General features: G+C 44.5%; 1 protein-coding gene across 1 annotated transcript; it reads right to left on the bottom strand.

Moving 5' to 3' along the window:
- Positions 1–19,403: 19,403 nt before the first annotated feature.
- On the bottom strand, positions 19,404–67,469 carry ALPK1 (alpha kinase 1; the record flags this gene model as incomplete). Its single annotated transcript, XM_084251997.1, has 13 exons — positions 19,404–19,603; positions 21,506–21,692; positions 23,158–23,320; positions 24,599–24,752; positions 26,901–29,013; positions 29,886–29,990; positions 31,195–31,290; positions 32,400–32,476; positions 33,086–33,172; positions 34,379–34,438; positions 40,914–41,112; positions 63,532–63,686; positions 67,349–67,469. The coding sequence occupies 13 exons, from the start codon at positions 67,467–67,469 to the stop codon at positions 19,404–19,406; spliced, it is 3,717 nt and encodes a 1,238-aa protein (XP_084108123.1).
- Positions 67,470–72,089: the final 4,620 nt, after the last annotated feature.

Raw genomic sequence — 72,089 nt, 5'->3', positions numbered from 1 at the left:
AACATAGGGGTGCAAGTGTTCTTTGGAATGGATGTTTCTGTGTCCTTTGGGAGTGGAATTGCTGGATCCTATGGAAGCTCTATGTTTAGTAGGTCCAGAAATCTCCACACAGCTCTCCATAGTGGTTGGACCAGTTTGCACTCCCACCAACAGTGCAGGAGAGTTCCTTTTTCTCCACACCCTCGCCAACATTTGTTGTTGCTAGTTTTTTTAATATGTGCCATTCTCACTGGTGTAAGATGGTATCTCATGGTAGTTTTGATTTGCATTTCCCTGATGGCAAGTGATGTTGAACATTTTTTCATATGCCTGTTGGCCATTTGCATTTCCTCTTCAGAGAAGTTTCTTTTTAGCTCTTCTGCCCATTTTTTGACTGAGTTATTTTCTTTGTTGTTGTTGAGTCTCATCAGCTCTTTGCAGATTTTTGTGATCAGTCCTTTATCATTAGTGTTGGGTGCAAAAATGTTCTCCCAGTTGGTGGGGTTTCTCTTTGTTTTTGTTATTGTCTCTTTTGCTGTGCAGAAGCTCTTTAATTTGATGTAGTCCCAGCTGTTGATCTTTGCGATGAAGGAAGTTTTTAAAGATAAACAACAACCAGTTCCAAAATGCTACAAATATATGTACCCAATTAAGACACATTTCAATGACCCCCACTGTTTTTACCTTTGATAAGAAGAAAGTGGTGGATCAAAACAGGGGAGGGAATAGCACAAGGGACTATGGTGATGGTACACGGGTGAACTGATGGTGGGAATTCTATGGGGACTATACCTGAGATGATAAAGCATACATTGTCTAAAAATGAAGAATGATATAAAACTATATACAGAATAATAATTAAATGACTTAGTAATTGAAGGGAAAGAAAAAAACAAAAAAGGCATCGTTTCCAATGTCAGCTTTTCCCCAAGTTCCATCACAGATGGATGTGCTCATAGATGGACTGGTCTAAATCATTTTTCTTCCTTATGCAATAGTTCCTCTTTTCAAGCTGTACCCACACTCTTCTGAAGCTGAGAAAAAGCATACTTGCAATAATACGGTAAGGCAGTGGATCAGTGGGGTGAGGGATTCGGAATATATTCTCTCTATACACACTTGCTTGACCATGTTAAACGCAATAGTAAGTAAGGGCCTCCCTGGTGGTGCAGGGGTTAAAGACAGCACTATCCAGCTATTGGCAGCCCCTGCAGCATGAGTTTGATCCCTGGCCAGGGAGCTACCCACATGGCACAGCAGACCTCTCCTGTGTTACCCGCTGCTCCCCTCAGCAGTGTGTTTCAGTGGATCTGCCTGTTCTGCTCCCCACTCTGTCTCTGGTGAATCCTCTCACCGCCCCCACCTCTAGCTTATACCCCAGTTCTTGTATGCATATATGAATAAATCTTTTTTAAAAAAGTAAAGGCAATAATAAGGCCTTCCAATACACACAGTAATAAACCTGGGCTTCCAGTGATATGGCTCTACCCCAGAAAAACAGGAAAGTCAAATTTGAATAGTCTGACTGTTATGCCTGGTCTTGTCAGTCCATCAGTTTGGGTTAAAACTTACTTCTATTATTTATTGGCTGTGTGGTCATGGCACCTAAATTTTGACTTTAGTTCTCTATTTATAAATAGTGTGGGATGAGTCATACACATAACGTGCGTGGAACAAAATCTTTCTCAGTTGCCGTTTTATTAATTTTTGAAAACAGATGAGTAACAAAACTGCATAGTAGTTTAAGCATAAAATTCCAGACTTCACTTTTTAAAGTTATTTTAGATTTTTAGTTTTTTAAAAAACAACATAAGGTCTACTGAAATGGTAAAGAAAGCAGATCCCTTTATTCTCTGCTTTGCAACCTTCAGATTAGTCCAGTCAATTTTAGGCTCTTCTCTAGGAACTTTCTGCCTTTCCCATCTAGCTAAGCAAATCTAGACCTTCCAGTGAGTTTGCTCTTAACCTGGCATCTGCTTTAAAGTCACAGAACTAACAATGGCCCTCCCCAACCCCAACATCACACCTCATTTGATCCAGGCCTAGGTGGAGGAATGTTTTGAATGAAGCAGGATTCACCTGGGAGGGATTGCAGTATTTATTTCATTTTCTTTGGAAATAAGCGGGAAAGTGATGGAATGTATTTTCAGTATTAAATATTCAGTCAGAAGAGGAAATGCAAATGGCCAACAGGCATATGAAAAAATGTTCAACATCACTTGTCATCAGGGAAATGCAAATCAAAACTACCATGAGATACCATCTCACACCAGTGAGAATGGCACATATTAAAAAAACTAGCAACAACAATTGTTGGTGAGGATGTGGAGAAAAAGGAACTCTCCTGCACTGCTGGTGGGAGTGCAAACTGGTCCAACCACTATGGAGAGCTGTGTGGAGATTTCTGGACCTACTAAACATAGAGCTTCCATATGATCCAGCAATTCCACTCCTAGGTATTTACCCAAAGGACACAGAAACATCAGTTCCAAAGAGCACCTGCACCCCTATGTTTATAGCAGCACTGTTTACTATAGCTAAGCTTTGGAAACAACCCAAATGCCCCCAAATAGATGACTGGATCAAGAAGATGTGGTCCATATACACCATGGAATATTACTCAGCATTCAAAAAAGATAAACACATGCCATTTGCAGCAACATGGATGGCGCTGGAAGGGATCATGCTCAGCGAAATAAGCCAGAAAGAAAAAGAAAAATACCGGATGTTCTCACTCATAGCAGGAATCTAGAAAACCTAAATAAGGGACCAGGAAAATGAATAACTATAAGAAAGTGAAAATCAAAATCTACAAACAACTATGAACAAGAGACACTCTATGGGGGTGGGGGGTGGGGAAAGGAGGGATTGGGTTCAAAATAAGGGGGTTGTAATTGTATGGGGAATATAAAAATAAAATTTAAACAAACGAACAAACAAACAAATAAATAAATATTCAGTCATTAGTATTTAGACCTACGAAGGGCAATTTCACAGATCTCCTAGGCTAAGGTGACCACTTCATTCAAAACATCAGTGTGCATAAGTCCGCTGAGTGATGAAGGTCTGGAAATGAAGCAGGGACTGTCTTGGAACCAAGTGCAACCACGGGCATTTTGCTGGGATGACAGGTAAAAAGCAGGGTGAGAATCCCTGCGCACTGAAAACAGTTTGGTCTTAAAAATGTCCACGTCAACCTGAAAACCCTTTGTCTCTGCTCTGATGGTTAACAGTGTGAAACTCAGGACTGTATTCAGGGCCTCCCTGGTGGCGCAGGCAGTTGAGTGTAGCGCTGTGAAGCTGTCCGCAGTCTCTGCAGCAGCAGTTTGATCCCGGCCGGGCAGCAAGGGTCCCACAAGGTGCGGCAGACCTCTCCTGTGGCGCCCGCTGCTCCCCTCAGCAGTGTATTTCAGTCAGTCTGCCTGTTCTGCTCCCCGCTCTGTCTCTGGTGAATCCTCTCACCCTTCCGCACATTTGGCCTGTACCCCTTTCTTGTATGCATGAATAAATTAATCTTTAAAAAAAAAGGACTGTATTCAGAGAAAGAACAAACGATTTGTAATGAAAGGCTTGGGTTTCAGCTTTGGTTTTACCTGTGTAGTTGTAAGTTCTCTGGCCTTTCTGAACTCCCGATTCTCTGCCTGTATGATGTGTCTCTTACTATAGTATATTTATTTCTGTTTTTGTCTAGTATACAAAATGCAGTGACATCCAGCCTTATAGCTGAACTCTGCACTCCTATTTATCTTCGTGCAATGCCAGAGTGCACAAGAATAAGAAATCAGGTCTTTTTAGTCATATGAAAGTATGTCCTCAGTATATTGTCAGGTTAAAAAGCACAGATTATAACACTATGTGTAAAACGATCACATAAGAGGTATATTAATAGATAACACTCATCACATGCTACCCAAATACTAGAGGTTATTATATAAAAACCTCACAATAATCCTTTGAGGTAGACACTATTATCATTTCTGGTTTATAGATGAAGACCTTCAAACATATTCGTAGTAGGGCCTTCCTGTGGTGCAAGGGGTTAAGACGCAACCGATGAAGCTAGCTGCAGCCGCTGCAGCACAAGTTCAATCCCCGGCCAGGGAGCAACCCACATGACACAGCAGACCTCTCCTGTCTCGCCTGCTGCTCCCCTCAGCGGTGTACTTCGGTCAGTCTGCCTGTTCTGTTCCCCACTCTGTCTCTGGTGAATCCTCTCACCTCCTACACCTCTGGCCTGTACCCCAGCTCTTGTATGCATAAATAAATCAATCTTTAAAAAAAACACATTTGTAGTAGTAACACATTCCATTGGACTATGGATATTGAAAATTTTATACTTCTTGTTTGATATTTTCTGCTTCCAAAATGATACACGTTCTTTTTTTACTGCAAACACACCACACAAAATTTATCATTTTTACCCCTTTTCAGTACAGTACAGCAGCACTAAATACCTTCAGTATTGTGTAGCTGACACCACCACCTACTTTGCAAACTTATTCTAAACAGAAACTCCATACCCCGAACTCCCTGCTCCTCCCTACTTCCATGCCTTCCAACCTCTACTCTACTCTGTCTCTATCATTTGCCTATTCTAGGTGCTTCATATAAGTAAAATAGTACAATATTTTTCTTTTTTCTGTTTTATTCACTTAGCATCCTGTCAAAGCTCATTCATGTTATAGCCTGCATCTGAATCTCATTCCCTCTTACCTTATTTATTTTTTCTTTGCATGGAAGAACTGGAGTACATGCCAGAAGTGTGGGGGAAGGGGTGAGAAGATTCACCAGAGACAGAGTGGGGAGCATAAAAGGTGGATTGGCTGAAATACACTGCTGGGGGGAGCATTGGGCAACACAGGGGAGGTCTGTTGTGCCATGTGGGTCAGCTCCCTGGCTGGGGATCAAACTCAAGCAGTAGTGGTGGTAGCTTGATAGCGCTGAGCCTTAACCCCTAGGCCATGAGGGAGGCCCCTCTCAAGCTTTCTTAAGGCTGACTAATGTCCCACTGGAAGGATGGATCACATCCATATGTTCATTTGGATGCACACTGTTTTGCAAAGAGGAAAGTAATATTTTGAATTAAATGCTATAAAATTTAGTACTCCAGTGGACTGCTGTGAAGTTTAAATGACATGATTTATGTATCCCTAGAAAGCGTAAATATATTTGAAAGGCATATTAAATGCCATATTAGTAGTTTTTATCAACAATGGATGGGGAAGTGACCGAAGACTGACATTACATTTCCTGTGCTGTACAGTTTGTCCAGAGACAGACAGCCAGGTGCGCTCACGGCCTGCATCCTGCACAGGGAGGTGGGCTGCTCAGGTAAGAAGGCAGCATTTCATGGAGTTGGCAAATGAAAACTTGATCCCCAATCTAGTTACAGATCTAGGCAGCCATTTCTGGCCCAAATCTTATTTTCACACTGCAGAAAGTGAGTTATGCTAATCTCTGCCTCATTTTCTGTCTCATTAAGTCACTTATGTTCCCCCCCTTCAATCAAATAATGTTTATTGGGATCCTGTGTTGTGCCAAGTATGCAAGACAAGAAAACTAAAACAACAGATAAACATGATCTTGCTTTCATATGGGGGAGATGGGATAAGCAAACCAGTTCTTAAAGAATTGTGCAGTGTTGTTCTAGAAAAATGACACACACAAACACAGGAAAAGCAGCTAGCATATTTTGGGCTGGAAGCAGGATGTTGAGTTGGGGAATATTCTTTGAACCATTTCATAGAGATGTGGATAGGGATTGCATTGAATCTCTGTACTGTTTTGGTTAAGATGGCCATTTGAACAATGTCACACTATACATAAACATATAAGACTTGAAATCATAAAATACATAGAAGAAAACAGGACTAACACTGGATAAACAGGATAAACATTGGTTTCAGTGACGTCTTCGGGGTCTGGATTCCAAAAGCAAGGGAAACAAAAGCAAAAACAAACAAATCAGACTATATCAAACTAAAAAGTCGCTGCATAGTGAAATGAACTATTATTAAAATGAAAAGACATGTTACTCAATGAGAAGAAATATCTGCTCACCATATATCCAACAAGGGGCTAATATCCAATATCTGCAAAGAACTTATACAAATCAACAAAAAAGAAAACAACCCAATCAAAAAAATAGGCAGAAAAGCTCAATAGACACTTTTCTAAAGAAGACATAGAGATGGCCAGTAGACATGAAAACGTGCTCATCATAACTTCTCTTCAGGGAAACACAAATCAAATACCTCATTCCGGTGAAGAGGACCCATATTAAAGAGGCCAGAAACAACAAATGCTGTTGAGGATGTGGAAAAAGAGTCCCATTCTTGGTGGGACAGTAGACTTGTCCAGCGCCTATGGAAAACAGCATGGAGATTTCTCAAAATACTAAAAATGGATCCACCTAGGACCCATTTTCATAGCTAGATCCAATTTTACAACTAGGTATTTACCCAAAGAATCAAAAACACTAATACAAAGGGATATCTGTATGCCTATGTTCTTTGCAGCAGTATTACCAATAGCCAAGTTATGGAAACAACCTATGTGCCCAAGGATGGAAGAGTAGACTAAGATGTGTTGTAGCTCCACAATGGAATAGTACTCAAATGCAAAAAAGAGCTGAAAACTTGTCATTTGCTCCCACAAGGGTGGAACTGGAGGGGATTGTGCTAAGTGAGGTAAGTCAGAAGAAGAAAGACAAATACTGGATCATTTCTTATGTGCAATATAGAGAAACAAAACAAAGCAACTGATGAAATTAAACCAAAAAAAAAAAAAAAAAAACCAACCCAGAAATTGATGCTTCTAGAGGGAGAGGGTGGGGTGAGAACAAAGAGGGGAGAGGGCTCTTATTTCCCTCAATCATATAAATAATGTAATCCAAGGTTACCTTAATGAGGTAATAATACCAAAAGAAAAAAAAAAGATTTTGTCTTAATCTTTAGTTTCAGCAACTTGACTGTGGTGTGTGTAGATGTGATTCTTTTGATACTTATATACTGGGGAATTCTCCAGAGGTTCTTGACTCCGCAGAATTTTTTTTTTAATTTTGTGACTCTGAGGGACCTCCCTGGTGGCACAAGGGGTTAAGACGCAACCTATGAAGCTAACCGCAACCACTGCAAGCACAAGTTCGATCCCCAGCCAGGGAGCAACCCACATGGCACAGCAGACCTCTCCTGCCTCGCCCGCTGCTCCCCTCAGCAGTGTACTTAGGTAGTCTGCCTGTTCTGTTCCCCACTCTTGTCTCTGGTGAATCCTCTCACCACCCCCTCCGCACTTCTGGCCTGTACCCCAGTTCTTGTATGTATAAAAAAATTTAAAAAATGTGTGACTCTGAGAAATTTTCTCTGAATATGTCTTCTGCCTCATCCTTTCTCTCGTCTTTTTCTGAATATCCAGTTACTTCTGTCGCTTCTCTTAATACTGTTACATAATTTTGGGTTGCTCTTCTTTTTAAATGTTTTGATCCCTGGCATTTCAGTTTATGTAATATATACCGATTGATCTTCAAACTCACTAATTATTTTGTCTGCCTATGTTCAGCCTACTAGTGACTCCAACTGGAGAATTTTTCATGTCTGAGGGTTTTTTTTGGGGGTGTCTTTTTAATTATGTCCATATCTCTGATGAAATGCCCTGTTTATACATGTTATCAACCTATTTTATTAAATCCTTTAAGTCTTGATCTTAATTATGTTAAAGTCTCTGACTGATCCTTCCAACTTCTGTGCCGTCTCGGATTCTGTTGATCATTTTCTCTCTTAATCAATGGATTGATTTTTCATGCTTTTTCATATCCCTTGAATGAAGGTTTAACTTCATTTGTAGAGGAGTAACAGCAGCTGAAATAAATAATATTTATACCTGCAAATGGCATGTTTTTTTCTGACTGTTAGGTTGGAAGTTGAGTAAGTCTAATCAGAAGTGCAGCTGGGTTGAAGTTTTGTTGTTCTCATTATTTTCTCAGAAGCACACGTTTTAAATTCCTTCATTAGTGGGTACCTATTCTTCAAGTTTAGAGGGTATTTGCCCAAGGTAGTGGAGGGTATTTTTTTTTTTTTTATAGAGGCATGCTTTATTTATTTGTTTGCTGGTTTGTTTGTTTTGTTTTGTTTATACATGCACTGGGTACAGTCAGAAGCGCGGGAGGGTGAGAGAATTCACCAGAGCCAGAGCGGGGAGCAGAGCAGGCAGAAGGACCGAAGTACACTGCTGAGGGGAGCAGCGGGCGGCAGGAGAGGTCTGCGCGCCATGTGGGACCCTCCTCTGGTGGCCGGGGAGCAGCCGGGGATCGAACCGGCCACGGGCAGCTTCGCAACCCAGCGCTCAACCGCTGCGCCACCGGGGAGGCCCAGTGGAGGGTATTTTTCTTATTGCTTCTGCTCCATCCTCAGCTTTCCATACACCCATGCGTCTAATCCACAGAGGGTTGATTTCAATACTCTCTACCTTCCTTTGCTGTTAAACTACTGTTGCTTATTACTATGGGCCAAATTCAAGCTGGGGAAGAGGAGATGTTTATTTTCCGGATACAGTTTTAGTCTTTGGTAGACCCAGTATGCCTGGGTCTTAGGAATGGGGCTTCTAAGTGTTTCCTACCCCCTGCCCCTTCTCCTCATGAGGATTCAGACCACTGCTGTCAATCCTCAAATGCGGAGGGGGCTCTGTGCAAGGATTAGTGAGTGGGCCCAGGTCACCGCGAGCCGCAACAAGTAAACAGGGATCGCAGTCCTATAACTGCCAAGGACTGAATTCTGCCACCAATAGGGATGAGGTTGGAAGAGCCCAAGGGGCAGGCAGGTGAGGACACAGCCAGCTGAGACTTTGATTTTAGTCTTGAGACGCCAGCTGCACTCTCCCTGGTCTGACCCAAAGAATCATAGTAACTGGGAGTTGTATTAAGATGCTAAGTTAGTGGTAACTGGTGATGCACCAATAGAAAATCAACACATGTGGACTTTAGGGGAATGGAGTCCTGTGGAGTGCTGTGTGATAGCCCTGATCACAATAACGTTTTGTGTCTGTATTATCCAGGAGGCTGTTGGAAAGCCATGTTTCCATACCTAGGATGCAAGGTTTGTGACATTGAAGGAATCTGTAGCAGAAAGTGAATCATAGATCACATGAAGGAAGTACAGTGACTCCACACTGGATGCCTGGGGAGGTAGCTTGCAGAAAACAGATGCTACTAGCAAACAAGAAAAAGAGCAACAGGCGTTCAAGAAGGAATTAGCCTTAGTGAAAATGGAAAAGCAAACTAAGGTTGAAAACTGAGACTCTGCTTTGGTTTAGAGGATGGAAATATGGTAGATAAATAATTATGGTAACTGTAGAAACAACACAAAGGCCGCTCATGAAAGTCTATTCTACACCACCCTCTGTCCTAGCCCCTTTACTTGCGTTCTATCTAATTCTTAGCAAATCTTTGAGGGTGACACTATTCACCTTTCCTAGCCCTTAGACAGGGTCATGATGCTAAGATTCACAGGGAGAAACACAAGAAGTGAAGCCAGCATTTGAATATAGGAAGTGTAGGTGCCTATTTTAGATTTTATGAGCTGTCCTTCATTTAAATAATGCTTATCTGCTCTGAGCAAAGGAGGAACCATTCTTTAATTCATGAAACTTGAAAATGCACTTGTTAATGCACTTCAAAACATTTGACTTTTGAGCCAAGTACAATGCTTTAGGTCTTCTTTATCACATATGTTTAAAATAATTCATGCTTTATCTAAAACAGATTATGTGAAAATACCACAATGTGTATCAGCAATATTTACTGAGCATTAAAAAGAATGGATTATGAGTTGTCCTAGAGGTAGGGATTTCTAATCACTGGAGTCCAGCAAGAGATGGGAACCAGTTTCTCCAGGGATCTGATTTGCAAATATACACAATAATGACAAAAATCAGCATTCATACCCCAAAACCATCATTTTTACCAATTTTAATTTGGGTGTCACAAATAGTTTAATTTTCTTAATTAAATAAGCACTAAAATCAAAGTCATAGAAAATGAGAATGGGCTGGTTTTCCCTAAGCGACGAATCACTCAAGCATTTTTACTTTTTGGCTGAGACAAAAAAACAAAAACAAATAACAAATAAACAAACAAAAAAAACCTGTCCACCCAGGAGCTAATCCATTTTCCACACTCATTATCATTCAGATGAGTCTTTTGTAAGACAAAGATGTCGGCATAGCTTTTTTCAGTGTCTGAGAACGCCTTTCTTATTTGGACTGTACAAATAAAGAGGACCCTCTGGATTTAATTAAGAGATTTTTCACCTGCCATCATTCATTCATTCAGTTCACAAACATTTATGGAACACGTGCTCGGTGCAAGACACAATGTTAAATACTGTATTACACCCAGAGTTAGGCCACCGTGGGCCAATCATAAAACCACTCTTAATTAATCTTGTGATTTTTAATGATTTACTTCTTTCATCCAACAAGGCCTTATTAACAACAAGCGCTAGGCTAGGCGCTGGGGCTGACAAAGTGAAGTCACTGTCTCTGCTTCACATGCTCATAATCTAATGGGGAGGCAGATACATAAACAAGTAATTATTGTGCCGTTGAGGTCCTGCAAAAAGGGTTGTGATGGTGTGATGGGGCTTGTGTGTGTGTGTGTCTTGTGTGCACATGTGTGAGCATGCAGAAGAGAGCAGGTGAGTGTGTGTGATTGAGTGAGCAGATGAATGTGACTGTGAGCTTGTGTGTGTGTTTGTGTGTGTGTGTTACGGGAGGGAGTAGGAGAAGAGTCAGGGAAGACCTCCTGGAGGAGGTGACATCTAAGGGAAGTCTTGAAGGATAGGTAAGAGCCCAGGGGAAGATAAAGAAGGTACATTTGTCGGGGGTGGGGGTGGCAGGAGACTCTGGGAAGATGGAAAATCCCTGGCATGAGGCTGGAGAGAGCTGGAGAAGCTCACATTGGAGCATTATTCAGGTGGAACCATATGAACTTGCCAGTATTAGACTGTTTTGACATAACAACACTTTGCTATGGTTTAAATGACATTTCCAGGTGACACAGCAGTGACGAATGAGCAGCCATGAATAACCACGAAATCAGAATCTATTAGCATCGCGCTGCTGCTGTGATGTGCATTTCCCACTCTCCACTGTGATCTCTCTAAGGGCCCAGATTGCTGCTGTGTCTGGGGAGATTCTGGGGATGCGTGAAGTGACACAGTCTTGGCCACCAAAGATAGAGTGGGGGTGATGAGAAGATGGAGCCGCAGGACCATCACCGGGAAGGAGCTTCGATAAGAATGACAGCAAAAGCCCCGTCCTGTCCTGAGCACCAAGTGCCAGCCTCTGGGCCTTGTCCTGCACATGAATTTTCTCTACACCACCAGGCCCAAAGTGCGTCTTTTCATACTCACTTTACATACGGAGACTCCAGCGCTCAGGGAGGCTCCATTCCTTCCTTGCAATGAGGCAGAGAAAAGGGGCGATCCTGTGATTTCCTTGGACACCGCCCTCCAAGAGCCTCAAGGGAGTGACCACAGGTGGAACTCGAAGGGACCTGACCACCACCAGCTGGTGCTCAAAAGTTATTGCCGGGAAGACAAAAGACCAAAGAGTAGGTATAGCCCAGAACTGATCCAGAGTCCAACATGGTGGCTTTTTAATAGTTTTTTTTTTTAATTTTTTTTTAAGATTTATTTATTTATACAAGCACTGGGTACAGTCAGAAGCACGGGAGGGTGAGAAAATTCACCAGAGCCAGAGCAGGGAGCAGAGCAAGCAGAAGGACCAAAGTACACTGCTGAGGGGAGCAGCAGGAGAGGTCTGCGCACCATGTGGGACCCTCACCTGGTAGCCGGGGATCGAACCGGCGCTGCAGAGGCTGCGGGCAGCTTCGCAGCCCAGCGCTCAACCGCTGTGCCACCAGGGAGGCCCTTTTAAATAGTTTTGATTACAATAGAAAGGAGAAAGAGGAGACGGTGGAAGATGGGCATGGGGCAGGTGAGTAGCACCCGGTAAGCAGCTTGGCTCTATAGTTTGACTCTGTTCACTGTGGCAAGAATAATTTACGTTCTGCTGAGAAAGTTCCCTCAGGACAACAGAACATGTGAGCAATGGGAAAGTCTGCAGACCTCATACAACGAAAACATCTTCCTTGATTTATTCCCTTAAAAATAACAAACAAGGCACGGGCCTCTCTCGTGGCATAAGGGGTTGAGATGCAAGCTATGAAGTTATCCGCAGCCACTGCAGCACAAGTTTGATGCCCGGCCAGGGAGCTACCCACATGGCTCAGCAGACCTCTCCTGTCTCGCCTGCTGCTCCCCTCAGCAGTGTATTTGTCAATCCACCTGTTCTCCCCACCCTGTCTCTGGAGACTCCTCTCACACCCCCATACCTCTGGCCTGTGCCCCAGTTCTTATATGCATACATAAATAAATCTTAAAAACAAAAACGTACAAGGGACTAGGGTGATGGTACACGGGTGAATGGGTGGTGGGAATTTCACAGGGACTATGACTGAGATGATAAAGCATACATTGTACAAAAATGAAGGATTATGTAAAAAATACATAAAATAAAAATTAAAAAAAATGTACCTAGAAAGGAATATGGAACCAAGAAAGTACAATATCAAAATTTGAACACTCACTAAGGGAGTGTTCTCACCAGGAAATGTTAGGTTAGACCACATTTTTGCCCCTGGAGTGGTGGCCAGTTGGGGTGCTGTGAGTTTCCGTGGTCTGGAAATTGGAAGCCACCCAGCACACTTGAGCGCACAGTGGAGCAGCACCCCAGGGGCCCATGTGGGCAAGACAGAGAATTGGTATATCAACCTAACGGTCTGTTCTAGAAGCCATCTTCCCCTGTGTCTTTTTACTTGTTTCTCCTCTCCCACATGCTGAGAGTGATGACAAGGGTTCTTTCTGTTAAAATTGTGCACGGGGCACTCATTGTGACCTTTCCAACCATGAGCAGCAGCCTTCCCTACTCTTGATTTTTAAAGGGTTTTCTCCCCTCTCCCCATAAAAAACACACACACAAAATAGTGGATGTGCTTTCTTTAAAGATCACTCTTTAGCATTTAGAGTCCAGTGACCAGCTACTGAGTCCTTTCACAGGAAACATTTTTCATAAGAACGTGATTTTATCTTTGTAAGAAACATGATTTTTTTTTTTATAGTTTGAAAGAAAAAACAACTTATTTGGGCCTCCCTGGGGCACAGGCCAGAGGAGTTAAGCACCACACTATGAAGCAATCCGCAGCCTCTGCAGCACAAGTTCGATCCCCAGCTGGCCAGGGAGCAACCCCCATGGCTCAACAGACCTCTTCTCTCTCACCCGCTGCTCCCCTCAGCAGTGTATTCCACTCAGTCTGCCTGTTCTGTTCCCCACTCGTTTCTGGTGGATTCTCTCACCCCCCCCATCTCTGGTCTGTGTCCCAGCTCTTGTATGCATAAATAAATAAATCTTTAAAAAAAACACAAACAACTTATTTTGTAGGAGCAAAAGAAAGTCCTCTCTGTGGAGCAGAATTCATAACTTTTCATCTTTCCAATGGAAAACACTGCAACAAATACATGAACCACTCAGGGTGTCTTCTTTCTTCTAGCAGCTGCGCCAGTAGCTGTATCCAACTACAAAACACTTCCTGAAAATATTTTCTTGATGACTGGAATAATTTTTAAGAGTCGCAATGCATGAGCTTTTCTCGAATACCTTTTCAGTTCATTTTTTTGGCTCTGAGTTATACACTGATGGGTAATTGGAATATGATATTTTCAGCACATCTTCAAAAACCATCAAAGAGGTAAAACAGTCGATATACACCACATGACCAAGCATTTCATTCATGTTGATCTGTATTTTCATTTAATTTAAAGTTACTGGTGATAAAGTCTGGCATTCTCCCGACACCCAGGGCAATTAAGGTGGGGGTATCCAGTTCCCACTCATCAGCTGCTAGACAGCCACTCAACAACAAGACATTATTGGACAGTCTAACATGGTCTTACACATGGTATTCTTTTTTCACTGTTTGCATTTCCCTCTCCCTGCTGGCAGCTCATTGTTGAATGTAATAAAAGCTGGTATTTGGCAATGTAGTTTCAGAGACTCCAAGTTTAATTCACTTTCCTGAGATCACATGGTCTCAAGATGTAAGAATAATTTTTGGTTGGTGGAGCGTGTGTCTGAGCTCAGCTAGGGCAGATCCTGGGCCCCCAGGATGGAGGGACAAGTGGAGGCAGGAGGGGAGGAGCTCGGGTCTATTTTGTGGAAGGTTGTCCAGGTCCCGCTGCGTTGTGGAGCTAATATCCAGCTCAACCTCAGATCATCTCCCTTGCTGCTGGTCTGAAACACCTAAGACTTTGATCTTTTAAATTGCTTTTATCAGAACCATTTATGGTTTTGAGTCTTTTGTGCACAAGGCATGTTTCCAAGGCCCCTGGGCTCCATTGCTAGTGATCAGTAGCTCAAGCCAGAGAAGAACCTTGCTAAATTGTGCATGGGGGGAGGGAGGGGGTCAAGAGCCTGGCCACTCCAGTGGATGCTTGTGGTTGGCCTGGCCTGGCCTGGCTCCCACACAAACATGCCCTGGAGGCTGGGTAAAGATACAGCTGGCCAGAGGCTCCCGTGCCTCATCTACTGAAGCCAGCGATGCAGGTGGCTCAGGGACTGCTGTCCAGCCCAAGGGAACGCTGCTCAGGTCCAGGTGCTAGGCCCAGAGAGAATGTTCCCTATTGAAATCGCGTCGGGAACACGGCCCTTCAAAGCCAGTCGCTGTGGGTCCTTCTGTTATTTGGAAAAGACCATGTCAAATGTCTAACAAAAGTGTTTAAACAGTCCCTCTCCTTTTTGGTGATTTGTGTAGAAAAAGAAGGGTAAATGTGTCTGTCCTTGGTAGAAAAAACTTACATATTCCAGGACCATCATTTATTCTTACACAATACTTATGGAACATAGCACTGGGTGCAGCTGAGTAACATTTGAAAATTTAGTTAAAAGTTAACAATAGGGCATTCTTTGGTTTGAATCCCTTTGATTAGAAAAGTGGTTTGAATCTTAACACAGAATTTAAGACAAGAGTGTGGGCAAAATGGAGATAATGAAACATCTCTAACAACGGTGTTGCTAAAATTCTTCAGAACCTAAAAGAAAACAGAATTCTTCCTGTTAGGTCTACAGAGTAAAACACAAATTGAATTCTTTAAAGTTTAAAAAAATATTTAATTAGAAAGACATGGGTTTTCTTCCATTAATTTTAATGAATGCACTTATTTACATGAAAATAAACACTTTGTAATACTGACTTTTGTCTTCTTTTTAGAATTTACTTTTAAAACAGGTATAACTCAGCTACACATTCAATCATATAAAACACACTGTTTTCTGTAACGTGGTAAATATTCGCCTTGTCTTGCTGAATTGCAGGCTGTGTCCCAGCCTTCCATTGTAAGCTCCTTTCTGTAGGAGATTCATTTAAAATTTTATTACTGTGTAGCTCACACAATGGAATAACAGTGTTAATAACTTGATACTGTAGCTGCAGGATTGGCGACCTACTCTTAGGAAGTTAAGGCCCCAGGGCCAGAGGCTGCTCATTTATTTCCCCATATTTAAATCAATTGTGGGGGCATTCAGACAATAAATTGCGTGTCCATCTCCGGTAATAAAATTGGCACGTCAAACAGTAGAAGCTTGTGTGGTAATTCAGCAGCTCCCCCTCCTGGGGTCGGTTCTTCTTTGTACCGTCTTCTGCAGGGAAGGCCCAGCGAGTGCAAGTAAAGTAATATTTTGTCTTGTTAAACTCTCTCTGTTTCACTGGGATAGTCAAGTCCAACTTGTCCAGCTCCTGCAAAGCTCCCACTTACTGCTGGGGGGAGATTCTTTTGTCTGGGGAGCGGAACAAGATAACCGACTTAATCTTCCTAGTAACACGTGAGTCGCCATGTATCATTTTAATCTGCAAAACACTAGGGCTGAGTAGTGTCACATGCTGATTTTACTTTTCTATGAGAAAGTGACTCCCCGGTTCAATGATGGATTGCTTGTTCTCTTTAAACAACAGTCAAGATGGTGAATGCCCGGGGGTGACAGACAGAGTGTGCAATGGGGGTGGGGGCCAATCTGATGGCCCAGTTCAAGTTCACCTGACAAAGCTGGAGCAGTCTGCAAGCAGCATTCGAGAAAGGATTATTCACACTGGCATTATAGTTTTGAATGCATTTTTCTCCTCGTGCAGCTGCAAAGCTCCTTCTCACTGAAGGTTTATGCACCATAATAAAGAGATTTACTCTTTCCCCTCACTCTCTCTTGCTTCTTACACTTTACACCTACTTTCTACTGAGCTCTTCAGACAGAGGACATCTGTATATCCAGATCACAGAGAACAAACATCATCTTCAAAACAATAGCAGGGCTAACAGGCAGCAACAAAGACCTGACATTTCTGATGGCTGAAGGGACAAAAATGAAGTCTCTTAAGTTGAGACTTTGCTTTTTAAATATTGCCATTTCACACAGCTCTGTGTGCAAAAAGTAAAATAAAAATTTAGCTCAATTTAGAAAAAGGATAATGAAAATTCTCCCAATATCCATTTTCTATGTGAAATAGAAGTTAAAGAAAGGGAGAAGGAGATTAGAAATGTTTTTAGAGAAAGAAACAAAATAATTTTCTTTATAAATTGGAGGTGGCAGATGGAAGCTCTTTTTCTTTCCTTCTGACTTTCTCTCTTTCTACCTACCCACTGTCTGCCAACACCCCTTCCTTTTTACAGCAGGGTTTTCTGAAGCCTGAAGACCTCAAATAGTCTTTGCTTCTGATACCAAGGCATGAATCCTCATCCAATTTTGCCAGATGTAGCAAAAATTATCTAGTAAGCATTTACCAAGCATCTAAAATACACATAATTATCATTGATGTCTCACTATTCATTCACTCATTCATTTTCTTATTTAAACCAAAATAAACTAAGCAGATGCTGGGGGTATCAAGAGGTGGAAACCTGGTTCAGGCTATTGTAGTGAAATAGATGCAGTTCCATGACAGCCTCCGCGATCCCCACCTCCTGGGGCTCCCGGGAGTCCCCTCACCAGTATACAGACCTGGTCTGTGGGACTAAAGTATATAGAAGAGGTGATGGTGTACCATGAAGCTGCCATGTTGTCAAATGGGCAGCCCCCGCGTCAGCAACTCAGGTCTCTGACCAACACTTTACACCTAGTTGCTACTAAGCTGTTCACAGAGAACATCTGTATCCAAACCACACAGAACATACATCATCTTCAAAACCTTTCCATCACTTTCCAGCCAGGAAAGGGATCCTGCCAGTGATCTCATAAGAGAGCCTGGAAGACAGCCCCAGCCCCAGTCAAGCCTTCGGATGACTGCAGCCCTAGCTGACATCTTTAGTCTGTTCTTTTTTGTATGTATATAAAACTTAAACATTTAAAAAATCTGGATACTATGAACATCATATAAAATACAAATGTATACCAACTTAAACAAAAATAAATGTATGAGACATCCAGGGCAACAATAACCAACAATTTCCGGGCAGTGATTGCTTTTGGAATAGAGAAGGAAGTAGAAGGCAGGGATGGAGCTAGTAGAGGCTTCAACACTAATAATATTTAATTCCTTAATCTAGAATTTGGATCTATGGGTGTTGGTGTAAATAAGCAACAGTTTAAAGAGTTCTTAAAATGTAACTACCTGCAAACTCCTGTCAGTATTATTCTTGCTGAGTTACAAAACTGAAATATGTGTTGTTTCAAACCCTTTACTCCTCAAATCCCTGACTTGCTAACTTCACCTCACACAGCAGCTATCCAAGTTTTTGATTTCACAGAGGAAGGTGTTCTGACATATGACTTCCATCAACTTCCTTCTCTAGCACCTTAATTTCTGATTTTTTCACCTATTGTTGATACCTTCTTTTCTGTTTTGGTAGAGATATTCATATTCATAAATGTAAGATCCTGACCTTTATTCTTTAAACATTTTCTTTTCTTCTCAAATCTTACTGATTCACTAACCATTTACACAACTGTATGATTTGCGGAGTACAACTTCACCCTCCCTGTGCGCACACACTCATTCACCCTTCAACAAAGCTTCAGTGCCAATACCCCATCCTTTTCCCTCCCCACCTTGACCTTCCTCACCCTTCCCTCTGGTAATCAGCACATTTTTCACAGACTTACCTACATTCTTGATTCCACCTTCTACAATAAGGATTGATAGAGCTTTTCTTTAAAGGGCCAGAGAGTGTATATTTTTGGCTTTGGAGACATACAGACTCTGATAAAATGGCTCAGTTCCACCAATGTAACCCCAAACAGCCACAGTCAATACGTAACTCAATGACTATGGCTCTGTTCCAATAAAACTTTATTAACAAAAACAGATGGCCATTTGGCCAATAGGTCATTGTTCACTAACAATTAGTCTACAGCATTCAAATGTGTCAAATAATCACTGCTTTTCTGGCTGTCAGCAATCAATCTCTTTTTACTGTTCTCAGACTCTCACTTAATACACATTTTATTTCTTCTGGGCTGTTCTGCAGGATTCCAAAATGTTGAACACTATTCCTTATATATTTTTCTGATTAGTTTGACACAAATCATGTTTTTCATCACCTCCAAATACCCATTCATGGGAATTTCCTTCGCATTCTCCCTGTTAAATAATCTTAAACTTAAAACATTTTTTGTGGAGTTATATTAATATATACAAAAGGGGAAAGACTAGTACAATGAATCTCCAAGTACTCATCTCCCTGCTCCAACATTATCCAGAAAGAGCCAAACTTCTTTTACTTTTTCCTCCACTAATTTTTGCCTTTTATATTTCTTTAAGATATTGCTTCACTAAATTTACCTAACACTCAGTATACACTAAAGATCCCTGATTGTCTCTAAAATGTTATTTATCCTTGATTTATTATCCCACTTTTGGGGTGAAAGTATTGAGGGCTAAGTAGCATTAACCTGACTCTTCCATTATAAAGTTCCCTGTTAACTATTCTGCTAATAGTTTTAGTAACTATCCATCATTTTTGTCCAAGTTAATTATTTCAATAAGGACAACACCAATAGTATCCATCTCGATGAATGGTGACAGAAAAACTCTAAAATCTCAAGCTTTTAAGCCAGAAGTTTGCTTTCAGCTGTGCTTTGTGTCTGTCATGGTCTGTCCTGGTCTGCTTTGGGTCTGCCATAAGCCCTCACTGCAGGGCTCATGCTGATAACAGCTAGCAGCACCCTGACACTTTCTGGGTACCTGTGGCAGAGACTCACAGAGCCCTGACCAGAACCAGTCTCCTGGTGCCATCTAAGCCCAAAAAGACCAGGCAGTGCCAAGTCCTGGGTCCCTGGAAGGAAAGAGAACCAGACATCAAAAATAGCACAAGTTACCTCCACAGAGTCTAGAACTTAAGTAGCTTCTCAACTGAAGGTCTTGTCAAAGAGAGACGATGGCATATTTCATTACATTCCACATGCTGGTGATTAAAGAAGTAAAAAATCCCCCTCTTTCCAAAATTGGTAGTGACATCTTTCTGCTCCACAGAGTGGATCTGGGGGTCTGTGAGGTAGATGAGCCCTTTTCCGTTTCTTGTCACCCAACCTAAAAGGAAATCGACATGTCTGAGAATTTAGTCCTCTGTGTAAGTTGGTGAGCTGTTTCAGAAAAAAAAATGTATATATCCTAAAGAGACATGTTAAAAACCTGGTTGTTCTGTGATTTTATTAAGTTTTGCTAAGGGATTTGACTTTCATGTTCTAATTACTGATTTAAGAAGGAGAGTTGAATCACTTGTAATCAGGGAAATGCAAATCAAAACTACCATGAGATACCATCTTACACCAGTGAGAATGGCACATATTAAAAAAACTAGCAACAACCAATGTTGGTGAGGGTGTGGAGAAAAAGGAACTCTTCTGCACTGCTGGTGGGAGTGCAAACTGGTCCAACCACTGTGGAAAGCTGTGTGGAGATTTCTGGACCTACTAAACATAGAGCTTCCATATGATCCAGCAATTCCACTCCTAGGTATTTACCCAAAGGACACAGAAACATCAATTCCAAAGAGCACCTGCACCCCTATGTTTATAGCAGCACTGTTTACAATAGCTAAGCTTTGGAAACAACCCAAATGCCCAAAAATAGATGACTGGGTCAAGAAGATGTGGTACATATATACCATGGAATATTACTCAGCATTCAAAAAAGATAAACACATGCCATTTGCAGCAACATGGATGGTGCTGGAAGGGATCATGCTCAGCGAAATAAGCCAGAAAGAAAAAGAAAAATACCGGATGGTCTCACTCATAGCAGGAATCTAGAAAACTTAAATAAGGGACCAGGAAAATGAATAACTATAAGAAAGTGAAAATCAAAATCAACAAAAAACTATGAACCAGAGACACTCTATGGGGGGTGGGGGGTGGGGAAAGGAAGGCTTGGGGTAAAAATAAGGGGGTTGTAATTGTATGGGGAATATAAAAATAAAATTTAAATTAAAAAAATCATCAAAAAAAGGAGAGTTGAATATTAGGTAATTAAATTTATCAACTAGAACATACACAGATCATCAATTTTCAAAGAATTAGAGAGCAATAGAATATACTTAGTATTATTACTACAATCACAATATTGAATGTTTCTTTCATAATTTAGAGGTTTCCTTAGTACCTTACTCAATAACATAGATAATCATCTGTTCATTTAACAAATATTTACTGAGCCACATGCAGTATAAAATACTGACTTGGGTCCTAAAATACTGAATACGTTCCTAAAATATCTCTGCACTCATTGAGCTAACATTCTTGTGAAGGGGGACAGATTAATAAACCATGTAAGTAGGAGAACTACATAATATGACAGGGATGGTAAGCGCTGTGGAAGAGGGGATAGAAGAACTTACAGGATGGTTTTGGAATCATTACTAGAGATAATTATAACAAATCTCCTATCGTTTAAATGAAGCATAACATATTGGCTAATGATTCTGACAAATAAAATGCCTGATGAACTGAAATAGAATTAAAACATTAATCCTGATTTTAAAAGAAGTCAGAATGAAGTACACACCACTTTCTGTTCATGATATCAATTATAAAACCCAATCTCACACTTGTAATAAAGGCAGTGGCTTGAGAAAGGAAATTATGGAAAGATCTGACACATGAAAATAAAATGCAACGATAACAAAGTTTCATCCCTCAAACTGACTTGAATGGAATAAAAAAGCTCTCTTGGATTCTTTCTAGAAATAATCACAACAGGCTATGAGTCACATCTTCTCGCTGATTATGTGACACCTTAGTTAGTTATAGAAACTTCTGATACTTTTTTTCAGGCATCATTTGCTAAATCAATAAAAGCACTTAATTTCAAATAGTTGAGTAGTTGATGCACTAAACACTCTACTAGATACAGGACTAGTAGAGCTACTCACAAAACCTCACATTGACATAGAAATTATACTGAAAGTGAAAAACCATGTCCCGTTTCACATACCTTGTAAATCGACCACAATATCTTTGTGATTGGAAAACTCATAGGAAAAATGTCCGTAAGCCAAGCCATAGTCAGTGGCTTTGTATTCTGTTTTTACCACTTTTGTGTTATTTGATAACTTCACAAATTCTCCGAGTATGTAAGGTTCCACACTGATACATCCCTTTATTGTACTGCCTTCCAAAATCTGAAAATAGACGGGGGAGGTGGTAGAACAGAAGGTCAGTCTGTAGACAGTGCAGTGAGGCAGATGTTTGAACTGAGACTATGTCACTTAGGACTTTGTGATTTCTATAGATTTTAGTTCCCTCATTCATAAAGTGAGTATTATAGCAGTTGCCTCATAGGACTGTTCAAAGAATTCGATGAGAAAATCCTTATAAGGTGTGTAACACTGTATGCGGCATATAATAGAACCTAAAATTATTATTTTGTTAAAATATTGACACGAAGATTAGGCCTTAATGGGTGAGGGGGAGCTGGCTAGGGATATGGACATATCAGGTACCTGGACTCTGGTAATATAGGAGCTGTCTTGTATTGTTTCAAAGGTTAGAGTTAATGTTGGTGAAATGTCTGGCTTCATGCTAGACATAAAGAAGGTGCAAAATGGATGACAGCTATTCTAAGTAATAAAATATGGGTGTAAAAATATCTCCAGCCAAAGTTTAAAAAAATCCACTTAGGTGTGCATTAGCTTTGAATTCAACATATTTGGTGAAGTAACCTAGTCTAAGCCACTGAAGAACAAAGTGTGTGTGTGTGTGTGTGTGTGAAGGATTGCCTTTATATATATACTTTTTAAAAGATTTATTTATTTATGTATACAAGAACTGGGGTACAGGCCAGAGGTGCAGAGGGTGAGAGGATTCACCAGAGACGGAGTGGGGAGCAGAACAGGCGTATTGACTGAAATACACTGCTGAAGGGAGCAGCAGGTGAGACAGGAGAGGTCTGCCGCACCATGTAGGTAGCTCCCTAGTTAGGGATCGAATTTGTGCTGCAAGTAACTGCAGATTGCTTCACAATGCTAATGCTTAACCCTCTGTACCACCAGGGAGGCCCCAGGATTGCCTTTATATATTTAACCAAATTTCTTAGTGAAGAGAGATGGGTCACAGTGCTCCCAGAAGACAGGGTTGTAACCCATAGGTAGTAAGAGGAGAAAGACAGATTTGGACCAAATGTAAAAACTTCCTAACAATTAGAATTATTTGAAGGTGAAAAAGGTGACAATTAGTTTGTTCTCATTAAAGGTGTTTAAGCAATGGTTTAGTGATTATCTGGCTGCAAGGGTGGGGGCCAACAGGATTGATGCATCATATTAAGGGGATAATTTTCATTAGGCATGAACTTTAGGGTTCTCTCTCTCTGAATGTACATAGAGAATCCAAAAGAGAAGTATACAAAAGATGCTAACTTAATATGTTGGGCCAGATACCAGGATCAATAGATATTCATAGGTGACTTTGAAGATCTAAATCACACCTTCTTCAGCTATCGAAATAGAGAAGCAGATTGAGGAATCTGGTAACTGAGTTTATTGGGGTTTATCAGAATGATGATAGATGGAGGGGATTTGGCCACAGAAATCTAACCAAATACATATTTACAAGCTTGTTCAATCAAACCCTTGCTTTCTTCAATCTTACCAGCAAGATGGTGGATGGGATGTAGAAAATCTGTGTCGGAATCTTTTGTTCATAAAGTCTCTTGTTAAATTCTGTCACATAGTACTGTGCGGTCATCTGGCGCTCCACATCGGCAAAGTGGTGCAAGAGTCCCTTCTGCTCCTTGTATTCTTTCCCAACATATCTACACATGGAGGAAAACCACACAAATACATGCAAAGCTATTCTTACAATGGAGAAAGAGAGAGATCAAAAGATATTCAAAAGTACTCAAAAGATATTTTCTTCTTGGCCTTTGATAGCGAATATTAATTACCTGATGAATCAAGTATTTCATGGGGGGCCTCCCTGGTGGTGCAGGGGTTAAAGACAAAGTGCTATCATCAAGCTATCAGCATGAGTTTGATCCCTGGCCAGGGAGCTACCCACATGGTGCAGCAGACCTCTCCTGTCTCACCTGCTGCTCCCCTCAGCAGTGTATTGCATTGGATCTGCCTATTCTGCTCCCCACTCTGTCTCTGGTGATTCCTGTCACCCTCCTGCACCTCTGGCCTGTACCCCAATTCTTGTACACATAAATAAATAAATTAAAAACAACAACAACAAATATTTCAGGGGCCACCTGAGCAATGGAACTCAATTTATTGAGCTGACTGTGACAATTAATTTTGTGTCTTCCTGATTGGTCATGGGTAGCCCAGATACTGGGTCAAACATTATTCTTGTGGTGTGCGTATGTTTTTGGATAAAATGAACATGTTAATCAACATTGAGAAAAGCAAATGGGCTCTTATGATGTTGGTGGGTTCCATCTAATCAGTTGAAGGGCTGAATAGAGCAAACAGGCTGACCCTCCCCCCCGAAAAGTGAGAGAATTACTCATGCCTGACTTGGAGTTGAACTGAAATACGGGGTTCTTTCTGGAGCTCCGGCTTACTGACTGCGATTAATTTCATTGACAAATGAACCAATTCCAGATAATAAATCTCTGCTTGTATGATTACTATCCTATTTGTTCTGTTTTTCTGGAGAACACTATACATCCTGAACCAGGGTGATATTCATTATAAAGAAAAAGTGTCCACTTAAAGTAGTAGTTCACCAGATGTGTGTGTTAAGGGTTCAGTATTCACTTGTATCCCTGGATATGCTGTATCCTTGGCTTGAACCTCAGAGGATTTTCATGCCATTTTTTTCAGTCTCGTCCATATACTTAAAATTAGAGCTTTTATTTTTAGTGAGAATATTCATTAAGGCCCTCTGACTGGTCATATTTTTCTTATCTGTTAAATGGGGAGAGACTAATGCTTCCACAATGAGTTTGAAACCAACATCCAGTTACATGACTGATATAATATGGTCTTCAATCAATGGTAACTGCTATTAATGAATGAGAAGGGAAAATAGTGGAAATAGTAAAATGTACATTCTGTTTACATTTTTCAGCTCTTTCAAACCATACCTCCCCAGAATTTCTTCCTGATGAAGATGATGAACCCAAAAAGCATTTCTTTGTCTGCCTTTCTTCTTCACATTCAGGTAGTCCCCCAAATATACAATAGTTTCCTGGGCTGTCCACAACTCAGATTTCTTGGAATATTTTAACATAAGAGCATCTGGAAAAAAGGATGAGGTGAAAGTGAATGTTACTGTCAAGAGAGAATATTACAATTCATGAATAAAGTAGACGTAACATAAGTCTTAATCCATCTCATCTAAAATCTTTTCCTTCTTCATATATATTCTTAAATTTGAGCCTCTTCTATGATACTGCTAAAAAGTCAGTGAAACACAACAAAAAGTAAAGCTTTACAAATATAATGAAGAATACCCTCTGGCTCACAAAATCATTTAGGAAAGTAGTGAAAAATAAACAGCCTTTTAAACAGCAAAAACCCACACACCATCTTTGAAAATCTGTTATATCGAGCCCATATATTACAGGCTACTACTTATAACAGGTTGCACAGACAGAAATAAATTAATTTATCCTGAGAGGTTCCTGCCAACACCTATATTACATATTTTAGTGCATCCTAAAAGTCTCTTGTTTTAAATTGAACAAATGCAAGAATTACTTGAGAAAATATAGTGACTTCATAAAGATGCGAATTCAACTGAAAAAGGGAAAGATAAGAGGGGAAATTTCAGGGCTGTGTCCAGCTTAAAGAAGGGAAGAAAAATGAAGGCAGAAAGCATTTCTTTGAGGTCATGAAAATATGAAAGAAAGATTAATCCACAGGCCTGTGGTGATGACTGGAGGCTGGCAGGGATGGTGGCCGGAGCTGGGGCTCCACTGAAGAAGCTGGGCATGGAAATGGAAGATGGGCTACTTGCACCCACTGTAGGATGGGCAGTGAGTTGCGGGAAGATGAAAGGAGACCGTCAATTTCTTCAACTTTGGGTCTTGCTTCCTCCACCATCGCTTGTTGTCCATAAATTTCCACAAAGAATTAACAGTAACCCAGAAATGTGATTCTGAAACCACAGAATCTCACAGTCAGTAGAGAAGCTCTCTTAGCAGAGATTGTTGCTTCTTTTGGTAGTAAATTGGTCTGTGTTCTAATCAGGCTTCAAGGCAGCAGGCAAAACAGGCCCTATACAAAATCACTGGGAAACTCTTCACAAGTACGGAAGCCTGCATGCACACCCCAGACCCCTAGACTGGAAACTCTGGGGGCGAGGCATTGGAAATTTTACAAAGCCCCCCCAGGTAGTGGTAGCATCGAGAGCTACTACTTTAGTTCACAGTCAACAACAGCAAGCCATGTTTTTCCCCCCTAAATGCACTTAGCAATAGTTGTTTTTTTTTTTAATTCATTCAAATAATTCTTCAGTCTTTTGGAAGGCATTATGAGGTGATGCTCTAACAGAAGCATCTTTTTTTTTTTTTATAGAGGCATGCTTTATTTATTTGTTTGTTTGTTTGTTTTTTGTTTATACATGCACTGGGTACAGTCAGAAGCGCGGGAGGGTGACAGAGTTCACCAGAGCCAGAGCGGGGAGCAGAGCAGGCAGAAGGACCGAAGTACACTGCTGAGGGGAGCAGCGGGCGGCAGGAGAGGTCTGCGCGCCATGTGGGACCCTCCTCCGGTGGCCAGGGAGCAGCCGGGGATCGAACTGGTGCCGTAGAGGCCGCGGGCAGCTTCGCAACCCAGAGCTCAATCACTGCGCCACCTGGGAGGCCCCAGAAGCATCTTCTTATGTCTTCTTCCCAGCTTCTCCACCACTTCTAATCCGTGTTTTAAACGGTTTGTAGGGTGACCCTGCCCAGGGTCCCTGCTCTTAAGCAAGAAGCTGGTTACAACAGAAATGTCACTTGACCAGCAAGAAAGCTCTTAGTGGACAGATGTGAAAGCCTCTGCCAAAGAGAAGGATGATGCCAGTTCAACTAAAGAAATCTGACCCTAGAATCTGATGCAAAAAAAAGGAAATCAACTGGATGATAACGAGAACCAACTAAGAAGACAGACGCTGAGGGGGTATCACATCCAGATTTGCTTTAAGCCCTGATGGATGACTATTTCGGAATCCTCTCAGATACTTGCCTGCCTCATGTGTCCTTACGGCAGCCCCCACCCCCGTGAGGCAGAAGGAGTGAGCCCCGATTTTTTGCAACCAGCCAATGGAGCCCAAGATCACCCTGCAGACTCACAAAGCGAAGTGAGGGGCCTTATCTTAGCTGACCCAGATAGCAGGTTGACCTGAAAGCCCCAAATGTGGGTAGGGGCTTCCTGAGTTGCACCTTCTGGAAAGGTACTTACGGTGTGCCCGGCGGAGCTGAATGGACTTAAAAATACCCGTGTTTTCTAGTCTCTGGAACAGCCACTCATGCTTCACCCCTGCCAGGAGCTTGGCAAAGTCGTCAGGCCGCAGGGTACGCGCCTCGAGGATCTCCTGCCTCACTGTTTTTGGCAGTGAGACAAAACAATAGTTGCTGGAGTTGAGAAGGGACCAGGGGTTGTCCGCCTCAGAAGAACTGCTGGAAAATGCAGATTTCAGGCCCCAGGATGAAGAGGACGAGCTGGAGTTCTGGCCGCAGTTGAACAAGTCTGCAGGCTTGCTGCCCTCCTCTGTGGTAGTGCAATCGTCGTTGACGGCTGGGAAGGAACCGGGGGTTGCAGGCCCCAGGCCCAGTGGTGGCCTAAGAGCCCAGTGAGAGCTGCATGGACCTGAGGAGTGGACATCTGTGGTGTCGAGTGCATGGCCCTCTTCATCCACTGTGGGAGCATCAGGGTCCACACCCGGCTCTTTGGCCAAGATGCTGCTTTCTTTCGAGGCAGGGTTTTGAACAGGCCAACGAGGAAGGACAGAGCCACCTGCTCTCCCGGAACTTTTGCCCAGAGAAGTGTCTGTGACTATTTGAGACTCGAAGGGCACTTCCACAATGCTCTCTGCTGTTTCTCCTTCTGGGTCGACCCAGGAGGGGTGGTCTCTGAACGCGGGGCCTGTGCCTCTTTTATCGATCTTTGAGTCTCTCTTCTCTTCTCCACGCCCATCTGTGGCATCATCGTCGGTTTCTGGAAACTCATCAATTAACTCAAAGGTTTCTTCCTGGAGTGGCGGACATGTGGCCACATGCTTGGGCCACATGGAATCAGGAGACCGAAAGGCAGAACCACACCTGGGTCTGGGATGAGCAAGAGTCTTTCTGGATCCCCTAACTCTCGCTTCCTGCTTGCCTTCTGGAGCTGCAGCTACCGGCCCTGCACCAGAGGCTACAGAAGTGTCTGCTGTGTTATGAGGAGGAGTGTGGACACCCCTGGGCATGTGTGAATGTAGCGGGCCCTGAGAAGATGTGGTGTCAACATCCTTGCACATCTGGAGAGACAGCCCCTGCAGGTCTGAACACAAGGACGGAGGGGATCTACTCTTCCCGTCACCCTGCAGCTCCTCAGAGGGCGCCGTGGAACACTGGTTGTCCAAGAGATGCTCCCCAGGGCTAGACTCTTCCCGGACTGACTGGCCCTCCAGGTGCCCACTCACTTCCTCCCAGCTGGTCGAAGAACTGAGCCCAGACAACCTGTTCCAGGAACCAGAGCTCTGGCTGTCACTCAGAGGTGTGCCCAGAACGGCACCCCCACCATCACCGCGGTCCGAGGACCCTGCGTCCACCTCTGCAGCTTGATCTGAGGACACTCGGAGAGCCTGGGAATGGGTCCGGCTTCTCCTGCCGGCCCTTCCGAGTTCCTCCTGGGCACCCTCGACCCTTTGGGAGGAAGATCCTCCCTCGTCTCTTGGGAGATGTGCTCTGTCTTCGGCTGTACTCACTGTATCTGCGTTTTTTGTTTCCGTTTTTAGAGCGGTGATACAGACACCCGCTTTTGAAGCTTTCTGTTTATTTCTGTTGTTTCCACAAGTGCTTTCAAATTCTTTGCACACGGCAGTGTGGTGCTGGGAATAGGCTTGGAGGACTTCCTGGAAATCCGCTCGCCCATGCAAGATGAGTTCATCCAACCGGCACTGGAAACCCTCTGGCACATAAGACTTGTCATCGAGATTCGAGAAGCTCTGGACTTGCAAGTGCTCCTTCACCCTGCCCACCACAGACATGATCTCCCGCGAGAGGGCTTCCTTCTCCTGACTGTCGGAGAAAGTGCTGAAGGCGTACAGCTTCTCCAATGCCTCGCCGCAGAGCCGACTGGCCACCCGCACCGGCTCTGGCTCCCCGAAGAGCTGCCGGTGCACCGTGGCGAGACCGAACGCAGCTTTGAGGAAGCTGTGAAGCTCCTGCTTTCCAGTAACCAGCTCATCCCGTCTCTTGGTGAGGAGGCCAATCTCAAAGGCCTCTTTGGCTTCACACAGGTAGGAATTTTTCATTCCTGGAGGACAGTCCTTAGAATTACTGTACGACAGCAAGCACGTGCCACGGATGTTCTGCAGAAGGAACGAAAAGCAAAGTCAGGCACTGAAATGGAACTGGCTGTGAGCCAGGCAGGACTTCTCATTGCAAACGAGTCACTGTCTATATTGGAGGACAAGAAGCAGGTGGCGAGGATATTCAGAGGAAATCACACCACCAGAGCCGCAGACCCTGGGCTCTTCTTGGCTGATCAGGAGGGACTGGGCCACACACGATGGGGTGATGTGGAGGGAGGAGAAATTAGCTTTAACTCTTTTCTTTCTGTAGCATCAAACTTTTGATTCAAGATGATCAATTTGTTGTTGCTGTTGTTAGTTTTAGCAAACACAGTCTATGTGGGGTTGTGGATATAATAAATCTGTGTGCAAACAAGGCAGCCATACATCAGCACCCTATTCATTTAATAATTGTCAAAAATAATAGAATAATGACTTCCAACCTCTATGGGTATTAGGATGACCTGGGCAGTATTTAAACACTTAAAGGGGCCTCCCTGATGACTCAAGGGGTTAAGTCTCAGTACTACCAAGCTATCGGCAGCCACTGCAGCATGAGTTCGATCCCCCACCAAGGAGGTGACCCACATGGAGCAGCAGACCTCTCCTGTCTCGCCCGCTGCTCCCCTCAGCAGCGTATTTCAGTCAATCCACCTGTTATGCTCCCAACTCTGTCTCTGGTGAATCTGCCCACCCCCATACTTCTGGCCTACACCGCAGTTCTTATATGCATGAATAACTAAAATAAATCTTAAAATAAACATTTAAAGGTATCTGGGGACCAGGCCCATGAATACAGTCACAATTGTGCACAGATGTCGGCAAACCCAACGATAGCCCCTTCCCTCCTACTGGTTCCATGATGGGGGGGGGCGTGGCTGCTCCGTTACCATAGCTGTGAGCACGAAGAGGGGTGTGTAGGGGCTGAAGGCAGCCGCCAGCTTGCAGGCTTCTGCAGCTGACAGCAAATGGTGGTGCAACTCTGTCAGCAGACCCTGTGAACAAAAAGGAGGCCGGTGAGGTGCGGGGAATTGCTGATCCACTAGTGAAGGGCAGACTTTGAAACTCCTTTGCTTTTCTTTCAAGATTCTGAGGCACATCTGCCCTTATTATCGATTCTGAGTGATGCCTGGGAAGAGTGAGCAGGTCAGAAGACGCCAAGGGGCTGACCACCCATGGCCCCAAGACCCAAAAGCCATCCAGCCCACCCCACCCCAGAGAGGGTCTAATGAGCACAAATCAATCCAGACAAACTTCCGTGGAGGACCACATCAATCCTTTGTTTCCGGAAAATGTACGTTTTGCAACCAGATAAACAGATGATTTCCACATTGTTCTTAGCAAAGGGTTCTTTAACTTACAATTTCAATCCAATTAAGATTCATTTTTCCACTCCAGAAGCCTGTACTGAGCAACCCTACCTGCGAGGAGAGCAGTTCATTGTGGGTGCTAATTGCTCAAAGACCTAGTTTATGCTCCTGGTTCTCTCTTATCTGGTTGTATAAGCTGAGGTCACCTAGTTTCTCAGGACCTCAGTTTATTTTTCTTCAAAAGGGAGATGATATATTTTGCTCTACCTACCTCACAGGATTTTACGTGTATCAATATTTACACACACACACACACAGTTTTTGAATTGTAAAGCAACACATAAATATTAGTAATAATTATTATTAAGGATAAGAACTTGGAATAAGTGACTGATAGTCCAGCTTGAACAGACTGTGATTATAGTTTTAAATTTATCACCCCTTCATTTTATCATTGAGATGGCCCAAGTGTGTCAACCAATATTGGGATAATTGGAAAGGAAACAAGTTGGGTTTGAAACCTTTATCCTCAGTTTGATGACATTTGTTCATTCAGTAGCCTTTTTTAGGCCTAACACAGCTATTTATCAAGCATGAGAAAACTACTGAAGCTTAAAATTTGGAAATCTATTTAGGCTATTTACCAGAAATGCATACAAGGAAATACTTCTACATTGCTCATTTTTTGAGCACCCTCTGTATGTCGGTCCTGTGCTGCGTTCTGGGATAATGAAGCCAAGGAGGACACCATGGGATTGTTCTAAACTTGCTCACTTCACTCTCAGTGAAGTCCAGGATAGACAAAGCTTGATAGATCTGCCACCTAGAATAACATTGACAGCTTGGTAGGGGAGCCAATTTGTACCATGGTATTACGAGAGATAATTACCATGTTGATTTGTGGATTGTTTTTAAACTTCTCATAATCTTTCCTGCTCATGGAAACAAAGATGTCTGCCAGTATTCCTAGTGACATGGAGATTCCCTGTAAGGAAAGACAGACAAAACATGGATTGGGAATTCACAATCATTGCTGCGATATCATGGCCTAATGGCAAAATTTAGCCCTCTGTGGACCATTGCTTATTATTATCATTGTTAGTATCGTTGTTGTTATTGTGACACTGAGGATACTTTAAAACTAGATGCCCCAGGGCTCACAGACCATCACATCTGAGACACGGACCTCATGAAACACAGCAACTTAGTTGGCCCTGCTGGACAGCCAACAAACACTGCATTGCCACACTGGTAGGCCTGAAGGGTCAGCCCAGCAAGAGTGGCCACAGTTCATCCTACCCATGTTGTAAAAGGAAGACAGGCAGCCCTGCTGTTGACACAGCTCTGGGAAATGTGATAACTTGATGCTTCAGTCAAGGAGGAGAATATCCCCACACATTTACAGAGAATAAGAAAATGATGCTACATAAACAATTCACTGAAGCCTTTGCCCACTCAACTCAAGGAAAATGATTTTACATATAAGTAAGTTGGTCATTTCAATTTCACTATGGAATCAGGGAACGGCTAAGTATATAATAAAAAGGACAAGAGGTTCAGTAGAAATAAGCATAAAAGCAGATGGTTACAAATAACTATAGGAACACTAAATATCTTCCAGGAGTCTATGAGTGAGGCCAGGGCAATATGCAGAAAGAGTTAAGCAAATGCTCCTGGTTTTATGCTCATATTAAAATATGAGCATAAAAATCAAGCCAAGCCTTCCCTGGTGGCGAAGCCGGTTGAGCGCAGTGCTGTGAAGCTGTCCGCAGCCTCTGCAGCACGGGTAAGATTCCCAGCTGGCCAGGGAGATACCCATATGGGGCGGCAGACCTCTCCTGTCTCGCCCGCTGCTCCCCTCAGCAGTGTACTTCGGTCCTTCTGCCTGTTCTGCAACCTGCTCTGTCTCTGGTGAATTCTCTCACCATCCTGTGCCTCTTGTATAAATAAAAAAAAAAATCTTTAAAAAATAAATAAAAATAAAAATCAGGCCAATAAAATTGATAAATGGTGAACTGAACTTGTGCTATTGTAGAAAAGTATCCAAAGACAAAGATAGGAAAAGAGAAAGACAGCACTAGAGAAGCATACAACCTTTTTATCTGGCAGAGGAAGGGTTAAATATCCGATAATGGAGGCCCAGATTAACTCTGCTGCTTCATACCACATCCCTAGGGGAAAAAAAAAGGTTGTGGGGAGAATAGGTGACTTGTATCTGCTTTTGGGTTAGAAAATACCTCAGATACATTGAATGCAGTTAGGGAAGCTTAGGGCTGGGCTAGACAGGCAGCACTTGCTGGCTTAATACAGATAATGTTCCCTGTCCCAGGGAGACGGTCAGAACCCTTCTCTATGACATGTAACACATACTAATATAGAAATAACGAACTCCATTATTGAAACAAGAACAGAAATTAGCAGCCTCTGTTCATTTTCAAATACTTTAGTTTGCACGGTTTTATACTCATTGCTGGAAAAACTTGTGAGCATCCTGGGGGGATGAGGGTGGATTTATAATGAGGTGTCACTGCGTGGCAGCTGACTCAACAGAGTCTGAAACTAAGCAATACTGAGAACCGTAAAGCAACAGCCCCAATGCACAACTACAAATTTCTGCAACAAAACTCAAGAGAACAATACTTGTTTCATTAATGTTCCTAAAACTCCTGCATGAGGAAATTAATGGACAATGTTAAGCAGCTATAACATGAAAATTCTCAGTACATCTGGTAGACAGACTGTGAAAACCAGCCTGGTGGAGTAGGTGCCGGCGGCCATACCCAGCTTTTGCAGGATTTGCCCTCGGATCTGTATACACACCGACTGCACCAGGATCTTGTCACTTTCATTTCTGTACAACCAGGTACCTAGAATAAAAGGAGGGGGCAAGGAAAGCATGTTTGGCCTTGTATGACTGCAGAAATAGTCTGGGGCCTCCCTGGTGGCTCAAGGGGTTAAGACACAGCACTATAAAGCTATCCTCAGCCACTGCAGCACGAGTTTGATCCCTGGCCAGGGAGCTACCCCCATGGCATGGCAGACCTCTCCGGACTCGCCCGCTGCTCCCCTCAGCAGTGGATTTCAATCAGTCTGCCTATTCTGTTTCCCACTCTGTCTCTGGTGAATCCTCTTACCCTCCCGTGCCTCTGACCTGTACCCCAGCTCTTGTATAAATAAATAAAAAAATCTTAAAAAAAAGATTTATTTATTTATGCATATAAGAACTGGGGTACAGGCCCACACCTCAGGCAAGATAGCTGAAAGCTTAAATTATGTGTTACTCAACTACAGGACTAGCTTCCTTTCAAGTATGATTAAAGACTGAAAGAAAATCAATTTGAACATAGTTTTTATTAGATTTCTTATGCAGCAAAATCAACTTTATTTCCCAACAAGCATCTCTGTCTGAACCTTAGAGGGTTTATTCCCAATCATGATTCTTCTAAGGCAGCTGCTGAGCCCTTCTTGAGGCCCATCAAGTCACCTGCATTAATAGTGTTTGCTCTTTAGGTAACACTCTCCAATGAAGCAGGGAAATAGTAGCAACTTCGTGTTTTTGGTTTTTTAACAAGATACCCAGAGAAGTAAGTTCCTTGACCACAACCACTTTCCTCCATCAGTGTTAGAACCCACCCTGGCTAGCTCTGGGAACAGCTGGACTACAGTAACTAAGAGGCTATGTATTCATTTTTTTGACAGGACATTATTTTAATCAGCTATGAAAGATGAGAATTATTGTATGTATTTTTTTCAAGATTGATTTATTTATGCACAGACTGACTAGGGTACAGGCCAGAGGTGCAGGGGGTGCGAGGATTCACCAGGGACTGTGTGGGGAACAGAACAGGCAGACTGACTGAAATACACTGCTGAGGGGAGCAGCAGGAGAGACAGGAGAGGTCTGCTGCGCCATGGGGGTCAGCTCCCTGGTCAGGGATCAAGCTCAGGCCTTACCAGTGACAGCACTGAGACTCCTCAGCCACCAGGGCGGACCCCTCATGAGTTGTTTTTGAACTATAATCCCAGTAGTGTCTGAGGGCAAAGGTGATTGTGAAGACTCGAAATTGCCTTACCTGTGGCTCCACTGTTGCTTATCAGACTGCTCAGGATATACTCTGCTTTTAAAAGTTTTCCTGTAGAGAAGCAACCAAATGCCACACAATTACTTTGGAGAGTGTTCTTTATATACTGCTAGTAATTCGTGACAAATTACAATAAGGGCCATAACCAAAGAGAATTCTATTTTAAAATTAATAGCTACATCGTATATGAATGAGAAAGATGATGGTTTCAGCAGTCGGTCAGGTGGGCCATGGGTCAGATCTCAGTATCTGAGATGGATTAGATTCATAGAGATAGATGAGAGACATACAGAATCCACTCATGACAATAGGACTTGGGAAAGGAACATCAGTCTTTGTAAAACAAGTTGTCTTCTTTTGAGCCCTCTTACACTGCTGGTGGGAATGTAAACTGGTCCAGCCACTATGGAAAGCTCTCTGGAGGACCCTCAAATTACTAAAAATGGAGCTACCACAGGACCCAGCAATTCCACTCCTAAGAATCTATCTGAAGGAAACAAAAACATTAATTTGAAAGGAAACCTGAACTCCTATGTTTACTGCAGCACTGTTTACAATAGCTAAGCTTTGGAAACAACCCAAATGCCCCAAAATAGATGAATGGATCAAGAAGATGTGGTATATTTGCACAATGGAATACTACTCATGCTCAGCCATCAAAAAACAAACAAAAAACAAATTTGGATGGAACTGAAAGGGATATTACTCAGTGATATAAGTCAGAGGGAGAAAGATAAATATCAGATGTTTTCACTTATATGCGGAATATAGGTAAACCAAAGGTCAAGAAAAAGTCAAAACTAGCTCACTGACCATAGATCTGAGGCCTACAGCAAGGGGGGGGGGGGGTGAAAACAGTGGAAGGAAGAACACAAGGGACTCTGGTGATGGTTGACAGGTGATATGGTGTCTGGGGAACAATGGGGACTACACCTGAAGGGAGAAACCAATTATGTACAAAAATGAACAATGATGTAAGAAAACAAAACTATTCCCACCAGGTAATGATGCCAAACTGACTTCCTAGAGGTGGGACTAATGTATGTTAAAAAAAAAAAAAAAAAAAAGGCAATCAATAAAAAAAGAAAAAGAGAGGGGAAAAAGTTGTCTCCTTTCTGGAAAAGCTGTTGTATTCAAGAAGTGTAATAGAGTCGCCCTTCAACTGGATTATTTACAGAATTATCAGGAAGATATTGAGGGGAAGTATAGAGAGATTTTCTTTAAACATTTTTTTACCTTTGATTGCTAAGACGTGGGAAACTCATTCATTCATCTTTCCACCCACCCCTTCTTCAAGGAGCCTCTAAGCTCTGCATGGTCTGGGTCTTATTTAACTTCATCTCCCAAACTTCTTTTCCTTACTCTTACTCTCTCTAGTTACTGATCCTTGAACCTGCCAGTCTTGTTCCCACATCATGGTTTTTCATAACTCACAATTATTTTAGTTTGGAATGTTTTTATCCTAAATTTCTCCAAGGCATTCTCTTTTTTTCAGGCCCTTGCTCAAGCATCACTGTCTCAAAGCCTTCCCTAACCACCCTATTTCAAATTGCAAACACAGACATACACTCTGACTGTGTTTCCAAAGAAGGTCACGGTAATCTCTTCCATCTCATATGCTCTTTTGCAACGTGATCTTGCCATTTTTCATCAAGAAGTGGAATGTGGGGCTTTCTTTCCCTTCTCCTTGAATCTGAACTGGCCCACGGCATGTTTTGACCTATGGAATGTGGCTGAAGTGACACACTGAACTGCATCTTGGTCACCTTTATAACTATCCCCAAGGCTCACAAAAATCCACTTTTAGCAGGCTTTCAACATAGATTTGTCAAGAAAAGAAAACTAGTATCTGAAATTATGGGTTAGGGTCTCTAATAAAATTCATCCATACTAATGTACTTACCAGGGCAATAACATAAAATACCTGTTCAATACATGTTATATCAAAGCATCCTCTCTTCTTAAAAGCTCTATTTTCCAATTAGGTTTTGCTGGATATACAAAGGCATTTAAAATATCTCTTCTAAAATCTGTATTTCTCAAAGATTTCTATGTGGGCAGTCATATTGTCTACAAGTCATGACATTTTGTTCATTCATTTTTAATCTTTCTACTTCTATTTTCTTTTTCTTTTCTTATTGCAATGGGAGGGTCCCTAGGTTGGTATTCAATAGAAGTGGTACAAGATGCAATTTTTTTCTTGACTTGAATTTAAAAGAAATACTTCTAATTTTATTTGTAAGATTTATTGTATTTATTTATGCATACAAGAGCTGGGGTACATGCTAGAGCGGGGTGAGAGGATTCACCACAGAGAGTGGGGAGTAGAACAGGCAGATAGACTGAAGTACACTGCTGGGGGGAGCACCAGGCAAGTCAGGAGAGGGCTGCTATGCCATGTGGGTCAGCTCCCTGGCCAGTTGGGGATCGAACTTGTGCTGCAGAAGCTGCGGATAGCTTCACAGTGCTGTGCTTAACCTCCTGCACCACCAGAGAGGCCCTGAGAGTTATCCTTGAGGGTTCCCTTTACCTGCTACTTCCCAATCCCTCATTAATCCCCTGATGTAGTTCATAATTCTTCATAGTCAGCCTCTATTGTTCATATTACTGTGTGGTTGCTGTCTCCTGATTGAACCTAACCTAACTCTGGGACCTCCAACCAGATCTTGTGCAGAGAGCAAGCTTCCTCACCCCTTCTCTGGGGGCTGGTAGAGTTACTGAGTCCCCTTCCACAGCCTGCAAAAACCTTCAAGATCTGACTAAATGAAATATTTCACTCTTCACACAGGGCCAGGGTTCTGTCTCAACAGTCCCTTCTGTGGGGAATACATCTGAGGGACCCTCCGGTTGCAGTGTGGAGAACACAAGTCCACTGTTCTGACTGTGAACAGATCCTCTGTTTCAGGCTCTGAAAAAACATACTGGATTCAGGGCCTCCCTGGTGGCACAGGGGATAAAGACAGCACTATCAAGCTATGGCCAGCCGCGGCAGCATGAGTTCGATTCCCTGGCTGGCCAGGGAGGTGACGTGGTGCAGCAGACCTCTCCTTTCTCGCCTGCTGCTCCCCTCAGCAGTGTATTTCAGTCAGTCTGCCTGTTCTCCTCCTCACTCTGTCTCTGGTGAGTCCTCTCATGCCCTGCATCTCTGACCTGTACCCTATTCTTGTATGCATAAATAAATCTTTAAAAAAAATACTGAATTCGCTATATTTGTGAAATGGAGAAGGTTCTGCACTATCCATTCCTCTGTGGACAGAAGTGGGTTCTGAACTTTGTCTCTATGCCACAAAGGCTGAGTCTCCTAAATATGTTAATCTCTTGGTTTTAGGCAAGAGTGAGTCCTCTTTTGCCTCTGAAGTCCCACTCTGCTGGATGTTTTAGAATGTACTGTGGGTAGATACCAAGAGAGGGGGATCAAGGGTGACAGAGGAAGACTGCAGTGCCCCCTCAAATTACCGTTAGTCCTCCCTCCTTGCCTCTTAAAAGGTCACATAACCCTTTCCTTTCTCCATGTCTGCATGCCTAAACCTGGGAATTGAGACCCCTTGCCACTGTCCCTGCCTCTCTTACCAAGAGATCACTCCTACTCTAAGTCCCTGCAGGATCAGCCTCCCCAGAAATGTTCAGAGCAGGCTTTTTCCAACATGCGTCATCTTGGTATGTGTTGCTAAGGTTAACCGAGGCCCTGAGGTTCAAGAGAAAGTGCTTCCATTACCTTAAAGAATGAAGAGTACGCAGGTTTAGGGTAATCTCCAGAAATAATCTTTTTATCGGAGCAACCTATCTTAAGGCAGGGCGCACAACCAGAAGCAGGATTTGTCATATTCAGTCATTCCTTCCTTGTGATGTGAGATTCCACACCCACCCACCCCTTGATGCCCCAGGCCCCTACGCCATTCCTTCACTCAGGACATACACTTTCAGGTTGTCATATTTACTCTAGAATTTAGAGCCATGTAAATTCTGCACATGTTGTAATTAAATTTGGTATTTTTTTCTCCTGATAATTTGCCTGATGTTACTTTGTTTGCTTGAGCAGCCCCACAAGAACACAGAGGGGTAGGGGTACGTTCCCCTGTGCCCTGACACCCCTGTCTCTCCTAGTATGGGTATAGGCTCAAGTGATGTTTGGGAGTAGCTTCATGTGAGGCTGTGTTTATATGTGGCACTTCTGGAAGTGTCTCTGAGATACAAAACCCCCCAACTGTCAGGGAAAAAAGTACCTTTGTCTTAGACTTGATGTAAATATAATACATGAGCAAAGGCATGGACTGTTCATGGTGATGTCAGGGCTCAGTCATTATCAGGAGAAAAACTGTAGACCACGTTGTTGGGGATGTGAGAGAAAGGACAGCAAATAAAGAAGCAAAAAGCTTAAAAAGTGTAGTCTGGCTGCACTCCTGTGTTCACTGCAGCACCGTGCACTCTAGTCAAGGCATGGAAACCACCTAAATGTCCAAGGACAGATGAGTGGATTCAGAAGATGAGGCATATAGACACAATGGAATACTACGCAGTCACAGAAAATGACAAAGCCTTGCCACTGGCGACAACATGGAAGGGAATAATGGTAAGTGAAGTAAGTCAGAAGAAGAATGACAAGTATCAAATGATTTCATATGTAGAATATAAAAAAAGCCACAAGAACAAACTTTTACAAACCAAAATAACCCAACACATATGACTTAGAACTGAGGCTATCAGGGGAGCACAGGGGTGAGGAAGATGGAGGATCATGGGTGCCTCGGTGGTGGGTGGGGTGGTGACATGCACCTGAAGAGCTATGAACCTCCACCTCTGAATACTATACAGTGACGAAAACCAACATTACCTCAATCCAAAAAATAATACAATTAAAAAAATAAAATTAGTCTGGCTGTGCGCAGCAAAGCTATCCACACGCTTCCATTTGACTTCAATTTCCATCTCACAGCATAACTGTTCTGCAGATCATAAAAGATGCTGCACCAGCTCTGCTCTAAGTGCTCCCTGATGAGAACCAGAATTAGCCCCCTCACCCCACTGCCACGGAACACCCCACTAACCCCTGCGCACCACGGAACAGTCCACTCACCACCAACGCCCTCTGGTGCCACAGGAAGGAACTGCAGTTCTCAGGATCCCCCTGCCACCTCCAATACAAACCCCAGGGCATCATAAAATGTCCCAAATTGAGGTCATCTGAAGGCAGAATTTTTCCCTCAGTTCAGCTCTGTCCCAGCGGTTACCCCAGAAAAGTAAAAGATGCGGGCACAATTCACGCATGTCTGCCAGGCCTGCAGTGACTAGACTTAGTGTTTGAAGAGTAGAGGAGCGCCAAGACCATGTTTACCAATTTCATATATCTCTGTCCTCTCTGCACTCAGCCACTGTTCCTCTGAGTGTAGTTAGTCCAGTGCCTTTGCAAACCAAATGAAGTAAAGACGTCTTAACCTCTTCAAGACCAGAGTTATTAGCAGTCACAGAGTGAATGCCAACCAAACACAGCTAGTCTGTTTGGGGAGTGAGGCCTTGCCTCCTATTTTTCTCCTCGATTCTTTCACTTTTTTTGTTAAAGATTTATTTATTTATGCATACAAGAGCTGGGGCACAGGCCAGAGATGCGGGGGTGAGAGGATTCACCAGAGACAGAGCAGGGAACAGAGCAGGCAGACTGAGTGAAATACACTGCTGAGGGGAGCAGCGGGCGAGGCAGGAGAGGTCTGCCGTGCCTTGTGGGTAGCTTCCTGGCTGGCCAGGGAATCGAACTTGTGCTGCAGAGGCTGTGGATTGCTTCGTAGTGCAGTACTTAACCCCTTGCGCCACCAGGGAGGCCCTGATTCTTTCACTTTTAGAAATAACTAGAACAGGTGACATGATTCTCAGCCTCGTCATCACCAGTCATTTAAATAATTCAAGCATTCTGTGGACGTGGACTTTGCAGTCACCCAGAGCATGGCCGCCTCCCCTCCCCGCACACACATCCCCTCCTGAGTTGGAATGTCAGTCTCATTTTTCATTTCATTCAAAGTGACAGAAGAAGAAGAAAAAGATACTCTGAGGCCTAATCAGGTACTGTACCGGTGTTCTGAGGGATGGAAAAAACCCCTCAAATTACTTCAGGGGGTTTGTCAGCTCTATTGTCAGCATAGTCAAGTGGCCCTACAGAAAGGAGCCAGGAGCGCTAAGAGAAAATAGCAGAATTCTAATCTGCTTTTTAAAGGCCCTTGGGCCCAAGTATAGCAATTCAGATATCCCTGTTTGAAAGCAGCAGGGCAGATTTGTTAGAAGACAAAAGCTCCAATTAGTATTTTCCACACCCTTTCACAATTTTCTCTACTGCTTTTGGCTCTGAAACCCTTTATGCCGGAGCCTTTGTGCTGGCAAGAGGCGGGTGGAAGGGCATGGCGGGCCTGGGCGGGAGCTGGTGCTTGAAAAGAGGGCCCTTGGCCCGGGTGCCCGCGTTCTCCCGCCGAAGTCAAGTAGGCAGAGGGAGTGCGGGCACCAGACCCCCAGACGCGGGCGGCAAGGCGGGCAGGGGTTCTACCTGCGTGCACTGAGACGCGCGCCTGGCGAATGACCACCTGGGGGGCGATGGGCGTCGCGGGCCGGAGCCGGTGCAGGCTTCTGGCCACCTGCAGGAGCGGGCCCGATGCGTCGAGGCCATACAGGAACCGGTCAGTCACGAAGACAATGGCTGCGGCCGTGGCGCAGTCTCCAGCCAGGATGGAGGCCCTCAGGGATGCCTGCGGGAACATCCAGGAGACACGATGAGTGGAGGGGAAAGAAGCAGTTCTGGAAGCAAGTTTAGTCCTGCAGGTGTTTTTACTAAAGCAGGAACAAGACCCAGAGCTAGGAGAAGCCATATACTCTGTTGGCTAACTGAACCCCAAGATAAAGAAGATGGAGAGGAACCCCAATGTGGGATAAAGCAGTATTTGATGCCTTCTCTTCCCCATTATATTTTGAACAGTATACAGAAGATAAATGCTGTAAGCAAGTCCTGTAAGCAGGGCCGCCTGGTGGCCCAGCGGGTTGAGTGCCGTGCTGTGAAGCTGTCCGCAGCCTCTGCAGAGCAGGTTCAATTCCAGTCGGTGGTGAGATACCCACATGGTGCGGCAGACCTCTCCTGTCGCGCCCGCTGCTCCCCTCAGCAGTGTCTTCTGTCCATTTGCCTGTTCTGTTCCCCACTCTGACTCTGATGAATCCTCTCACCCTCCTGTACCTCTGGCCTGTACCCCGGTTCCTGCATAAATAAATAAATCTTTAAAAAAAATTAAAAAAAATAAAAAATTCAAGTAACACTGAGAGAAATGAGAAGTGCCCCTAGTTACCGTCTTCCTTCACCCCCTCCTCCATTTTATTCCTACTGTTCTTGACAATGGCTTCCTAGAGGTCCTTCTAGATTCTTCTACCTTTTTATGGATTGTTAGATTCCTTGTCTTCCCTCTCCTTCTGGCTTTCTCCTTTCCCCTTCCTCTCTCTTCTTCTCTTTCCTCTTCCCTCCCACCCCCCTTCTCCCTTCCACCTCCCCTCACTCTATCTTTTTTTTTTTTTTAATAGAGGCATGCTTTATTTATTTATTTGTTTGTTTGTTTTGTTTATACAAGCACTGGGTACAGTCAGAAGCGCGGGAGGTTGAGAGAATTCACCAGAGCCAGAGCAGGGAGCAGAGCAGGCAGAAGGACCGAAGTACACTGCTGAGGGGAGCAGCGGGCGGCAGGAGAGGTCTGCGCGCCATGTGGGACCCTCCTCCGGTGGCTGGGGAGCAGCCGGGGATCGAACCGGCGCTGCAGAGGCTGCGGGCAGCTTCGCAACCCAGGGCTCAACCGCTGCGCCACCGGGGAGGCCCCCTATCACTCTTTCTTAAATGAGATCACACTAGACATTGTTCTGCTGTGTGGTTCTCTCCATCATCATAACATCTAGGGGAGCTCTTCAAACCAATTCATGACACCCCACCTCATTTACTGCCTGCATTGCAAATGAGGAAGAAATACAGAATTTATTTTTTTAAAAAAACATTTTTATTTATTTTTAAAATTTTTTTTAAAGATTTATTTATGCAAGAACCAGGGTACAGGCCACATGCGCTGGAGGGTGAGAGGATTCACCAGAGACAGAGCAGGGAACAGAACAGGCAGAATGACCTAAGGCACAGCTGAGGGGAGCAGCGGGAGAGACAGGAGAGGTCTGCCGTGCCATGTGGGTAGCTCCCTGGCCGGTCGGGATCAAACCTGCGCTGCAGAGGCTGCAGACAGCTTCACAAAGCTGAGCTCAACCTGCTGCGCCACTGGGGAGGCCCAATACAGAATTTAAGCCAACCCTGTGAATTTTATTTATATGATCGTGTTGAGTGATGACTAAGTGAAAGAAAAAAGAAAACAGGTCTGAATCGAAAGTGTAACAAAGAATGAGAAATAAAGCTAAATGAGGCAAGCTGTTATGGGAAGATATTATTTTTTGGTCTCTATATACTCAAGACATTCAGAGTCACGCAGCTAATAGCATGGATGACTTTGCCACTCAATAGCACTCTTTCCAGCTGCTAAACTAAATCCAGCTGTTTTTCCGGTCACACTCACACACATCGGGAGTCTGGAAAGCCTTGTAAGCAATGCCCATTTTTCTATGAGGTTACCATGCAAAGCACTGCCTTCTTCATCCCATAACCTTAAGGACTAACACTTACTGGGCAACGCTAGGTGCCAGGTACAGTGCTAAGTGCTTTCAGGGCATTTATTTATGCAGGTCTCACAACAGTCTTCAGAGGTTGATTCCATTACTGCCATCCCCACTTTATAAATAGAAACCCCGAGATTCAGAGCTTAAATAACCTGCCCCAGATCACATGACCTGTTGATTCAGAACTGAGATGCGAAGACAGAAAGTCTGGGTCAGATCCCGCATGCTCAAGCCCCATGTCGGGAGGCCTTATCTACAGCAGGAAAACTGGAGATGATGGCTATCAATGATCAGATACCCACAGGTATGTCAGGAAGTCCCACATACGCAGCCAGTGTTCTTGGAGCTGCGGTTCTTAGCCTAGAGCGGGGAGAGGATGCACTCATCTGGGGAGAGAGCTAGCTCAGCTTTTCAAAATCTGCCTGGAACAGTTCTTCTAGAATTTTAATTGGATACCTGCATATGCCTAAGTAAAACTGACCTAAATTGTTACATTTGACCCATTCTAGAATTCTAGCTATGATACTTATTCACATGATTCAATTTCTAGCTCTCTCTCTCTCTGTGTGTGTGTGTGTGTGAGAGAGAGAGAGAGACAGAGAGAGAGAGAGAGAGAGAGAGAGAGAGAGAGAGAGAGAGATGATCTTCAGCACTGCATATGGAACATAATGTTATATTTACAGGCGTTCATCACCAAATGATGACTAACTAGGACAATAATCCTTCTCTTCTCAAAGTGATGCTGTCTTAACATGGGAAGGTTTTTAACTATCACAGTGTTAATTAAGTCTAGAAATGATAATTTGCACTTGGATTTATCCCTTTGTTCTAAGTCTGTGACGGTTCAAGTTATGATTGAGAAGTCATTTTTTTTAAGGGGTGGATTATTTCTTCTCTCCTCTTGATGTTTCCTGCCAGTAAAGGGAGTTCAATCAGCACTTCTAGCCACTCTCCACCGCTTGCCTGCTGTGTCTACTCAAGGAGATGGAGGGACTTGCCAGTGACCACACTGGTGAATCCGGGAAGCAGAAGGTGGGCATGTATGGTTTAGCTCTTCTCTTTTCTCTTGGAACAAGCTGTCTACAGGGAACAGATTTTTCTCTTCTAGTTCTTAAGACTTATCTAGAAAACTAACTATTCTGTTTTGCCCAGAGATTCCTGTACCTGAATGAAGTCAATAAAATTCTGGGTTTCATCTACCAGAAACCCTCCAACCCCTGCCAATTACTCTGATATGAACTTAGAGTTTCCAACTTAGCCTTAACCAAAATTAAAGATAATATTTAATGTCTTGTCTGATTAACAATCGATTATTGCCTGTGCTCACAACAATCTTAAGAGGCCAAAATCCGTTTCTACAGGAAAGTGGGTCCACAGTCCCAGCCTCTGAAGCTGCCATGTATTTTGACCCCTCTCCCTACCCCATCACCACATTCAAGACTAACCCAGGAATACCCATCTGGTACCTGACCTCATGACCCTGTGGCCTGACTTGCACAAGAGGACCTTATTCATCTGAACTAAGAAACATAGAAAGGACTTGCAGGTTGGTGCTGGATGGAAAGAGGCAGGAAGGAGAGCAGAGCCAGGCTAATACCAGAGTGCGGATCCCAGAATGATGACTCAGTACAAAGCCACCAGTTCATGAGCGCCATTTTTAATTATAGATCCCTTTATTGCCCCAGGTATATCTTCCTAACAACATATACTCCCATTTTATGAGGTTATGTGACTGAGTCTTCTCGTCAAAAAAGAACAAAACAAAATGCTAACACTGAAATGCTCAAAAGCTCTATGGAGATGGGCCAACTAAACCATCAATCTGAAAACTATGAGTTTTCAAGTGAGAACAATTCAGTCATCTGTCATTCATAGAATGCAGATTGATTGAAAAGATGGAAAAGAAAACACATGCTTCTACGTGGGCCTCATTCTGCTTAATAAGGCCAATCTCAGATCAAGATTCCCTCTTCTGCGAGGTGCACATACAGCCAGTGTTTTGTTTGCACCCCCTGCTGTTACCTGCAGAAAATGCAACTTTAGGCACTGCCAGGCTCCCCCAAATTTTAGGTTGGAAAGAGCAACCCTATTCTTGCCACCCTCTCCTGGCACAAAGAGAGGTGAGTCCCAGTCTTTATGGTTGCACTGAGGTACAGGCTTAATGTTCATTTTTCTCTCCCTTCTCCTAGGGGACCCCCTTTCATTTGGGGGTGACCACAGTACCCTCTTGGCACAGCAACATTCAGGGGCATCCACTGTGGAGGTTCTTCACCTCTCCTTCCTGATAACAATGGTCTCCACCGGAGAGGCACCATCTAGTTTATGAAAAACATTCATACACAGGGCTTCCCTGGTGGCGCAAGGGTTAAGCACAGAACTATGAAGTTATCTGCAGCCTCTGCAGCATGAGTTCAATCCCCGGCTGGCCAGGGAGCTACCCATATGGCGCAGCAGACCTCTCCTGGCTAGTTCACTGCTCCCCTCAGCAGTGTATTTCATCAGTCTGCCTGTTCTGTTCCCAACTCTGTCTCTGGTGAATCCTCTCACCCACCCCCCACTTCTGGCATGTACCCCAGCTCTTGTATGCATAAATGAATAAAACTTAAAAAAAAAACATTCGCATACACACAATCTCACTTCCATTTGTATTAACTATAAAATCTAAGGGAAGGACACCGAGGGGGAAGAGTTAAGAGTATTTCCAAAGCCACGGAGTCATAAGGGTCAGGGGCAGGCAGATCAGGTACAAACCATACCACAAAAAATTGACCATCTTCACCATTTTTAAATGTAGAACTTTTTCATCTGGAAAATCTGAAACCTTGTATCCATTAAACTCTGGGTCCCTACCCCTCAGTCCCTGGTAACTACCATTTCATTTGTTTCTATGAATTTGGCTGTTCTAGGTATGCCATATAAGTGTTGGTCTGTTTGTGACTAGCTTACTTTACTCAGCGTAATGTCCTCAAGGCTCACCCATGTCACAGCAGGTGACAGAATTTCTTTTCTTTTTAAAGTACTACTCTAAGGTCTTCTATATACTATAATTAGTTTATTGTTTCATCTGTTGTTAGACTTTGGGGTACAGTAATCTCTTAATTGTTGTAAATAATGCTGCTATGGACATGTGGGTGCAAATGTCTCTTTGAGACCCTGCCTTTAATTCTTTCGGATACACACCTAGAAGTGGGATTGCTGGATCATACTACATTCAATTTTTTGTGCAACCGCCATATCACTTTCCACAGAGATTGCACCCCCAATCCCACTAACAGTGCCCACGTTTCTCTACATCCTCAGCCAACACTTGAGAACCCAAGCCTCTTGAGGGTCCCCTTTTCTTCTGCTTCCCAGCTCTGGTGTGATCAAGCAGTGCCTAATCTGGGCACAGGAAGCTCTATCTCTGGAGCTAGGATGAAACTCACCACTCAGTGAGTCTAAATAGCATCTTGAAGGAACCCATATCCTTTCTTATGATAAGAAAATTCTAAAATTCTCCCCCCCCCAAAAAAAAAAAAACCAAACCCAACTGAAAAGATTGTTTTTATTATATATTTTTAAAAGAAGAGAAGAAACACTTTCCAGGAGATGGCCTTTAACTTCAGTATTCTGAGATTCCCTGGTGAATGTTGAGGCCATGAGAGCAACTGCTGATTTGAGGACCAGCTGGGGGTATGGCAGTGCCCCCTCACACAGAGCTGCAAGATACTTTGCATGTCCAGGGGACCCTCTGGGAGACAGTCTTCGCAAGTTAAAAAGGTGCAGTACCTGGAGTCTGGGGGCCACGTGGCTTGAATTCACAAAACAAAGCACCAGGAGGAGGGAGCTGCATGAGGCAGTCAGTCTGGGGGTCAGTCTGGGGCGAGTCCTGCAGAGAAGGACTCGCCCCAAGACCCAGGAAAGAGCCTCGCGAAGGAACCACTGGCAAAGGTCTCATGCAGCTTGTGTTCTGAGCAGCTGGAATGGGCCAGCCTGACATTTCTAGGGCGAGTGTGAAGCAATCAGGAGTAAGACAGCCACGGCCACTCCGTAAGTTTAGAGGCAAGCTTGTAAGGGATCAAAGTGCTGCCTAACTTGGCCAGATCTTAGAACAAAGGTCAACAATTACAGGCACACAGAATATCCACCACATAGAAGGTAACAATGACAGTGTATGACATTCGGTCAAGGTTTCCAGGTATGTACTGCGTGAAGTCTGTATTGCAGAGAAAAATAAGTCAGTAGAAACTGACCCCCAAATGATCATTATATCATGATAGAAACCATATTTTGCAAACGCAAGAAGGTAGAGAAAAATTTAGTGGGGTTTGAAATGGGAGATACACACACAAGTGGAATGTTTACGAATCACACTTCTAGAGTTCTAGAAAGACTATATGAAGCGAAACCCTAATACTTGAGTTTGTCTCCTGTCTCTCCCACTTACTGGTCAGGCCGAGTCACTTAGCTTCTCTGAGTCTGAGTCTCCATAACCTCCCCTGGGAAATGTGGATGCTGTCGACTTACAGTGCTGTTTCAGGATTAGAGGAAATTGGGTCAAACGGTCAGTGCAGGGCCTGGCACACTATGCGAGCCAAATAAGTGACCAGGAACACTGCAGGGGAAACAGGAGACACGTCTGTTAAAGGATAAGCCTCCCCAAGGTGTCCAGAACAGGCCTTCACTTTGGTGTATGGATTATTCCCAGCTGAGGTCAGTCAAGGCCTTGCAGGTTCAGGAAAAACTTACACCGCTCCCTTAGCTAACTACAAGAATGAAGGGGATGGGGCGGGGGGGGGGGGGTCTTAACAAGATTTAGGATTTCTAAATATCCTTCCTATAGGAAAAACTTCTCCATATGGTAGGACTACAGGCCAACTTCTCTCTCTCTCTCTTGAGTCACTGACTCTCATCATGGGAGGCTCCTTCTCTCTCCTCTTTGAGAGCTCAAGATAAATACCCTCATTTTGCCTCATTTACTTTAGAATTTATATCCTTGTAGATTCTCCCAGGTTTGAACTTGTTCTTGTCTACTAAGCTGTCTAATCTTGATTTGATGATTCAACCAGCCGGAGAAGCACCCAGCGGGGCAGGAGAATATTTCCTGTCCCCGCCTCCAGCAGGCCATGCCCTCCCCACTCCTCTGACAAAATAACAACAAGCACAGGCAGACTCCTAAACTAAATGCCGGGGGGATTTCAGCAGAGTGAACAGGACACAATAATTCATGCATATAACATCAGGCTCATCTCAGAAAACGGCTAAACCTCTCATTTCTTCCCACGTCTCCCCTTTTCCAACTTGAAGAGGGACACTAGGGGGGGCTGAGAAAGAACAAGGAAAACGAGCAGACTCTTTGAAGAGGGTGAAGGAAAGCTGGCTCTTGAAGGGGCACCTTCCCAGCTTGCACGGGGGGGGGGGGGGGGGGGGGAGCTGCTTTGGGCCGCGGCCAGCAAGGACTCCCCGCCCCAACACCTGTAAGCTGATGCTGCAAAGAGCCGGCTCTGCGTCCCGCACGCACACCCCATATACCGAGCGGAGAACATGCCTGAGCTATTTTCCCCCCTTCTACTCTTAATAGATCGCAGCACAAAAGCCTGAGAGAGAGTGACCTGCCAGACAAAAGGCCTTTGAGTTCCTTGGAAAGTAGACTTGGAGGAGGATGGAAAGAATCCAAGTGGCCCTATTATTTCCACTTGCACTAATTAGACATTTTTCTGTCAGCCATTGAACACTGCTGAGAGGCCAAACTCACTGAATTCATTTCTAAAGTGTTTACAGAAGTTTGCATCTGTTTGTGTCTCTTCAGGAGGAAAATAAGCACTTCAATAGCATTGTGGAAAATCTAAACGAAGCATCCCATCCTGGAGGACCTGGCCTCCCCGCAGCTGCATAATTTAACTCTGTCCAGGACCTGGGCCGCTGGCATCTCTCCCCGCAACCTAACGACCACGCGAAATGCGGAGAAGTCAAGTTAGGAGCATCTTTTATTTTTCGCTATTGTCTTTCCTCTCCCCCTGTCGAGACGGCGGCCTGCTGCGGGCCCCATACAGACCGAGGTGGGCAGCGTTCTGCGGCCCCTCTCTTGTGCTTCTACCAGCCCGCAGAAATTAATACCCACTTTCATTTGCTGCCAAGTGAGGGCCAGCGAATTCCTCAGCAGTGAAGCAGCATACATGAGCATCCTGGGAATCTCCAAGGGTCTGCGGCCGCCTGACTTCGGAATGAAAGTGGCCGGGTGTGTGGTACGGCCGGCCGGCCGGCTCCCGGCCCAGGGTGCCCGGGGGAGGCACAATTCCATGAACATGAAAGACAGCCTCCTTCCCTCCCCCACTCCCCCAAAAAAGAAAGAAAAAGAAAACAACACAATAACCCTAACCCGCTGACTCCATGGACAGTGTCTTTGACATGCATACTGGGGCACAAGATACTTGATTCGGGATTCTTTCTGTTTGGGTTTTTAGGCCCACGACTGACCTACAAGTGCAGAGAACTCCAAGACAAGATCTTCAGCGGGCGCGGGACAGTAACAACTGCGGAAAATGAACAACGATCCGAGTCCTTGCTCTTGCCTCGCAGGCTGGGTTAAGGGGAAGGTTACCCAAGCTGCTACCCAGTGCATTTTTCTTGTTGAGTGACCATGTTTAGTTCAAACATGTAAATAAAACACCGGGATGTGGATGAGAGTGTGCTGGCTCTCACACGTGTGTGCACACACACAGGCACACACCCTGCACTTGTTTTTCCACGTTTCCAGGGTGAGAAATATGGGGCTCTAATTGCCTTTCTGGGGGCTTCATGGCTAAGAGGCTGAGTCAGGTGGTAAAGGAATTAAACTCCACAATGAGAATGCAATACACAAATGATTGAAAAAATGCTAAAGAGTCTTTTCTTAGGGCTTTTGCTGAACAGCAGCAAGGACAAGCATGTGCCGTTTTCATGGTTCCCTGCGCTAGTGTGAGCCCCTCCCGATGCTGAGGGCCGAGGCTGGGTCCCCACTATGGGTTCAATGCCTCGATGTGTTCACAGCAATGACAATGGCAGCTGTTATCAAGGGGGGCTGGGTGAGGGGACTCAGATCTGAAGCCATCTGGCATTGCAATTGGCAGGAGCAGTGTAAAGAGAAATTATTGCTGCATAGCAAATTGGGAGATTGGGGAAAAGGCAGGGGACTTGGGGGAAGGAGGGGGGTCCTGAGGTGAGGAATTACCAGAATAAACAAATGAAAAGTGATTGATGCTTGCATAGTTATGCATCAACAATAAAAGCAGAGTAAGAGCTGAACTGACCAAACTGGATCACTCAAGGCCAACACTAAGCATGGCGTGTGCTATGTTTATGCACCACTGAAACGTCAGGGAGAGGAGAGGAAACAAACAAACAATAAACACACAGTACTTTCTTAAGGTCTCCAAGACCTGTCAACATTTCATTGGTCTTTCCTTCATTTTACCAGCAGAGCGTGCAAATGCAATCACTTAGGGGAAATTGTGATCACTGTTCTCACTCTCTCCATCCCTAAAGGCTGCTCTGTGGAGCACCTCTCTCTGCTTTCCCCCCTTCCGAGTTCTGGAGGCTGGGAAGTCAAGATCAAACCTACTGCAAAGGGAACTGGATGTCTGGAAAGAAGAAAAGAAAAACAGAGGAAGGGAGAGCATGGGGGAGGGAGGGAGGGAGGGAGGGAGGGAGGGAGGGAGGGAGGGGCGGAGGAGATGGTATGGAACAGGCCACCACATAACCAGGATCCTGGTGAATCACATGGCTCCTCCCCTGGAGTCATGGCCTGCACCTGGATCCTCTCCTGAACTCCAGGTTGCGATGGTCACTTCAGTCATTCTTGGACTGACGCAAACTGGATTGCGATAACTTTAGTCATTCTTGGCAATTTCAACATCCACACTGATGACTCGCTCTGCACTCTGGTCTCTCTTGCAAAGCCTCTTTTTCTCCAATGATCTTGCTCTGCAGCCCACCTGAGGCACCCATGCACCCCACCTCCTTGGACAACCCTAACTCCCTGGTGGCACAAGGGTTAAGACGCAGCCTTGAAGCTCTCTGCAGCCTCTGCAGCATGAGTTCGATTCCTGGCCTGTGCTACCCACATGGCACAGCAGACCTCTCCTATCTCGCCCGCTGCTTCCCTCAGCAGTGAATTTCAGTCAATCTGCCTGTTCTGTTCCCAGCTCTGTCTCTGGTGAATCCTCTCACCGCCCCACCCCCCCAACACCTCTGGCCTGTACCCCAGCTCTTGTATGCATAATAAATAAATCTTAAAAAAAAAACACGGGCCTCCCCTGGTGGTGCAGCGGTTGAGCACTGGGATGCAAAGCTGCCTGCAGCCTCTATAGCACTGGTTCAATCCCCGGCCGCCAGGCGAGGGTCCCACATGGCGCACAGACCTCTCCTGCTGCCCGCTGCTCCCCTCAGCAGTGTACTTCATCAGTCTGCCTGCTCTGCTCTGCTCCCCGCTCTGGCTTTGGTGAATTCTCTCACCCTCCCATGCTTTTGAGTGTACCAAGTGCTTGCATAAATAAATAAATAAATCTTTAAAAAAAAATAAAACACAACTCTTTATTTTTTCTTCTACATTTGCTTCCCCTGTGATCTCCTTCTTGGTAATGACAAGTCATCCTTCATTTGCTTTGGATGAAAACTGAGGATTTTGACTCCAAATTTGTGTCCTTCTCTCATACTCTGCATCAATCCATCAATACAGCCTGTCAACTCTATCTTTAAAATACAGGTATGCATTAGAGCCTCCCTAGTGGCCAAGGGGTTAGTCTCAGCGCTACCACCACATGGGTCAAAGCAGCCTGAGTTCCATCCCAGGCCAGGGAGCTGATCCACATGGCGCAGCGGACCTGTCCTGTCTCGCCCACTGCTCCCCTTAGCAGTGTATTTCAGTAGATACACTACTCCCCACTCTGCTCCCCACTCTGTCTCTGGTGAGTCCTCTCACTCCCTGCACTTCTGGCCTACACCCCAGTTCTTCATGCAAAAATAAATTAAAATCCTACAATAAAGGAGTAATTCTTGGGGAAAAAAAACCAACATAGGTATGCATGAGAATCAATGGTGATATTTACTAACACAGGTCTTGGATCTCAGTAGAGATGCACTAAATCAGATTCTTTGCTAGCAGGACTACCCAGAGGAATAGATATTTTCAAGAAGTCATTCTTTTTCCCATTCTCAGATGGCCCTCCCTGATCACCCCTCACTCCCTGTACACACAGACATGCCCCCACCCCAGATACTCTTGATTCCATCAGGCCATCAGCAGGGTCTGGAATCTCTGGCTTCAGTCATTAAAGCCCTAACAGTGTGAGTGCATTTTAAGCCCATTAGGTAAAGCTGTGGCCTGAGACAGAGCAAAGGGATGTTGTCACACTCTGGTGCTCAAAGTAAGAAAATGGGAGAGTCACTGAGAGGAAGGTGACGCCTGACCCCTAAGGCCTTTTAACGTTCCACCTGACAATGACTCCAGAAGGTCCAGCGATTTCAATTTCACAGACGGTGTCAGCGGGAATAACTCACACCCAGCACAATGGGAAGTTGTCAACAAGCATGAAAGCAACATACTTTGCTTCCAGCCTTTACATGGTGAAGAAATATATAAAGGTCCAGAACTGAGTTGGTAATACTTTCACAATGAGCCAGATTATACCTCTTAATGGGAAAGAGGCCAATTTATTGAAATTATTCTCATCCAGAGACTTAAGGGGGAAAAGCTGGAAAGTGGAAAGAGGTGGGGCTTTGATGCTTTTCAGGGTCATGCTTCTTTATGCAAAGTATTATTACTACATATATTACTGAGACAAATAAAAATCGATATGAAAAGTTCCAGGCAATTAGTAGTTGCTCAATTAAGCATACTCATTATTTTGGAAGCAAATTGAGGGGAGATCTGGAATGTGACTGGGGTTTCAAAGTAGAAGAAAAATTCAAAAGAGTTCCACTGAAGCTTGCCAGTGATAAAGAAATTAAGTTTTACTAACATTTTGAAAAGTGGGTGGCTAGCAAGTCACTATGGAAATCTGTGTGGAGGTTCCTCAGAACACTAAAAATGGGTCTACCATATGATCCAGCGATTCCACTTCTAGGAGTCTACCCAAAGAACACAAAAACACTAATGTGAAAGGATACCCACACTCCTATATTTATTCCAGCTCTATTTATAATAGCCAAGATATGGAAACAACCAAGAGGTCCCAAAACAGATGATTGATCAAGAAGATGTGGTATACATACACAATGGAATACTACTCAGCAATCAAAAAAGAAAAATGCATGCCATTTGCAGCAACATGGATGAAGTTAGAAGGAATTATGCTCAGGAAAATAAGTCAGAGAGAGGAAGATAAACATCAGATGGTTTCACTTATGTGCAGAATAGAGAGAAACCAAACAAAAGGTCAAGAAAAAGACAAAACTTGCAAGCTGACCATAGATCTGAGGTCTACAGAAGGGATGGGGTCAAAACAGGGGTGGGAAGAACACAACAGACTATGGTGATGGTTCATGGGTGCTGTGGTGGTGGGAGAGCTATGGGGACTACACCTGAGGGGAGAAGCCAATTACTGTACAAAAATGAACAACGATATAAGAAAATAATACAAAAAATAACATAAAACTGAGGTGCTAAAAGCATGCATCAGAATTACATGCGCTTTAACACCTATTTCCTAGCCCTCCCCCGCAAAATAGTTGGTGGACAGCAGCCCCTTACTTTGCCTCTAGGTGAGATGGGTACTGGGTGCAGGTGGCACCTGAGGAGGCATTCTGGAGGGGTGGATGATGATCTCACTCACTGGACTGCCTCCAGCTGACTGTACCGCAGTCCATATATATGAGTTAAATGCACTCACACGTCTACTATCACAAACCATAGATTCTGAAATAAATGACAAGAGGGATAAAAACTAAAAAAATTTCAAGGCAAAGTTTTTTTTTAATAACTGTCAAATGTAAAGAGTTTAGACATTTCCCTTTGATAAACAGACCAAGGTTCCAAAAGCATCAGCCTTTTCTCTTAGGACAATAGCTGAGAATGGGATCCGATCCAATAGAAATTTTGAAAATATTTTTCAGATAATAAGGGCTGGAAGCATTTTCATCATTGTGACTTTCATACCAATAATAACGTTATCATATGTAAAAAGGAAAGCTCACACAAATAAGGAACTTTTAAGCTGTTTAAAAATCTTCTCAAGGAAAGGTTTGAATGGGTTTGGACGTCCTTTGTTAAAAAATAATATCTTTTGATGAATGTGCTGAAACACACAATTGACGCTAAGGAGAATGGGAATTTACTCGCTGAATTTCCACAAGCGATTTTTCATAACTGGTGGATGGATGGAAATATGAGTAGCATGAATTAATAATCACAGCTGACTTCTCTTATTTGCATCTACATATCATGGAGGCATAATTTTTTCAACCATTACAGTCATTTAAACTAAGTACTGAAATAAACTACCCCAGACACATCTTCAAAGCACAGTGCTAGCGCTAAGCCAAGATTTTGAAATGAATTAAACATATTCACTCTTTGCCTGAATAAGAAGGTTCCCATGTTAACAATGCTATTTAAAAAACTATTTTAAATTATTCATTTAATCTTTGTCTTCTTCTTAAATTGCGGTGCTTTAAGACATACATGACATTATAATGCTCAGTGCATGCATATTGTTTGTTAAATAAATGTGCACCAGGGTGCCTGCTGGAAAGTTTTTGCTTTGAGGATGAACAATAAAAAAATTAAGGACAACTGATTCAGAATGAATAGATTATAGGACAATGCAAATCTCTCTGTATAAACTCATCCTTAAAAAAAAGAAAGAACGCATTTCAAGGATCCATGAATTTGTTGAGCTTAAAGGGTTTTAGTGTCTGCCTTTGAGGGTGAGAAAGACGGGCAGGTGACTCCTCACCGGGCAGTGCTGATGGCCAGCTCCAGGAGTTGGGGGCACAGCCCAGCTCAGCCACCTTCACAGCAAGGCTCTCTGGTCCAACCACCTCCCCACACAAATGGGTATCATATTTTCAGGCCTCCTTGGTGGCTCAAGGGGTTAAGACGCAACCTGTGAAGCTCACAGCAGCCACTGCAGCACCAGTTTGATCCCCAGCCAGAGAGCTACCCACATGGTGCAACAGACCTCTCCTGACTCGCCCGCCGCTCCCCTCAGCAGTGTATTTCAGTCAGTCTGCCTGTTCTGTTCCCTGCTCTCTCTCTGGTGGATCCTCTCACCCTCTCACGCATCTGGACTGTGCCCCAGCTCTTATATAGATAAAATAAATCTTTAAAAAAAAAAAAGATACTATGTTTGGAAGAACATGTCCTAGCAAATTTAATGAGAGTGCCACTATTTGACACTTGTGGACACCAAAGACACCACTTTTCACCTGGCTCAACCTAAAATAAACAGCATCAGAGAGACAGAAATATATATCTAGAGATAATATTCTTGCTTAGGGTCCTCACTTACTTAACTAGATGACTTGAGAGGTAATGCTATTTGTGCTTGCTTACACGAGTGAATAAACCTATCTCTAGGATTGATCATTTCTGTGCCCAACACTTGAACCTGCTCATTTTCTACATGGGGAGCTGGGTTGCACTGCCCACTTGTCTTACTTGGATCAAGTCCCCCAAAACTTGGCTCAGGCTTTGGGCCTCATTATGGGGAGATACGAAATTCGTGCCATTGGGTGGGCCCGCATCAAAGGGATAGCTTGCATGCTTGATTCTGTGGCAACCGGAGTTTCGTTGGTAGAATTTTAAGGACAAGTCACCATTTTAATTTATCTCCCATTGAAACTTGAAAGTACCGTATTAAAAAGACAGTTTTTGGCAGAGTTTTCGAGCAGGGTTTAAATCCTTGGTGATTTTAATCATACTCTACCTTACGGTCTGAACAAACACAGGCCTGGGGACTAATATTTGTCCTCCGAGGGCCCCATTCTCTCAGCGTTCACTTCTCACGTATTAAATGAAATTTATTTTTGATGATGCTAAACCTTTTGTTTCCCTTTTGTCCCCCTAAAAGAACTATAGTGTTCAGTAGAGGAAAATAAAGTTTTACATGTTGATAACTGGAAAATGTAAAATGTCTATTCTAATAAATTCTGTTCTGAGTGCAAAAGCCAAATCACATTCACAGGAGGGGCAGAGGACAGGTTATGGGACTGCGGGGGGCAGAGGGAGGGGAAGGGAGACCAACCTGAGTGGGGGTGTGGGCACTGCATGGAAATTAATCAGGCAGAGAAGAGGGGGCGGAGTGTCTCAGGAAGGGAGAAGAGCTGTGTGCAGGGGAAGCACCGCAAGAGCGTGGGCTGGAAGGAAGCCATGTGGTCAGAGAGAGGAGACAAGGGGAGCAGAGGGAAGGATCTCCCCTCACAGGGTTGGAAGCCTGCCCTGGAGTTTTGTCTTCCCAGCATCGTGCAGTGTGAGGGCTGGATGTGCAGTTTGCAAAAAACACTGTGTGCATAAAGGGCATAGAGGAGTTGAGCAGGGTGAATGTGAGAGACGCCCCAGAAAGCAATAGCAGGAGCCCAGGGAGGTGTCAGTGAGCTAGGGGAACGGCAGTGATGTTGGCAGAGATGAACTTGGGAGGCAATGAGACACTGGAACTGGCTGGACTTGGTGATGGGGTGCATGCAGCAGGCAAGGGAGAGGAAAGTGGTATGAATGACTCTAAAGTTTCTAGCTTGTGCTGGGGGGCCGGGGAGTGGGGAGAAGCCTCATGGTACCACCCAATAGAAGCTAGAAGAGGACCACAGCTGGGGGTGAGCAGAGGACCACCGTGAGGTTGAGGCCCTTGGCAGATCATATGCATGGGGATATCAAGGCTCAGATGTCAGCTGCTGGTCCCCGGTTCCTATCTAAAGTGATGGCCTCACCGTCCTCCAGGTCACTGAGGCTGGAAAGTGGCCATCAGCACCCACCCCGTACATCCAGCTGTTCTCAACCATTTATTCCGTCTCTGACTTCAAGAAGCTCCATCCTGGCTAACTCTTCATTCCCCCAATCTGGCACCCTCCCCAGGGGACCTCATCAAAACATGTATTGCTTATTGCAATGTCAGGAACACCAGCCATTTGACGGGAACAGTCCGTTCTAAGCCAGCTCTGCCATTTTCAGATCACGGAGAGGCCCTGAGGGCCCTAAATGACTCGGGCAAGATTAGGTGCCACTTGGGATCCTCTGGGCAGTGGCTTCCACCAACAAGGACAGAAATGCCCTACGTTCTAAAAGCCACATGACCTCACGTTGTACCCCTGATGGGAACCAGCAGATCTGGACCTTCGGCATATATTCTTGGAGCATCATTTTCTAATTGAGGAGAGGGAATCATCACACCTCCCTTTAAGGGTGGTTGTGAGAACAGGAAGAACATGAACCTGCTCCATATGAGGTGGCCTTCCTGGGGGCTGTCCTATTCTCCATCCTGGAGGTTTTCCAGAACGTGATCTTCTGTTTCTTCTGCATCTCTCTCAAGGCTCTATGTCAACTGTCTCGCAGGTGGGAACACTCTATAAGATTTTGCTGAATGAGGGCCTCTTTGGAGGGACAGAAGTTAAAGACACAGCACTATCAAGCTATCGCCGGCCACCGGAGCTCGAGTTCAATCCCCTGCCAGCCAGGGAGCTTACCCACATGGCACAGCAGACCTCTCCTGTCTCACCCGCTGCTCCCCTCAGCAGTGTATTTCAGTAGGTCCACCTGTTCTTCTCCCCACTCTGTCTCAGGTGAATTCTCTCACCCCCTGCACCTCTGACTTGTAACCCAGCTCTTGTATGCATAAATAAATAAATTTTAAAAAATTGCTGAATGAACACAAGAATACAGTTTACCTTTACTTTGCCTCTCACATTCTGATGAAAAAGTTCTCAGCTACTAAGGTCCTACCACACACAGTTACAGGTAAAAACCTCATTCGAGAAAATCAGTTGCTAAAAGAATCCTAACTCAAACAGCATCTCTACTGCTTTTGAATTCTTCTTTCATAGGAAAACTCAGACCTGAGATAAGTGGATTTTCAGTTAGTTTTAAAAATATCTATTAACCCATAGCTTATTCAGGGGTGACTTTGATGGTCCCCCTGGATTGAGCTTCACCCTCTTACTTAGTCCTCGCACTACTTATTTTTCTTTGACTTGACATTTTATTTCCTAGCAAATTCATATTTTACTTATCTTTTACTAAAGACCCTTTTAATGCTCTCTCCTACATCAACCACAATAGACATTTTAAATGCATTATTGTAATGACCATTCTTACATTATTCATGTTCATGTTTGAATTTTTGATCCTCAAGTGGTTTAAGTAGTTAAAAAGTAAAAATATCAGCAAGTTAAAGGTACCACGATGGTCTGACAGGACATATTAGTGAAAAAAATTTCCTGGAAGTTAGAGTTATCAAACTATACTCATCCACAAAGGTTTTCACCTATCATAACATAGGAAAATAACTAAACACTGGGCCTCTGTGATTGCACAGCAGGTTGAATGCCAGACTGTGAAGCAGTCCACAGACTCTGCAGCACAGGTTCGCTTCCCGACCAGCCAGGGAGATACCCACATGGCGCGGCAGACCTCTCCTGTCTCACCCACTGCTCCTCTCAGCAGTGTATTTCGTCAGTCCGCTTGTTTTGCACCCCGCTCTGTCTCTGGTGAATCCTCTCACCGTCCCACGCCTCTGGCCTGTACCCCAGCTCTTTCATAAATAAATAAAAAAAAAATCTTAAAAGAAACGAAAATAACTAAACACCGATTTCTTGTGATCTTTGTTCAAATCGCCAGAAGGTGATAGAGGTCTTTCCAAAAATATTTATGATCAAGGTCTATTCATTTAACAATTTTCATGGTGGTAAAGTTGAAAAGAAAATGGAAAATATACCTTTATTCTGAGGTTGCTTCATCACCATAGACTGTGCTTTCGTCAAAATATTAAAAAGGTCCCTGGGCCTCCTTGTAAGAGAACTCAGCGGGTCCAGGTTCACACAGGGAAGAGGAGGGTCCAGTCACCCCCCCCCAATACCAGGACCTCCAAATCTACAGGGAACAGATGCGTAAAACCTCAGCTCATCAACAGCTCATCCTGCAGCCCCGACTGCCACAGACGTGCAAATACAATCGTGATCTTTATTTCTACTTTAAAAACTTAATTTTCCTGTTTTTTAAATTGCACAGCACTCATTCTGTTCCGTGGCAAGTGAAAAAATGACCACAGGGGCCTCCACACAAGGCTGCCTGCCCCCTCCATCCCCGAGCATCTCAGCAGCAAGATTTCCACAGGGGAACTCCCTGCGCCCGCAGAAACTCCAGCTAAGCAGGCGCTGACTCTAAACGCCTTCAATACTTTTTGAAAAAATCCATCAAAGCTTTTGCTGAATGATATTTATAAGTGCCTTACTGTTCTCTTTCAAAACCTGAAATGCCCTTCGCCGACACTTGAAAAAAATTGCTTGTGCGTTTCATCTTTCCCTCCGAGAGTGTAAACATTGTTTTGAGTGAAAAGCACTGAAGGAGTGCTGACTTTCCCTTGAAATTTTATTTTTAAATCAGAGAGGGAGAAAATCCTTTTTCTAACTAATACTAATAATACAGGTCAAAGTGTCAGGCGATAGACAATTAAATGCAAAACAAAAAAGGTTCCCCGCTCTTTTTCACAGCACAATGGCCCTGGAATATAAATTACCAATGAAGATGAAATAATACTTCAAAGCCCGTAGGGCAGGGCAGGGCAGTGTTTACAAAGTATTTTCTGTGGCATGATGAGACATTGAGGATGATGGTAACCCATGGACTGGAGGGTGTGACTGAATAGTCTCAAACTAGCATGAGGTAGGATTTGAGGTCCCTGCCGCCTGTGACCCCACGATCGGCTTTGTTTCACAAGGGCAGCTGCAGTTATCAACAGATGTTTCAGCAATAAATAATTGGTATCATCTCGGAAAAGGCCCATCTACCTGGGGAGAGGGCATAATACCCAAAGCACTGCCCAGCTATTACAGGCACATTAATCTCCCATCTCTCCAGGTTCTTGGGGTGCATCCTGCAGGTGTTTTTTCTGGGAGAGAGCGGACGAACTCTCTCAAGTCGGCAAGCTTTGTGTGGCGTGTAAAGGAGGTTGGCCCCGGCCATAAATTTCTGTCTGTGGCCACACACCAAAAGAGAAAACATTGGGGGTGGGGTAGGAGGACAGGAGAGGAGCAGGAGGGAGGAGCCGGGAAGGCGGTGGCGAACAGAAAGCCGAGCACAAAACACTCACAAGTTCTCCTGATTCAGTTCAGCCCGAGAGAGTCACATTATTAACCATCCCTGATGCCACCAACTCAGGAGCTCCGGGAAAACAGTTGTGGCTGACTTACTTTTTCCCTATAGAGTCTATGTTTAACCTAGATCTGGTGGAATTAACTTAAGGACGCCGTGTTCACACTCCAAATATAATGCAAATTCTCAAGACGAAGGGGAAAGTTTGTATGGGAAGGATTTGTTTCCAGATTTAAAAAAATAATAATTTATGAAAAAACCGTAAGGAGAGAGCCCATCACCGAAAAGACGAACTCAGCAGCCTTTAGCTACTATGATGTCAGAACAGATTTTTGAGATTGGTCAGTGCTAAAAGCCGGGGCACCCCTCTTCAGTAAAGCCCAATATTGAGACACAGCAGAAGGGGGGCAAAACAAACCACGGCGTTTACTCGGGATACTTTTAACACGCTGAGATGTGCAAAGCAGCCGGGGCTCAGAAGAGCCTGTCTCTCGGGGCTATAGTTCTCGTATTTACAAAACAGAGTGGTTTAGTGATTGTGCACTTGGGGTGCGACACAATAGGAAAGCATCCTAAGAGCCTTAAGGAGGTGTGGTTGCTTAATTTATGGCTTGCTGGGTAAGCTAAAGAGAATGATGCTCAGAGTTCAAAAAGCTCCCAGGTTAAACACATTAGGGGCTCCAGCAAGCCTAATGGGCTGATTCCCGAGCCGCTGAGCACCGCTGTGATCTGGGCACAAATTCCTTGCCTCTCTCTGCCTCCAGAGGCGTGACCTCTGTGCCATAAATAGAGGGGAGCACGAGGAAAAATGAAGGCACCCTTAAAAATATCTAACCTACGAGCAGCTTGTCTCCCAGCTGACGCTGACCCCCAAAGGTACTCAGAAGTTTTTGCAGACGCCACTTCAGATTTTCAGCCAGGAGAGTGACGCGGACGCAGCTTTGAAAGCAGTGAGCTGGAAATGGCGGGATGGAAGGAGAGAAGCAAAGCCCTGGGGACGGGATGGCTGCCACTCCATCTCTGGGAATTCAGAGGGACCTTCAAAGGCCAAAGGTCCCGGGGACGAGTCCGGTTCTTGCCTTCTGTGGAAGCTCTGGCAAGTTCTCCCAGGCCGGCGGGCAGGTCACACCGGGCTCTCCAAGCAAGTGAAACCACCACAGGCTCTTGGGGACTTGGCTCCTGACAAAGGTCCAGTGCCCAGAATTGAGGGGAAGAGGTTTCTCTCTGCTTGGTCTCCTACAACCTTCACGCTGGGGTCTCTTTGCCCCTGGCCTTGCTCCTTCTCCGCCGCCCCGCCCAGCTGTCTGCCCCTCTCCACCTCGCTTCCTGCTGTCCTCTTTAGCACATGGCTGCCCAAACTCCGCGTGCTCCAGGGTCGTCCGGAGGGCCGCGTGGCCCTCCCATCCTGACAGCCGCCCCCACGCCCCAGGCTGGGGCCGGCAAGACAAAGATGGGCCCCAGGGGTCTGAATTTCCAACAAGTGTCCAGTGACACTAGTGCTACAGAGCCTCCCTGCCTGACCCAGGAGTAGCCATGGCTGTTCCCATGGACAGTGGTTGCAAAAAGTAAATAAAACTAAATACTCAGTTCAATACTTCCATCTTCCTCGCCACTCGTCAAGGGCTCAAGACCCTACGTGGCCGGGGGTCAGTGCCAGGCAGCAGAGACACAGAGCCCCTCCCTCAGAGCCCCTCCCTCTGCTGGGCACCAGCCGACAGCCCGCATCTAGGTCCTCCACCTGGGCTGCCAGGTCCTCGCCTGAGCCTCCCCCGGGGGAGCTGCAGCGGGACAGAGGATGGAACTCAGTCACAACACGCCACTCCCTGGCCTGTTCCCCGAGCCAGTTCATGGGCTTGCGCCTTCATTTCTTCACTTGTAACTGGGGGGTGACAAAGGCAACAGAGCCTGTGCGCTGGTCTCAGGACTTGACCGTGCCCGCGCAGCACAGCGAGGCTCTGCAGGGACACACAACGCGGCCCTGTTGGGCCCACGACCCCCACTCGCCCCAAGCACGCTCTCCTAACCCCGCTCGCTCACCTCTGAATTCTTTCCAAGTACTCGCTGAGCTTGGCCTGCAGCCCCGGTTGCTTAACTCTGGTCTGCTTGTCTGGGAGGTGGGAATGGGGCGGGCCTGCTATTAAGTCTACGAAGTCCCCAAGGAAGCTGTTGTGTGGGTAGAGAAGAGGGTCTTTCCCTTCTTCGTTTTGATCAGGAAAGACAATGCTAGACATTGATTTGGAGAGGCTCAAAACAAATCTTATGTAAAGCGATAAAATACCCGCCCCACTGTCATCACTTGTAATGCTGGATCTCCAGACAAATATGTATTTTTATGTGAGAAAAAAATACAAGTTCATGGACTCCCCTGGTAGTCACGTACGAGAATGCAGGTGGAAAACAGTGCTACCAAATGAGCTCAGCCCCGAGGTCTTGTGCTGTTTCTTGAGACTCTCCTGCCTGGGATGGAGGGACCCACTCGAGCAATTTCCAGCAAGTGAGGTGAGGAAAAAGCATGTCAGTGACTTTGATTTGATGCTTCCTGAACAGCCCGATCACGAGGAGACAGTCAACAGCTTAGAGAGCAAGTCACATGGGTGACATGGCGGTGAATTCATTTTTCACAGCCGCCTAGCTTTTGCAAGGTGCCATTACAAAAACATCCTCTGGGGGCCCGCCCTTGTGGTGCAAGGGATTAAGCACAGCACTGTGAAGATATCCATGAGTTCGATCCCGGCCGTCCAGGGAGCTACCCACATGGCACAACAGACCTCTGCTGTGTCACTTGCTGCTCCCCTCAGCAGTGTATTTCATTACATCTGTCTGTTCTGTTCCCCACTCTGTCTCTGGTGAATCCTCTCATCCCCCCCGCCCCGCATGTCTGGCCTGCACCCCAGCTCTTGTATGCATAAATAAATAAATCTTAAAAAAAAAATCCTCTGGGGCATGCAATAAGGACTCCTACTCTGCCACTCCAGGCTACAGGTGCAGAGGCTCTCATCGACCCAGCGACCACCCTTCCTCACTTGTCCTGGACTCAGCTTTCCAGCAGAAGGGCCATGGGCAAGCAACACTTTTGTAAAAGCCTTTCCCCACATTAGTCAATCTGGCAGCGCTGCCCATAAGGCAAGGGCTGTCTTCTGCCTGCAAGAAATTTAATCTGTGAGATCACTTAGGGGCCCACATGCCTCACTGGGGGTGACAGAGGAACAGGTGGCCTCCCTACCAGCAACTGTTGCAGCCCGGCGCCGATCACGTCCTGCAGGTTTGTTTTGTCCTCTGGGCCCACGGCCTCTTTGTACTGCCACTTCTCAGGCACGAAGGGCCACTTCATTTCCTTTGCCTCCTGGATCAGGGTCCTTAACTCGCTGGGGAGTGACGCTGAAAAGGTCAAAGTGCAGGTAAGGAAATGGCAGTCAAAGAAAAGGCTGCTGAGGTGCCAATGTTATGATGAAGCACCCCAGGGGCCAAAGAAAGGCTCCTACCTGTTGCTGGCGGGTCTAAGCTGTGGCTCTGACTCAGAGAATAATAGTGAGAAGCTATCTGTCAGGGGTGGCCCGGGCCTACTTTGCCCTACAGGTAAACTGGGGTAGTCAGGCATTAAGAAAGGGTTTTAGCAGGAAGTAAACACCAGGGACTATCTCTGCATGAAGAAGCAGAGAAAGGAATGAAGGAAATATTATTTCCCCTGTAAAATGAGAAAGGAACAGAGGTGGGGTGGATGAGGGGCTGGGTGGCTGGTTATGCAAAAGCCCATTTGTACAACTTCTTCCTTCTGAGACCTCACCTCGCCTGCAACTTTCACTGTGGGCTACACCTGACAGTAGACGACGGATACAAAAAACCCAAATGCAGTTTGGGTTGGTACCAGTTTTCCGTGAGATGGTCCTGTTTCACATTAGTAAGAGAGATACGGTCGCTCTCTCTGTGGTCACCAACCTAACTCCAGAGTCCATGTTCTCTCTTCCAAACTTTGGAAACACAAAATGCTCTGAACTAGGACTTTTCTTAACTTTGGCACCCAAATCAGACTTGAAGTGACTACAGAATATAGTCTTGTTTATTCTCCGAGATCAGTCAAAAGTTTTGCTGCAAACATTTCAGTGTTTGACAATGGACACTGCCTGCTTCTGCCCAAGTTGAATGTGGCTGACAGAACCTTCCCAACATGTGAAAAATATGGAACTTGGAGCATATGGGACTCTAAGGTCTGGATAAGGGAAGATGGACCCATTTATCTGAGTGCCAGCTGTCAATCTAGGCACGTGTCTTGCAGACACTTCGGGATCAAGTTATCCCAAAACTGAACTCATCACCCTTTCCCTAAATCTGTTTCCCCCTCAATTACCTAGTTTGATGAAGGTCACTACCATTCGCTGACAACTAGCCTTTTCGCTCTAATCTAGACTTCTCACTCTCTCATCCCCCCGGAACCCATTTGGCAGTTAAATTCTGTGAATGCAAAATCTACTGCCCGCTCTTCCTTACCCAAATGGCTATTTCCAATCTCTCTGAGCACTCCGTCTGCCATATCACTGACCTCCATTTTATAAAAGCATGGTGGGCCAGACCATTGCCCTGCAGATGTTTCTCTAATGGTTTTACACATCCTGTCCTCCTGTCTGAATTGCCCTCCCTTCCCTTCATGGTCAAGCTCAGGCCTACTGACCTCGGCATTCAATGCAAACTTTGCCACGTCTCATTGGTCACCAGGACCTACAGGTGCCCGCCCCTTCCAGCCTGCAACCTGCTGCTTTGTAACCCCATCTATCCTGCCCACTGGAGTGGGCGCCCCAAGGCAGAAGCATTTTTGTCAAACACAACGTGATGGGTAAAAGAAGGATGGGTCGCAAGTCTACAGGAGACAAGCTAACTGGGGCGAAAGAGTTATGATAGAGAGAATGAAAAACAAAAATAAGAAAAAGAAGAAGATGAAACTCTGCCTTGGCCCACGATGCCTTTTTGTGTCCTCGACACCACCTGGGCAAATGAGAGGCAGCCTCCTGAGGGGACGGCAGACGTGCCTCACCAATGAATGATCCAGAATGAGCCCTGAGGAACATTACAAATGGCACTTACAAATCACTGCCCTGACTCAGCAACCCAGAACTTGGGGGGGGGGGGGCCTGGGCCATAGCATCCCCCAGGAACAGCAGAGCATTGGGATTCGGGTCAGAGTCTGCTAGAAAGCCTGCCCTGTTACTCCAATGACATTTCATGCTCTGAAAATGGATCCACTGTACACACAGAGGAATTATCCTAAACACTAAAAAACAGTTAGGAATGGGGTGACTTTTCTGTCCTGTTTGCTTGTCCGCGTGTACTTATCAAAGTCCCTTTCACTCTCAAAAGTGCCTCAGGCAACTACTATATTATCTGCCACAAGTGACAAGCCCAGAAGTCCAGGTGTAATGAAATGACAACAGAAGTGTGATTTCTGGATGCACAGAACTCCACCATACTTTGGCACAGAATCACTTAAATATTTTCAAACTTCTCCATGCTAGGGAAGAGCATCCACTCTCTGGGGCTCCTTTCGCCCCCTCTACCCCACCCTGCCTCTACACACTTGCCGGAGCGTGGAGAGTCATGGGGCACACCAAAGGAAAAGACATCTCCAAAATACAGCTAAAAAATATCCTTCCGATTGGGTTTCAGTTCTTTCTCTCTGGAGATTGCTCGGGCGAGTCACCTGCGCTGTCAAGGACAATTTCAGAGGGAAAAAAAGGGACCGGAGCAGAGGAGAATAAAAAGCCAGTGTAGCGTGAGAGTCAGCCAGCTCACTCCGTCCCAGAAGTCGCCTTTCCCTTGGAGCACACGCAGGTGACAACACTGGTGGCCACACCTGCCAGACACCACCAGGTAAGGGAAGGACTGTGGCATCCGATGGCGCCGGGGCAGGGCGTTCGGGCCGAGCTGCCATGACGAAAGGCTCCTCCTGGAGCTTCCTCGCCTCTGGTTTATTGGACAGAGACCAGAGCCGCAGCGAGCACCCCCTGCCTCTCTGACCACTTCCTTCCCCAAGTAGCTTACCTGAAGGGCCATAGCTAATTGAGTGATTTTGCAGCAGTGATTTGCCTTATCTGGAACTAAAATGATTATTTCTCCCATTCTGCTGCAATTGGAAAGAAAAAGAAGAAAATGCTCCCTGACTGAGGGCTCAGAGGCTTCACCAGGGAGAACACAGGGCTTAAAGGAATTTGGGCTGAAGATACAAAGGAAAAGGACAGACTTTAGCAGAAATAGCAGAGCGCAACAGCATGCCCTGGGGAGAGCTGGGACCCTCACTTGAGCTGGGTACCTGCTGTTCTGTTAGAGACCAGGTAGCCTCTGAGAGCCCCTGAGAATAAAGTTTATTCTAATGCTAAAAAAAAAAAAAAAATCTAAAGAAGGAAGGCTGCCTCTCCAAAGGTAGCTACAGCTTTCAGTTTCTAGACCTCGTGATTGAAACCACCACAAATGAGTCTAGAAAATGAGCAGAAACCACGTTCTCCTAATGATGTTGCCTCCTAATGATGCAAGAAGCATTTATCAGTAGGAGTGGATTTATTTTACAAACGGCATGTGAATTTGGCAGAAGAATTGTATTGATGATCAAAAAAAGGGAGTGGGGGCTGACGAGATGACGTGTTTGCAGAAAGCGTGGATGTCTATGTGCCTGGTGGGCACAAAAGCCTAGGATGAAAAAAAGTATGTGCGACCATTCAGAAGTTGCTTCAATTTTTTATTAATTGAAATTTACGTGCACCAGCCCACTTGGACCCTTTGTTCTTCTTGAACTAAACTGTTTCTTGTAGCCTCATGTTTACTGAAGCCTAAAATTAGAACTGACAGCAATTCACTACAACAAAGTGGGCTTCCTCCCCGGCCCATCCACCTGCAGCCCGTGTCCCATTCATGCCCCAGAAATCCACTCATCTCTCGGTGGTCATCTGCCAAGAGAAGAAAAATAGGGCAGAGATGGGAACGTGTTGTCCGGGCAGGGGAGAGGAGGGCGAGCCTGCTGGGTCCCCTACGCCCCGGCGCCTCCGCCAGGACCTCACCTCTGCACCGCTGGTCCTGGCTCTCGTCCTCTTCTGACACAGCTGACGCCTCCAACAAGAGCTGGTCCAGCACCCGCTTGCACTCCTGCAGCCGTGCGGCCACAGCCTTTTGATTATTCATGATGATTACCCTCTCTGCACGATGAGCTGGGTGTCCCTGGGTGTACGGTGATCAATTACCTAGAAGAAGACATCGATTCTCAATAAAAGGACCCCTTCAAAGCTTGAGGTACCTGGTGAACAAAGAAGGGAAAAGATGATTAACTGAAGCATCATCAATTATCCGTGAGTCTCAAACAGGGAGGGATAATAGGACGAATGCATGAAAATACATGGCAGCCCCCGAGGACTTGATTAGGGGATTATGTGAAGTGACTGCAGGCCGGGTTGGGATGAGCAGCTTCTCGAAGGCAGCAGAGTGCACGGGAGACCTTGCTTCTCCATGGTGGGGCCTATGGGCTCACAGGGAGTCAAGGGAAATGAATATACCCTGTGATTTATGTCTCCCACACACGTCCCGCTGGTGCCTCTGGGTCCCACACTTGCTGCTCTCATCACCCACGCTGATTGTCCCCGTGTCGTATTCTCCATGGCATTTAGCATCATATAATTTGGGCCAAGCTAGGCAATGACAGATGCCAAATTTAAAGCACTTCACAGCCAGGCACACTGTTAAACAAAATAGAGAAATGATATCCCAGAAACCCAATTTCTAGATCTATCATATGGGTGTATGGTTTACTTATTTTACCATGAACATACATGCCCCTGAGATATTTCCTATGTGAATATCAGTAAACCGTCACCTGCTATTCAGGGGATTTCAACAACAAAATGTCTTATTGAGAACACAAAAATACCTGGCAAAAAAATATCCAAAAGTTACTTGTATAATACATCTTTTTTGCTTCTTAGTGAATAGACAAGCACAGAAATTCTTTCTGAGTTTGCCAGGAGAGAGAAGCTGCTGTCTGCTTTAGACACCCTTGAAGGGCTCTCAAAGCAAGAGAAATCTGAAAGGGAATAAAATAAAATAAATATGGATGGTGCTAATCCGCCTCCTCCCTATCCATGCAAAGAAGTAATGATTGCAAATAATAAAAAATGCCCTCCACCACCCAAAGGCCTCACTGCAAGAAATTGGTTTTGAATTTGAAATAGCAGCAAACCATTTCTCCCCTATTTTATGATTTCACAAGCATGGGAAAATGAAGGATGAGCAGACTTTGTACCCAAACTTTGTATTTTTCATTCTAACCTGGCTGTAATATTCCACATGCTTCGGGTTTTAAAACACGCTTACAAACACACACACACACACACACACACACACACACACACACACACACATTTTACACAGAACTGCCAACCAAAGTTTTAGGATGCTACAGATTTGTTTCATAAAAATCATCATGTATTTGTGAAGAACACAAGCAGAGTTGTTGAATACAAACTCTTGGTTATTTGCAGGGGCCTTCACATAGATGAGGCCTTGAGGAATAAGTCAGTAGGAGCGTTTAAGCTTACATGTACATTTAATCTCTCTGTTTAAGATGTTTTAAAAAGCATTCCTGGATGGATTGGGTTGTGGATAAAGTGCTTGTCAATGTCCCTTTTGACTCAAGTGTTCATAAACCAGTGTTTTGAGGTACAAGCTCACCAAATCCTCGCCATAGGTAACTCACTGTTCTAGATCTATCATATGGATGATTTGGCAATTGTATGAAAAGAACCAAGCAGAAGGGTTGGTCAGAGAGCTGCATGGGAGATCCTGTTGCAATGATAGCTCACCCCCACTACTCCCTGAAAAAGGGAGGTGGGGGTCTACCACCGGAGCTTAGCTTGAAGATTGAAAAGATTAAGAACAATTTACTGGTATGAACTATATGTGAGTAGGACGCTCCCTTTTATTCAAATCATGAACTAAACCAAGAATGGGGGTTCTCCTTCCTAGGATCCTTTTTTTATGACTTCATATAGAAAGAAAAGTACAGGAAGAGAACATGAAGAATTCATTTATAAAGCAATAAGCCTGCACCATAACGTAATTTCAACAGCACACCAAACCTTTGACTAAAGGCTTACAGGAGTGTTCACTGGTGTGGTATCATCCACCTAAGGTAGAAATTAGCCTGCCTTTATACTGGAAAACATGAACAAATTTTATTTACTCTGTCTCTGTAAATGTTTCAAGCAGAGAACACAGGTAGTAATGAAAAGAGAACCAAGAAACAGAAAAACTACTTCATATAATAATGCTCCAGCGATATTTCTTGAGTGGGTCCTTCTCATTCTTTCTCATTAACTGTTAATCTTCTGAGATATACTTTTCTCATCCATACTTTGAAGGGATTTGTGGGAAAAACTGTTAAGAACCTTCCAGGCTTTAAATTATATCCAGCATCTAGATCGACCAGATAGTCGCTTGCCCAAGAATATCTGACACTTATTACTAAAAGGATGCTGCTTTTTTGGAGAACACTGGAGTATAATGTTGTACGTGTATTTCTCCCTGTGCTTTAGAAATGCTGGCTTGAATCTTCAAGGTTGATTACAAAATAAATACACCTCTTTGCTTTTGTTTCCTCCCTTGAAATCCCAATTCCTTAAACACAGGATCATAAATCTCTTCCTTTTGTCCAAGTGTCGAGAAAGGGAGATAAACTATGTTGGTCCATGAGGGCCTAATTGTTTGGGTAACATTAGAGCAGGTCAAGGGGGGTTTCCCTGACCATATGATGCCTGAATCCAGCTCAGAGAGAGGATCAGGGCTTAAGAAGTTAAAATGGTGGGGAATGGCACTAATGTAGAAGGAAATGTTGAAGGATGGAAGAAGGCCAGGTTCACCGAAGAAGAGATAACAAGAGCAAGGTGAGGCCTCCCAGGTGGCGCAGGCAATTGAGCGCAGCACTGTGGAGCTGCCCACAGCCTCTACCGTGCAGGTTCATTCCTGGCTGGCTGGAGAGATACCCACATGGCGTGGCAGACCTCTCCTGTCTCGCCCTCTGCTCCCCTCAGCAGTGTATTTCGTCAGTCTGCCTGTTCTGTTCCCCGCTCTGTCTCTGGTGAATCCTCTCACCCTCCTGCACATCTGGCCTGTACCCCAGTTCTTCTATGCGTGAGTAAGTGAATTTTTTTTTTAAAGAGCGAGGTGACCTAAGGTGAGCTTACAGCAAGAAGCAGAGCTGGTGCCCAAGTGTGCCAGGTAAGGGATTTTGTTTTTATCCTGAGTCACAGGAATGGACTGGTAGCAGTAGCTACAGGACCAGATTTCCATTATGGAAGGATCTTTCTGTTCTGGCTGTTGTGTCTCTTGGGGTCAATGAGGAGGACGGTGAATATGGATAGACAAATCAGTTGAGTCCTTATTGTAGAAATCCAGGTGAGAGGCATCAGGACTTTGGACCTGAGACACAACATTAGAGAAATAAGGAATTGGACAGATTAGAGGGATGTTTAGGGAATAAAAGTAGTCTTTACTCACTAGTTTTGGATGGATATGAATGGCTTTGAGAATTAGTCCCATGTTCCTCTCTTGCCATAGGCCAAAGCTACATAGACTGTTACTATATGCTGAGAAAAGGAAACAAAAGAGATTTTCTAAGAAAAGACATAAATACATCATCTGTTTTGTATTTCTAGCAATAAAGACAGTAAAGAAGGCAAACCATACCACCCCAAATAAGAAATCCAATTTTAAGCAAGAAAATATTTTTTTAAAAAGGAGGACGAGGTTTTCAAAGTAATTAATGTTCAGTGCTTGTGACTCCCTAAAACATATTGAGGAGATTCTTTATATTTTTTGAAAGTTATAGTCTTTGCTTTTGTCCCCTATAGATTTCAGGAGAGACAATAGGAAGAAAATACTGTAACATGAGAAACACTTTGGAATCCAACCATCTGTCCAGACTTGTATGGTTCATTGTTGGGTATCACAGAAGCTGAAGCCGGGAAATCTTCCTTCAGGCAACAGGCCCGCTGGAAATTCTAGTCAACGTCATTTATAAAGAAATCATTTTCAATTTCAAAACATATTAATTCTTGTTCCCAGAACTACGGCATTCTGTAAACTGTACATTATTTCTAAAATTGAATAATGGAAACATTCCCTTATCTTTGTAATCTACAGATCAATTTTCTCCTTTAATGTCTGCCATACATTTTTTCCTTAAAAACCAGATATGAAGAGTCCAGAAAAAGCAATCAAACATACAGATAACTCTAGAATAATCTCGTTATTCTAGACAAAGTTAGAACCAAGCAATATATATATATACACACACTCAAGTGGTCATGTGTGCATACATTTTGTGTTTGTGTTTGATTTCATCATATACATGCTTTACATCTATGGGTGACTTAGAATATAGCTGAGTGGCTAGATGAGTTAGCATCCCTTAGTGATTATAATTATTAAAAATAAGCAAGTCAGTGGATTATTCACAGTCCCATTTCTTTCGGCATTTATGTTTTTTTTTTAAAAAGATTTTATTTATTTATACAGGAACTGGGGTATGGGCTAGATGCGCGGGAGGGTGAGAGGATCCACCAGAGACAGAGCGGGGAGCAGATCAGGCAGACTGATGAAATACACTGCTGAGGGGAGCAGTGGGCCAGACAGGAGAGGTCTGCCGCGCCATGTGGGATCTCGCTGGCCGGCCGGGATCGAACCCGTGCCGCAGAGGCTGCGGACAGCTTCACAATGTGGTGCTCAACTGCCTGGGCCACCAGGGAGGCCCTT

The sequence above is a fragment of the Talpa europaea genome, assembly GCF_964194135.1.
Source record: "Talpa europaea genome assembly, chromosome: 13".
NCBI classification, from domain to species: Eukaryota; Metazoa; Chordata; class Mammalia; order Eulipotyphla; family Talpidae; genus Talpa; species Talpa europaea.
The sequence above is the reverse complement of the archived record's forward strand: the minus strand, read 5'-3'. Positions and strand labels throughout refer to the sequence as shown.